This window comes from Ochotona princeps, chromosome 1 (genome assembly GCF_030435755.1).
Source record: "Ochotona princeps isolate mOchPri1 chromosome 1, mOchPri1.hap1, whole genome shotgun sequence".
Classification (NCBI taxonomy): Eukaryota; Metazoa; Chordata; class Mammalia; order Lagomorpha; family Ochotonidae; genus Ochotona; species Ochotona princeps.
In genome coordinates, this window is record NC_080832.1 from 15787168 (window position 1) to 15859256 (window position 72089).

Here is a 72089-nt window from a genome sequence, read left to right on the forward strand (position 1 = left end):
TAACTTCCTTCCATTTATCTTTCTCTTTTTTCTTTCTAGAAACTTTCTTTCTTTCTAGAAACTTTCTTTCTAGAAGCCTGCCTGCCTTCCTTTCTTCCTTCCTTCCTTCCTTCCTTCCTTCCTTCCTTCCTTCTTTCTTTCCTTTACAGATAGAGAGTAAGTGGTTTCCTCTTGACTCACTCTGGAGCCTGCCTTTCCCAGCGTCTTGGACTCAACTCCTCTACAAGGGCAGCCGTGGTGGCTTCCAGTCTTGGAATCTCCCAGCAACCTCTGGGAGAGGAAGCAAAACTAGGATGAAGCTCAGAGGAAGTCTAGAGAAAGTATCAGGAAACATGTGCCCTGTCCCTGAGTAAAACCAAAAACCAAACAGAAACCCCAGCCCCATTTAACACACATAGGAGTGCGTCTTCAAAAGTCCAGAGAAAAACTTTGCATGGGTCTCAAAAACTCAGGCCCTTAAAGAAACTTCTCACTTGAGTCCATTTTCCCTGAACTTTTGGAAGGCAGCTATGCTCACCACTGTATCATCAAAGCACCCTCCCTGAACTTTAGAAATACTCCATGTTCAAGATTCAGTGAAGAAAGTGCTAGGGGATAACAGTGAGAGCTTCATCCTGCGCCAGGCACTGAGGTGGCAATACCAGGTGGAAGCATGCATCTGTTTCAGGTTTGATGACACATAGGATGGAGAGAGATGGAGTAGCCAGCTTCAGTGCGCTGTGTGAACAGAATGTGGACGCAAGCCCATCTGACCTGCAAGCTTAACTGGTGCTCTCTGAAGAGAGCCACGTCTTGGACTTAGAAAGACAACGTGGGCGTGGGAGGCAGATTGTTAAAAACCATGAAAGTGAAAAGGAGAGACGAACAACCATCACCATTTCTACCACTTAGCATCCTGTTTCAAGATTTCCTAAAAAAGAAAACTCACATGCTTACAAGGAACTCAATTCAGGAGCATGCAAATAAAGTAAAAGAGGATCACCTGGAGTTCCTGCCAACTTCAATAAATGTCTCTGTGGACATTTTGTGGTGGGAGCAGGTACCCTACTCAGGACTCCTCAAGCATCCCCAAATCCCTGCTATTTTCTGCTTTGTTTTTAAACATTTATTTATTTTTACTGGAAAGGCATATTTACAGAGAGAATGAGAGACACAGAAAGATCTTCCATTTGCTAGTTCACTCCCCAAATGGTCTCAATGGCTGGAGAGGAATTGATCCCAAATCAGGAACCAGGAGTTTCGTTTGGGTTTCCCACGCGGATACAGGGTTCCAAGGAGTCAGTCTCCATGCTGTCCAAGGCCACAAGCAGGGAGCTGGATTGAAAGTGGAACAGCTGGAGCATGAATTGGCGCCCATATGGGATGCTTGTACTTGCAGGCAGGTTAGCTAGTTGAATCAAATAATGCTGGTCCCCCAAACCCTTTTTCTAAGACAGAGATCAGTATGCTCTGGGAGAGAATTTTTGCTACTTCTTTCTCCATTCGTCTACTAAAATCCATGCTGAGTTCATTTAGAGCAAAGACATTTTCCACACTTCCATATACTATCCATTCACCCATCTTTCCACACACTCATTCCTCTACGACTTACACATCCAGTCAGTTCTTACCAGGCACAAAGCATTGTACTATGTACTGAGGGAAAAGTCTTTCTGCCTCAAAGGAAAAACTGATGCTTGAGCACACCTATAGAATCTAATAACATTTTAATATATTGCAATGTACTCTGCAAACACAGAAGTAATACAACAACGAAAATTGAAACCTATTCATAAGTTACTGTGTCCTGCCTTATTCTAAGTTCATTGTACATATTAACTCATTTGTACCTATGCGGGTCATGGAAGGCTTCCTAGAGACAGTGACATTTGAGTTGAATCACGCAAGAGGAGAAGCTAGTCAACAGAGAATCAGGTGGAGAAAATGTATTCCCAACAGAAGGAACGACTTATCCCAGACCAGAATGAGCATGTCCTGAGAACTCTAAAAGCTTTGTTAGGACTGGAACATTTTTTTTGTTGTTGGGGTGGGAGTGGTAATGGATGAAGCCAATGGCCAGGTCATGAAGGGACCGGTGACAACTTTCAAGGAACTACATGATACAATTAGACATGTATGTTGAAAGATGTCTCTGGAGGGCAGACTGCAGGAGAGCAGGGATGGAGGCAGGGGAACCACTAAGAAAGACTCATGAGTGCCCATCAAGCTAACAACGGCAATGGGCCTGAATGCAAGCTGTGTCTCTGGGGACAGAAAGGAAGGATGTGATCTGAAAATCCCTGGGGGTTTAGAACTGTTGCAGACTCATTGTGATCATCACAGGAAACACATACCATGTAGCAGGTGCTCAACATCCCCCAACACAGCCCTGTACTGTAGCTGCCAGCTTTAGCCCTACTTTGTGGAGGAGAAACCAGAACTGTTCAGTAACTTTGCCAAAGCCCTGTAGTTGGCAAGTGGATGTGAACTCCAGTTCTCCGATTCCAAAGCCCATGCATTTGACCTGTTGTTAACTCCTGCCATTCTCACTGATGACATTTGTAGAGAGAGTTCACAGAGACCTCAAGAGCAACTGGATATGGAAATCAGAGGATAGCATCTATGGTGACAATCAGAACCCTGTGTGGGTAGCATCCTACCTGTCATTAGACTCAGCCTAAAATAATGTCAGTAACTTGTCCAGACATTCATGGAAAACTACTACTTGGCAGATCATATCTACTTTCTTCCATCAACACATTGCCAGAGAAGGGAATGCAAATAACTTCCAGTATCCATTTCCCCCAACTTCCATTTTTTTTTCCTGTAGTGCATAGAAACCACGATTTTCAGTGAACTTGAGGGTATCCAGAAGAAAGGTCATTTTCCACAGCTGTCTGAGGGCTGTGAGAGTTGATTTAAGAACAGTCAATATGAGCAATGTCTGAGAAGCACCTTTTCTCTTCTTCCTGGATAGAATGCTACCCTAACAATTGGAGCTGGAGCCATTGACCTTGAGCCATGATATGGAGCTAATGATGGTAGAACAACAATGGACAGGAAACTTGAGCTCTTCATGGAGAGCTGCCTGCAGTACTTACTGGCTTGGTGATCTCTGAAGCAGAGGCCTGCTTGTTGAAGCTATCAACATTTTGATTTTACTGTTTTTTTTTTTTTCAAAGATTTAATCATTTTTGTTGGAAAGGCCGATTTACAGAGAGAAAGAGAGATCAGAGACAAGTCTTCCATCTGCTGGGTAGAGGATCCACTCTCCAAACAGCCGTAATGGCTGGAGTTGAGGCAATTTGAAGCAAGGAACCAGCAGCTTATTTTGGGTCTCCCATGCAGGTGTAGGGGCCTGAGGATTTGAGTTATCATCTGTTGCTTTTCCAGGCTACCAGCAGGGAAGCTGGATCAGAAGTGAAGCAGATGGGACTAGAAACAGCTTCCATATGGGATACCAGCACTGCAAGATGGAGAATTAGTTTGTTAAGCTACTGTGCTGGCCCCTTTACTAGTGTTAAAAGCCAAAGTTAATCACTGATTGTGATGTATTCTGTATTTTGTTATTGCTTTTGATTTTCACCCTTTGCTTTCTGTGTTACTACTATTACATGCATTTATTGAGTTCTTGAAGTTTGCTCAAGACTATATGACGTTGGTGATGTGACAGTGAAAAACAAAAACAAAAGTCCTTACCTTCTTGGAGAGCACTTTCAAGGACAGGAAGAGGCAACACACACTTACCTAGAAAGGACGGCTGTGGGCTCATGCCTCTTTGGCTGCGTTGCAGTGCTGGGACAAGGACTGTGCAAATTGCTTTTGACCTTTGCCCCTGGATCATTGATGGATTGTGCCTATGGGGGAGCTGGAAATCCTGGCCAATAGAAAGAAGAGGAAGGGATGTGTGTGTTCTTCCTGGTGACCTTTGCAGAGTTCGCCTCATTGCATTTCTTTAGTTGCACACGTCTCCTTCTGGGCTGTCTGCATTCCACATTGTCGGAATCTTTTCCTCCTACTTTTACATTTTTATAATTTTCCAGCTCTTTATTTTCACTCCCTCAGCCCCATTTGTGGGAGCTACTTCTTGCAGCTGTCACAGCCACGAGGCCTTTGTGTCCCTTTTTTTACACTTCCGGTTCTTTGCTGCCCAGTGACCAATGCTTGATACTCATTTCTCCCTGTCCAGATAACCTGTGGGGGTTCTCACTTCTGCCCAGATTGTGACTGCTGCCAAGTGAGACTGTGTGTCATGGTTACAGAGCCTGGTGGAGGCTGTCCCCAGGCATTCAGGATGGCCTCCCACACAGGACTTCCGGAAGGCATGATTGCTGAGAGTTGCCACAGCTGTGCTCTGGTTCTTAGCTTGTTAGGGTCACAAACTTGGTTTGGTCAGAGTGCCAGGAGCTGGCCACACTCTCAGCAGTGGGTCTGAGCAATACAGACTCACAAGGAAGAGCTGAAGGTGTGGTGTCGGAACCCAGGGACCGCTTGGTTATAAGGTTTGGGGTTGAGATATTTGTGCTCGGTTAGCTTTTCTGTCTCATTAGACAAGTCTGCAGAGCCTGTCACTGAAAGATTCTTGGTGAGCATGGGGTCTGAGCAAAGGGGAATAGAGGGGGTGATCTCGGCAGTGAGGTGACCAGAGATGACTTTGTCACCTACCCATCCCTACTAAGGGACAAAGTGCCATCACATCAGAACCGCTGTGTGCACCTGTGAGGACGCCCCCTCGCTTGGGGAATGGCACAGACACATGCACAATTGGAGGCTCCCTGGACTCCCAGCAGCTCCCTTTAAACAGATTTCAGTCAAGTTCATCTTTTTAGGTCCACAAGTCCCATCTGTACTTGCATTTTTAAAAAATGATTTATTTATTTTTATTGGAAAGGCAGATTTACAGAGAAGGGAATATATAGAGAAAAATCTTCCATCTTCTGGTTCCCTCCTCTAGTGACTGAAACGGCCAGAGCTGAGCTGATCTGAAGCCAGGAGCCAGGAGCTTCTTCTGAGTCTCCCATGCGGGTGCAGGGTCCCAAGGCTTTGGGCTATCCTCGACTGCTCTCCCAGGCCGCAAACAGGGAGCTAGAAGGGAATCGAAGAGCCAGGACATGAGTTTGTGTTCATATGGGATCCTGGTGTGTGCAAGGCAAGGATTTAGCCAGAGGCATCGGACCGGGCCCATGCACCTGCATTTGATCACTGCTGTTTAGCAAGCCTGGATACTGGAAGACATGGCCTTCTCCTATTGCTCATTTGACTTGTTCCTGAGAACTGATTCATGTTGTGTCAACTGCCTTTAATGCACAGCATAACCTCATTTCCGAGTCTGAGTGTGGAACTCAGGAGAAGGTCCTGTCAGTCAGGCCTCTGAGGGGAATGACGTGGGCCAGCACTGGCGTCCAGCAGAAAGCTGGGGGAAGCTGAGCAGGGATGAGCGTGCCGAGCTTGGCGGCAGCCTCCCACTTGGCTGGAGAAAGAGAATTTATGTGGGACCTGTGGTGAGTGACTGATGCGGGTCAGTGTCAGGTTGTGGAAATTGCCGAATTCCAGGCTATGGAGTCTGTACCTTATATAGACATCAGGAGCTGTTGCAGTCAGCATGGAGTCCTGGCTTTGAGGCTTGAAGCTCAGTGCTCTGCAGGCGACAGGCCTCTAGGCATCAGCCCCTGTTACATTCTTCCTTCTCTTCATGCAACTCTACTTCAGTCAAGATGCTGGGTGGGGTAGGGCTTAAAGAGTAAGTAAGGGACTGAGGAAGCTTAAGGAAACCGGAGCAAAAACACAAACAGGAGCCACAGAAGAGGAAAGTGAGCTATTGGTTATTATTTCCATTCCTGTGGATATGAAATGCTATCCCAATTGTGGGAAGCTGAGACAGGCCACAGCAAAATAAAAGAGAAGCAGTCGCGTTCCCAGTGATGTTCAGATGTTGGAAAACAGCTAAGGTGTAGACTTACGTTATGGAAACATCCTTAACCTCAAGCAAATTCCAAGAACATTCTAAAAGGGAACACTGGCAAAGCTTGGTTTGCTTTGTAGGGGCTTCGCCATTAGAGACCCACAAAATTGTAAACCCTGGAAACTGCTGTGCTTGAAAAAAAAAAGGGCTTCTGAACCCTTGTCATTTAAAATGCATTTTTCCAGCATCATTTCAAATGAGTCAAAACTCCCTCTCTTTCCCCTTTTTTTCCAGGCTCCAACTCACCAATTTTGTCTAAATCAAATTTAGGAAGGTTACAATCCTAAAGATAAGTATCCTAAATTCCCAAGCCACTCCAGCTTATGGGGCACAAAATGCTTGAGCAAAAATAAGCCTTAACCAAATGGTTTTCTAATATTTCCTCTACCTTGGTGACCCACTGTTAATGTGGCCGCAATGTATCTTTCCTGTAGCAGCTCACACATACCTTGTGGTTACTGCCATTCTTCATCGAAGCCAAGGGCACCCACACCTGCTGGCTTCTGTTATGGCTCCCCTCCCTGTATTAAGGGTGTAAAAATGGCTGCTGTGCAAACATGGCCCTGTCACTATCCTGACTGACCCATCATTGCTCTTGTTCTTCAACTTCCCACTTCACCTCCAGGTACCCTTCTCTGTAACCCTTGTTACTGCCATGGAATGGAATAAGGTCCTCTTCTCAACCAGTGCTTCAGCTATTTCCAGACCCTGATGAAGGAGGCCTTGCCCTTCTTAGTAGTCACAAGTATTTATCATTCATGTTTACCCATTAATGGCAGCTTCTCACAGGAGCCATCTGGTAGGTATTCCCATGGCTCCTGTGTAGGGGATCCTGGCACAGGTTCCTCAGGGAGTAGGAAGATGCCATCCATTTATTGCAAGCCCCTGAAGCAGGCAGTGGCACTGAAGTTTGCTATGCCAGCCTGAAGAAGGTCAAGGTCTGGCTTTTGGTTTTCTTCTTGGTTCAAGAATCTCAGCCAGGCTGAGTGGTTGGGCCAACAGCACCCACAGCGTGCAGCCTGCCTCAGCCCTCCTGAGCCAGCAATGGACGTGTAGAGTCAGCTTGGCCTTCAGCATCCACAGAGAAACAGTCACTTGAGCTTCCCCTCATGCTGGCAGGAGGCAGACTGGGCCTACGCCCTGGCAGGAATACAGTGACCCTGCCAGACGGTCGGGCTTCCAGAGAGAGGAGGAGGTTTGGTGGCCGCAGGAGGGTTCCTTGTGGGAGGTTAGCTCCATCATGGAGTGCTTGGGAGAACCCCTGGGTGCCAATGCCACTGACCTGGCCCAGCACATCCTTCAGCAATTCCTTTTAGGGAAATTGTCAGCCTGGGTTGCCGAAGGGAAGAAACCTATTAAGTTACTCTGTATTTTCAGGGCAGAGGAGGAACTGTTTTTCTTCACATGGGGGAAACTTTGTCCATGTCATTCATCTGGAATATTCTATCAGTTGCCAGACACTGACATCCAACCAATGCTTTATTTGCTGCTGACCACGGCATTTCTTCCTCGAAGCTTTGGTTGTCTCCCCCCCAACTCACCTGTTAGGCACATCTTTCATGTTGTGAATTCCTGCAGGATGGTGTCTGGTCAATGCTGGCTCCTGCATAGCACCAACAGAATGCTTGCAGCATTGTGCACTGCCAGATTCAACTGGGGCTTCTGAGTCTGGAGAGTAATAGGAATTTGTTAAATTTAGGTTAAAACTTGTTTTGATATGGATAACTACTAATTTATTTCCACTGAAAGGTATCTGCTTTTCTATAAGAACTATAAAATGACTTATTTTTCCTAATAAGTGGCATCATTAAAACTTCTAAGACGTATACTTTGACTCCTAGAGCAGAAACACATTATTCAACTGTGATTATTTGGGGCTGGTTGTCATGGAATGGGGGGTTGAACAGTCACCTGTGACGTCAGTATTCCTTGTGAGTAGCAGCTCAAGTCTTGGCTGCCTTACTTCCTATCCAGCTCCCTGCTAAAGTGCCTGAGAAAGCAACAGAAGATGGCCCGGGTGTTTGGGCCTCAGCCACTGAAATGGGAGGGTTGGATGGAGTTCCAGGCTCCTGGCTTCAGCCTAACTCAATTCTAACCATTTTGGCCATTTGGGGAGTGTGCCAGTGGTTGCAGGCTATCTCTTTTTTTGTAATTCACCTTTCAAAGAAATAAGATGAATCTTTAACATGAATAGAATGTCATCAGTTGAATATTCTGACAAAATATCTAACCCCTGTAAAAAGGAAAATAATACTCTTACATTTTGAGTTTTTTTTTCTTTTACTTTAATTTGTACATAAGGTACAAGTTCGTGATGGGAGCTATCAGTTGACATTGAAGGTGCTGGGCAGTGATGTGGATTTGCTGCCTCTTGGTGTCCTTCCTCCTGTGAGGATTTTTATTCATCCAAGGAACATAGTCCTTTCAAGTTTAGCTCCAGAATTGACTGGCCAGGTGACAACTCAAGCACTTGCAATGTTTTTGTAGAAAAGCAGATCTTGCCATGGCTGACTTTGATGCTTTCCACGTGTCTGAAGCCCAGTAATTGTCTTTGCTTCTGTATATATGACGCTTCTCTGTTAAAAGTTCAGACACCCTAGAACAACCGCACATAACTAACAGGCTTACTTCTCTGAGCTCACAACTTCCTGGTAAACGTAACACCGCTTCAAGAACAGAGATTTTGCTGATTTCAACCAATACTGCATTTTAATTGCTTCTGACAAGTAAAATTCCACCTGCTTAGAGACAAGAGAGCCCTGACCTGGACTGGGGTATTTGGGATCCAGAGTCACCACTGGGTGCTGAATTTATTCCCATGCGCAGGCGAAGCAGCAGGGTTGTGCATATCAGGGAGAGCTGGGCTTGATCCATGTAGTTGATTAGAAGTTATTTTACCCTCGAAGCTACTGTGTCTCAGCTGGATCAGTTTAACTTAGCTGTTCTCTGGAGGAGACATGATCCCTCGCTGGTCTTTTTTTCCTTCTTTCGTCAACAGTCAGACATCCACGGCCCTCGTACCCCCAGACGTTAGTTAGCTATCATTAAATATAATTTGGAGCTTTAACAATTCTGTCAATATGCTGCGGTATTTTGTCATCACTTTCCTATTGGTTAAAATCGTTTTCACTTAGGGAGACTTCCCCCTCACCGACTTTCATCTTTGTGGTTGCCAGACTTGTAATTTGTTTTTCTGTTTAATAGAAACCTTAGAATCATTGGTATAAAGTAAAATATGCTATGAAAAACACATGCTTTTAAAAATAGCTCTTTTTGTCTTAAAAATGAAAATACTGTGCTTTCATCTGTTCTAGTACCAGTACATGAATATTTTATAGCATCTCCTCTACACTCTTCAACAAGATCAGTAACATGTTTTTGTGCAGCATAATCAATTCTCTGGGACACCTCTGTGTGTCCTTTCATGCTTCACCGCATGATAAGGACGCGCAGACAAAACTTACATGGCTTGGAGGGCACTGAAAAATGGTAGATGTTAATTTTCTGTCAATAACGATGTGGCGGATCCAAAAACTTTGAAAGTGTGTAATTCTTGCCTACCTTGGCTCACACTAAAAAGCCTCCTAATTGAGCTTTTTAATCAGAAAAAAATTTAATTTTAGACTTGTGTATTAATTTGAAAGTCACAATTACACATAGAGAGGGAGAGAGACAAAAAGAGAAATCTTCCACTAGCTGGTTCACTCCCCAAATGGCTACAGTGGCCACACGCTGAAGCCAGAGCCAGGAGCTTCTTCTGAGTTTCCCTGAGAGCCCCAGGGGCATGAGTCATCCTCTGCTGTTTCCTAGGGGTGTTAGCAGCAAGGAGTTGGATCTCAGGTGCAGCAGCGGGACATGAACCAGCACCCCTGTGAGATGCTGGCATCGTAAGCAGCGGCTCTTGTTATGTTACAATGCTGAGGTTCAAAATTTCCAATTCAATTATAGAACTATTTGGAAACTGCATTTTCATCATTCCATTGGGGAAATAAAGTTTGTGTGTGTGTGTGTGTTTCCTTTCGCCTTAAACAAGGAATACAGTATAACTCTTAGCTAAAGGCATTCGATAGCGTCCATATGTAAACACTGCTGGAATGACTAGCCTGAAGAGGACAGAGCACATTTTCAGCACCTCACAAAGTTTCCTTGTGCCCCTTCTGTGTCTGTTCCAAACTACTGCCAGCAGTCTGAGGTAACCTCTGCCCTGGTGCATGGCAGCATAGATCAGCTTTGCCTGTACTTGGCCTTCATGTACAATGGACACATACTGCTCTTCTGGCTTCTTCCAGGCAACAATGGGTATAGAATGAGTTGTTCATTGTTGTGTGTTGCCATCATTTATTCTTTTTTTTCTTTTTATTCTCTCTATTGTCTCCCACGTAGGAGACTGGGACTTAGGTTCCCAGGTCTCAGTTTCAGCTTGGGTCAGTCTTGTTCACTGCGGGCATTTTGGGGAGTGAATTAGCAGATAGGAGAGTTCTGTCTTCCAAGAAGAAAATGAAGAAGGAAGAGGGGGAGGAGGAGATTTCCAGAGAGGAAGGCATGTTTTGCCCCTAGAACTTTATCAGGTGGAAATGTGACAGATTCACACAGCTGCTAAGACAGTGAGTCCTGGTGAGCCCAAAGGCTCTGGTTACCTGAAACTCTCCCCGGGGCTGCTCTCGGGACACCAGCTCTCAGGAGAGCGCAGGCACAGATCCCCGACCGCAAAGGCTGCTGGGAGGAGGAGTTCATCTACTCCACCCTACCACCCACTCGTCTCTCCTCAGTTAACCACTCTGACGGTGGCAATTTTCTTAGCAGGAAGAATTTTAGATGGTGTGTGGTTTCCAACCTTGCTCCTTTTCATTTTACACGTGAACTGCTTGACATCAGATTGGTTTTTTTAAAAACTATGACCCAAATTAATGTACACCACTTGATTAAAAAGAGAGAAATTGCTACCTTTAAGAGATTTTGACCTCAAGTCCTCTGATATTTGAGATGGTGTTTTTTTTATCCCTGGGGATGTAATTCTTTAGTAGCATGGAGGCAAGTCTCAAGTAAAGGAGGGAGTAATGAAAAATCTAATAGAAAAGCTATAATTTTCTAAAGAAATCTGGTCTTTATTAAGCGCAAGTGCATGTCAGTCATCTTATATTTTTGGAACATCCACTAACACAGGAGCTGCACGGGGTGCTTTTCCACATGTGGAACGTTTTATTCAATGTAATCAACTTGTGGCTCAATAAACACATTTAAATATCTATCTATGTATCTCTATCTATCTATCTATCTCTCTATCTATCTATCTATCTATCTATCTATCTGAAGAGAGGAGTGACAGAGGTAAAGAAGCAGGGAGTGAGCACGTGCTCACACACACACAGACTGTGGAGAGGGGAGACACACACACACACACACTTACACAAACTTGTGGAGAGAGGAGAGAGACACGCACAGACAGAGAGCTCTTCTGTCTACTAGTTCACTCCCTAAATGGCCCAAGGGCTGGAGCTAGTCCAGACTGAAGCCAGGACTCTGGAGCTCCTGGAACAACAGACGACCAAGCACTTGAGGGATCCAGGCCATTGGGAGAGGGATGGGAAGAGGAGTAGCTGTGATTTGTGATTTGCAATGGCACTCTGATGTGAGATGACGCCATTGCGACAGGCAGCAGAGCTCACTGTGCTACAATGTCTCCTCCCCCAGTAAACATATGCTTATCTATCTATCTCATCAGCATAATTCATACTCTGGGTTACTTAATAGGAAGGTCACCTAAATAGCAGTTCTGCTTTTATGGGCCTATCCTTTTCATATAAATAATGAGATGATGGGGAAGGCATTTGCTATAGTAGTTAAGATGCTGTTTGGGACATTCACATTAGGTATCAGTGAACCAGGGTTAGGATCCCAGCTCTGCTTCTAACTCTAGCGTCCTGCTAATGTGCATTATGGGAGGCAACAGGTGATGGTGCCAGTACTTGCATCTTGCCATCCCCCCTCGGCCCCCCAGAGACCTGGATTGAGTTCCAGGCTCCCAGCTTTAACTGTTTCAGGCATCTGGAGAGCGAATCAGCACATGGGTGTTCTGTCTGCCTATCTTGTCTGCTTCTCTCTGCCTTTCACAGCAATAGACTTATTTTAAAAGGTGGGAGAAGAATAACTTATGTGAAAGTATCTTGTCAAGAAAAAAAGAAAAAATCTTAAAACAAAAATGAGTTTTTGGGCCTGGCAAAGTAGCCTAGTGGCTAAAGTCCTCTCCTTGCATGTGCTGGAATACCATTGTAGATATCAATTCATGTCCCTGCAGCTCTGCTTCCCTTCCATCTTCTTGCTTGGGGCCTGGGAAAGCAGTTGAAGACTGCCCAAAGTCTTGCAACCCTGCACCCGTGTGGGAGACCCGGAAGAAACTGCTGGCTCCTGGCTTCAGATCAGCTCAGCTCTGGCTGTTGCAGCTGCTTGGAGAGTGAACCAGTATATGAAAGATATTTCTGTCTCTCCTCCTCTCTGGAAAGCTGATTTTCCAATAAAAACAAATCTTTTAAAAATGAGTTTTATTCATCTATTGGGGCTGGATGGCTGAGTTGGTGGGTTAGAACTAAGCTTTAAAACCCAGGGACAAATACAAGAGCTAAACGGGATGTGGGACAGACTGGACTAGTCTGCTATGCACACAGGTAAACCAGGATAGGGGATGGGCCTAGTGGGGATCATTGTAGGTCGCCCCGACTAGGCTGCAGCCCCTACTGGCTGATGCAAGTGCCGAGTGCGTGCTGGGCAGAACCAACCTGGTCTGCAACACCCACTGGTTCCAGTGCAACTCAAGTCCGAAAACAGAACCAGCCCAGGAACTGCAACTACAAGCTGATTGAGGCGATGAACAGCTGGACTCAGAACCCTAGCCAAGAAAAGACAGAGGACAGAGCGGGTCAATCAACCATCTCAGATATATGTTGGCAGCAAAAAATGGGCGAATGAAGACTCTATGATGGACAGTGTCAACCAGTGAACTCTGCAACGACCTCATCGAGCTGGGAGTGGCGAGACTGGAGTCGGGGGTCCACCGTGGGGGAGAGGCATGGGGAGGAGTGGGGGGGAATCCCAGAGCCTATGAAACTGTCACATAATGCAAAATAATTAATTAAAAAAAAGAAGAAGAAAAAAAAGAAAAACCAATTTAAAGCATTCAGAGAAAACCTAAAAAAAAAAAAAAAAAGAGTTTTATTAAAGCGTAAGTACAAAACTGATATTGTTTATAAGAACAATATAGATTTTGGATATAAGTTTTGGATATAGTTTGTAAATGTTATTTTATATACAAGTCAAGCATTTCAATCTTACTATTTCGATTTATTTCCTTTATCCCAAATTCTCTCTAGTAGTACAGTGGAATTTGCATTATCATTTTAAGATAAAGTTATTATATTGAGATGAATATTCCTATTATCATACTGAAATGAAAACCATAACAGTATCTCATCTTTCTTTCCTTTGCTTTTTTTCTTTTGATCACTTTATTTCTTTTCTGTAGTAACCAGTGTGTGTCTGGGAGTGGGGTATATAATACAGCATTGCATGGTCTGGTTGGTCAGAAAAAAACAGGTGCACTTGGCTGCTTCTCACAGGATGGGATGGAAACAGTTTCCCTTCTCTTTAGCCTCCAGAGAGCTGGGTCTGGAGTCGCGTCTTTCCTTCTGTGTCCTGCCCCTCTTGGCAGTAAACATGTCCCAGTTTTGGAGGTGGGCTCAGCAAGAAACATGGTCTGTATTACTGGTTTGGTTCTTCCTCCCCTACCCACCTTCCTAACCTGATAGGCTGTTTTAAGTGTTAATAGGACTTTCTGGTGACTGAAAGAATTGGGTTCCTTTGTTTTCTTTGTTTCTAGTTCATACTCACAGAAACTGTGTCAATACATATGAAACATCAAAGCCAATTGAAAGAAAGAAATCATGGAAATACATTTTCTACCAAATGTAAAATTTAGTACTTCAAATTTGATTTGATTTATCAAACATGCTCCTACAATATTCTTCTGTGGGAATCCCTCCTGTTGAGAGAAGTATAAGAAGTAAATCATAGAAAATGTGATAAATATGGAAAAGCACAAGGCCAACTGCAGAATGCTCTGTTCAGAGATAACCTTTAGTTCTGGTCTTATTTTTGGGGCAGTGTGTGTGTATTATGAACACTATAATAGCAATCTTTCCTCTTAAGTGACAAAGATTTGCTTCTCACAGTTGGAGAGGCTAGGAAATCCAAAATCAATGTGCAGGTGGATGGAAGGCTTAGTGGGGACCACTTTCCTGGCTGGCAGCGGTGTGCTCCCACGTGTCACAAAGGGTTGGAGTGTCACTTTCTCTCCTCTGAAGGCATTAATCCTACAGGGGCGGGGAGTCCCAGCATCACAAGCCCGTCTAACTCTAACCGCCTCCCAAAGCTGCCACCTGCAAACATCCTCATGCAGGAGGCTGGGACTCTGACACACTGATTAGAGAGACACAACATTGAATCCATGATATCCTACTGAACTGCTAAAATTCATGCAAGGTGTTGGAAGGTTACATTTCTAATGGAGACCCTTTTCCTGGCTTGAAGAAAATGGTGTTTTGTAACTTGATTCTTACAAGTCAGTTATTAAGTAGATGACTGAATTAATAAACATTATTTTAACAGCTGTATAATGTGCTATCATGAAAGCATAATGAATTTCATCAGTTCCCTTTTCTGTTCATATAAAAAACTGTATATCTTATTTATTAGAGAGAAAAAGAGAAAGAGAGAAACTGAGAGAGAGAGAGAGAGAGAGATCTTCCGTCTCAGGTTCACTTCTCAAATACAACAGACCCTGAAGTTGGGTGGCAGAGACTCAGTCACTTGAGTCATTGCCTGATGTCCCCCGGGTGTGCAGCAGCATGAAGCTGGAATCAGGAGGGGACCTGGGGCTTGAACCCTGGTACATGGGCACCTCAGTTGGCATAGGAACCACTGTGCCAAACACCTGCCTCACTCACGTGTTCATTTTCAAGTAGAAATAGTGTGGTGGAACATGAGGAGGTTCTGTGTGCACTTGTGGCCGCACTGAGGCAGGAAAGGAACGGAAGCAGGAAGCCACATGACGCTCCCCGCGGAGAGGGCCAGAGGAAGGAACATGGACGTTTCGGTAATGACCATCAGCTTGGTGTTTTAGCTCTTATCTCAGAGAGTCGCCTACTAAGCCTGCAGCACTGTGTTGAGAGTGGGTCCTAAAGTCAGTTTAGAAACAGTCACATTGTTTGAATCAGCCAGTGAAAATGCTTTCGGCAACAAGAAACTGAAGCCTGACTCAAGCTGGCTTTAACATGTAGATGTGTGTTGAAGCCTGTGAGTGGCAATCCAGAGGTTGTCCAGATGCAAGTGTGGATCCGTTATCTCTTCTGTCTCATTTTGCTGTGATTGTCACAGTCGTGCTGTAAGCCATGAACTGGCTTTGTTCTCAGGCTAGCTCCCCTGGAGGTCCTTCAGTGACTGGGATGGGTTGTCAGAGCATCATGCTTTCCTGCTCACAGAGAAGTAAGGGGAACAAGAGAGAGGACTTGGTTAATCTCATAAAGCAAGAAATAATCTTCCCTGAAGACACCGGCAAATCTCTCCTATGTTTTATTGTCCCCAGCAGGCCTAGCTGCCTCCTTTCCTTAGCCAGGTACTGACAGAGTGAATGAGAGTGGGATTACCATGATTAACTCACACCAGCCAGGCTGAAATTATTGCTGGGGTGTATGAAACCTTCCTCTGTAACAACCAATCCCAAATCCCAACAATAGCATTTATTTAGCTCACATGTGTGCGTTTTGGCTGGAGATCGGCTGATCTGGGTTGGAACACGACCTGGCTGGGGTGCCCCTGCTGTAGCTACTTCTCTACTCCTGGGGCCTAAAGCTGACAGTCACGGTGACAGTGCAGGTGGAGACACGTAACGCTAAGGATTGGCTTCAGAGTGACATACCATCCCTTTGGTCTAATATCATTGGCCAGACCAAGTTACATGGCTAACCTTAAAGTCAAGAGCAGAGGCATGCTGTCTGGTTAGTGGAGAAATTTCAAACTCCTATGGCAAAGGGTGTGGGCTAAGACTACGGTGGGGAAATTGAATGGTGGAAAGTTTAAGGGGATGTCAATATTTATTCAAGGGGAAATCACTTTTTTATGAAATATTTTTAAAATCAAAGGGATGGCTGATGTCGGGATGTAGCAGATTAAACCAGCACTTGAGAAAGAGATGCCAGCACCATGCCCGACGGGCAGTTGAAGATCTGGTTGCTTCATGTTGGATCCGGCTCCCTGCTAACGGGTCTGGGAAGGTATTGTATAATGGCCCATATACTTGGGTCTCTGTCATCCATGTGGGAGGCCCAGATGGAGTTCCTGGCTTCTGCTTCAGCATGGTCCAGCTGAATGAACCAAAGTGTGGGGAAATGAGCCAAAAAATGGAAGATTCCCCCCACCCTCTGCCTTTCAAATACATGAATGGGTATATATTTAAAAAAATGAAAGTTGGGCCTGGCGGCATGGCCTAGTGGCTAAAGTCCTCACGTTGAATGCGCCGGATCCCATATGGGCGCCGCTTCTAATCCCAGCAGCTCCATTTCCCACCTAGCTCCCTGCTTGTGGCCTGGGAAAGCAGTTGAGGACTGCACAATGCTTTGGGACCCTGCACCCTTGTGGGAGACCCGGAAGAGGTTCCTGGTTCCTGGCTTCAGATCGGCGCAGCACCGGCTGTTGCGTTCACTTGGGGAGTGAATCATTGGATGGGAGATCTTCCTCTCTGTCTCTCCTCCTCTCTATATATCTGACTTTGTAAAAAAAAAAAAAATTTTTTTTGAATTTTAAAAAAAAAGTTAGTATGAAATTCCCCACATAAAGAGTAAAATCTCCAGATTTTAAATAAAGACAAGATTAGGGACTGTTGCAGTAGCTGAAGTCCTCACCTTACACGCCCAGGATTCCATACGGGTGCCGGTTTGCATCCTAGGGAGTGAATCTTTGGATGTAGGTTCTTTCTCTCTCTCTCTCTCTCTCTCTCTCTTTTACTCTGTAAATCTGATTTTCCAATTAAAAATGAACAAATCTTTAAAAAGAAAAGACAAGATTACTAGAAGGAGGGGTAAAGAGAAGTGAGTGCAATGATACAGCAGATTAAGCCATTACTGGATCCCAGTATACCATATTGTAGTGCTTCTCCCCAACTTCCTGCTAACGGGTACTTGCTGGTAGGAACCAGTGGATTTCTTAGCTGTTGGCTTTGGTCTGGGGCAGAATCAGCTATTGCAGGCATTCAGGGAGTGAATCAGCAGATAGATGATATATGTCACTCTCCCTGAAATCCAAATAAATAAAAGCACAATAGCTAGTTTTTATAGAAGGCAGAACTGAAGAATCAGGACTGGATAGCTCAATCTACCGTTGTTGCAATGTCCTTTGTCTGGGGCTCTCATGCTCAGCCTTAGGGGTCTCACAAGAACTCCGCCCCCGCCCCCAACTCCCAAGATCTGTTGGAAGTCCTTAAGAAATTTGATAGGGGAGCCTGGCGTGGTAGCCTAGTGACTAAAGTCCTGCCGGGGTCCCATATGGGCGCCAGTTCTAATCCCGGCAGCCCCATTTCCCATCCAGCTTCCTGCTTGTGGTCTGGGACAGTGGTGGAGGACAGCCCAGGGTTTTGGGACCCTGCACCCACGTGAGAGACCTGGAAGACACTCCTGGTTCCTGGTTTTGAATCTGCTGAACTCCGATCAGGCAGTTGCAGCCGCTTGAGGAGTGAATCATCGGATGGCAGATCTTCCTCTCTCTCCTCCTCCTCTCTGTATATCTGACTGTGCAATAAAAAAAAAGAAATGTGCTAGGGGCCAGCATTGTTGCTTAGCAGATAAAGCCTGGATCAATGGCATACGGGAGCCTATGGGAGTCCCCGTTGCCACATTGCTGATCCAGACCCCTGCTACCCGCTGGGGAAGCAGCAGATGACCCAGGTCTTCAGGCCTCTGCCACCCACATGGGAGATCCAGACAAAGCCCTTAGCTTGTGGTTTCTGCCCGGCCCAGCCGCAACTGTTACAGCCATTTGGAGACAGAAGATACCTCTTTCTCTATCTTTCCCTCTCTCTGTTTTACTGCTTCTAAGAAATCAAATAAAGCGTGAACAAAAAAAAGTTTAATGGTAATACTATCAAGAAAATATCTGCAAAAATAAAATATTTCTTGATACTTTTGGTTAAAAAATAGGAAGAGAAAATTTAGTTCCAGTTAATGGTTGCTGTATATTAATTCAGCTTTTGTTTGCTAATTTAAGAACTGCTGCAATTTTCGTAAGAATCAGAATCGGCAAAGCAATAGACGAATTCTCTGGGGACAGTATCTCCCAGTGTTTTTGGTTTATAAATACAGTGCGTACTTTGACAAAGTACAGTTGCAATCTTTTTTCGGATTGATCACAAGTTAGGCCTTGGATGCTTAACTTTTTATAAATGAGATTGGCTTAGGAATGCAACAGCATGTGGGGAGCGTGTTTTCCTTTCTTATTTGGTGATTGATGTGCTTAATCCCAGCCCTGAGGAGGTTGGAAGGAAAACAAAAATGCCTTCAGGTTCATGAGACTCACGTGTAGGGACTGCCTTGGCTCCGCGGGCTGCTGCAGGATTACATGTTTGAAAGAGAAACGGGAGGAAAACATGACTGGATACAAAAACCTATCGTTTTATTTAAAACCCATCGTTTATTTAAAAGTCTTCTTTGGCTTGAAATTCTAGGGTGTACAACTGATTTCTTCTTCAGTTTGTCCAATTAGGAATTATAGTTTGATCATGCAAGGTGCCAATCACCATTCACCTCATCTGATACCTTTCACCCCAAGTCCCACTGTACCCAGGGACTTAAGAAATTGAAGGGAGGTTTGAACCAAGACCAAATGGGAAGCTTCTTTAGTGGTGGGAACTGACAAGTGCTCAGGAACTGTTTTTTTTTTTTTTTTTTTAAGATTTATTTTTTAAAATTTTTATTAGAAAGGTAAGAGTTACAAAGAGAGAAGGAGACACAGAGAGAGAGGTATCTACTGCTTCGCTCCCTGGATGTCCTCAATGGCTGTGACTGACCTGATCAGAAGCCAGGAGCCAGGAACTTCTCCAGGTCTCCTATGTGGGTGCAGGGGTCCAAGGACTTGAGCCATCCCCTGCTACTTTCGCAGGCCACAAGCAGAGAGTTGGATGGGAAGTGAAGCAACCAAGACATGAACTGGCACCTATCTGGATGCTGCTGGCTTGCTATGCAACCGCCACCATGCCGGCTCCTTGAGGAACTGTTAATGTATCTCCCATGATGGCTGGTGTGAAGCCATTTTCATAGTTGAGTGAGGTGCTGCGCCCCCAGAGCCAGCAGCAAGAGAACTCAGGGAGCGTCCAACTCCCAGGACAGCACTCTGCATACGGGGGATGCGAAATGGCGACTGAAAAACGGATGGTGTCGGTCCTTGAGCAGCTAGTGTGAAAGTTACAGAGATACACAGGGTGGACCACGGGTCCCCCCATGGAAATGAATGTGGGAATGAGTGGGGCTTTTGGAGGAGAGTGTTGGAGGAGTAGAACCAAGACCAGTGGTTTGGGAGGCCAATTCGTGTCTGCTCTAGGGGAATTTCATGGTGAACGGAGTAAATAGGATTTTCCAAGGATAACCAAAATTTGGAACAAATACAACAGAAAAGAGAAGCTAACCAAAGTCAACATGTCTATCAAAACAGCCACTGTCATGGTGCACTTCCTTCTAAATTTTCCCAATGAAATTGATTTTACGGACAAATTAAAAAAAAGTTACCTTTTCCCCTGAAATCCAGATCTAATTATCTCATTTCCCTGATTTAAAAAAGTCTGATGAAGCCTCACTCCCAACAAACACGTGTCTCCACCCTGCTGGGTGGTGTCAAATGCTTTTGGGAATCTGTGGAGAGCTAAGGTGGATGCAACCGAGGGCCCAGCTGGTGCCCTGCCAGCCCCTGCCTTCCTGTCACGCCCTTTCCCATTGCGCTTTTTTGTGGAGTCTCTTGTGCTTAGAAGGCTCATTGCTGTTCTTTGCTGAGGAGGATCTTCTCAGCCCTTAAGACCAAACTTGACCGAGTCCACTCTTCGCTGTGGCCTTCTCTCACATGCCAAATGGAAGCCATTGCTTCCCTTCTCTGAGTTCAAGTATCCCAGAACTTACACTCCAAGTACAGGTCTGAGAATTTTGCTATTGTTTCTATTTTATTTATTAATCTGGCTTTTGGTCTGGCTTTGAAGGCCCATGATGCAGGGAAGGCTTGTGGCAGAGAAGGCCTGGGAGTTAATACAGGAAGGAGTGAGGGGAGCAGGTGTGCGCAGGTGAACATGTCCCTCAGAGTGAGGCACCTGGTGATCATGGCAGGGGAGGCAGAGGGAGCACAGGAGGAGAGGCACCTGTTCCCCAGGGCACGTTCTGGGTGCAGGTCCTGGTGGGACGTTGTGGATGGTGCAATGTTGAATTCAGGCACACAGAGAGCACACCAGGAAGTATTGCAGGAATGTTAGGAGCTGAGTTCTGCCTGCCTGGTCCTACATCCAGGCCCTATACATTGGGGAAAATTGCTTCCAGTAAGTTTCTGTGTGTGTGTTCATGTGTGTATGTGTGTTTTTGTGGGTGCGTGTGTGTGTGTGTGTGTGTGTGTATGTGGGCAGAGAGTGGAGGACATACTGTAGTACAGCAGAGTTTGATACTATGTGAACGAGACACTTCAAACCATGTTATGACCACTAAGAATCTGTTGACATCACATTGTAAACCTCCAATAGGCACAATAACATTTATGAGAAAATAAAGAGAATATAGGGATAGATCTTGCAAATACAGCCATGTCCAGGCAGCATCCCTCTGCTATGGGCTTTGGCCTCCGTCTGTGCCCAGTGGGGGTGTTGGGAGAAGAGTAGAGAGGGTGATCCTGTGACATTGAGAAGGTAGCATTGTGGCTGGACAGGAATAGCTGTGGTTTGACTGGGGTGAGGCCATGCATACTCCTGTTATAAGCTAGAGAACACAGCAGGTGTTCCTTAGACACAGATCATAATATAAGTCCAGGGGCAAGGCAGAGCTGTGATGCGGGAGCCAGAGTGCTGAGCCTCACCTGAGTGTCCTGCTCTTTTCACGGCAGACCTCCGAAAAGTTCCTGACTCCACTTGTTAGGAATGTCATTTCCCAGCGAGTGCAGGAGGAACTAGGGGAATTATGCTGACAGAGTCTAACGCAAAGTTTGGAGGTGGTGCACACCCTGGGAGAGGCTGTGAGAACCAGTGGGGCCATTCAGACAAATACAAGTGTTATGAACTCTAAATCACTGAGTGCTAATTCCCTAAAGGTCAGGACAAGAAAAAGATAATTCCCTGGCTCGGGATTTGGAAGAAGAGGGAACCTCCAAGGAGCCTGCTGCACTCTGAACTTGGTCTTGATTTTGTGATCACACTTCAAATATGAAGGGTGAAATATGAGGGGCCCCACCACCTTATCCCAAAACAGCAGCTATACTGGTAACTCCTAATGAGTTCTAAATCGAATGGGGGCTTTTAGAAGCTGGGAAGAAAATCTGAGAAGCAAAATACAGCCAAACGAGGAACAGGGTTCATGTGAAGGAGCCATCCGGTAGAACTCAGAGCTGCAGGAGGGAGGGGTGGGTGAATCACAGAGCCACACTGAGTGAAAAGATCTGTGGACAGCCTGGTAGTGGAGTGAGTAGGCTCTTACCACAGGGTTCCTGCACCTGCAAAAGAACCATTAATGGAACCCATAGAATTGTTCTGAGAATTGGACAAGATAACATGTGTGAACAGCTGGAACGAGGTCTGCCATCTGCGTCCTTACATGCCCCGGAAGCAGACACTGGCCAGGTAGAGAAGGCTTGCACCTTGTGGAGCCCGCCTTGGTGGGGTGGGTAGGGTGAAGGAAAACTCCCAGAGGGAGTGGCCTTGTGGTAGAGGTCCAGGGGAGAGGATGGGAGGCTTGCCCGAGCCTGACATCCCCCAGTTGAGACCAGAAGGGGATGATGGAGAGGGAGGCAGGGGAGGGAGGTGGGAAGGTTGAGCACCTGACCGCTGAGCAGGAGGAACTATGACAGATGTTACAGACTCAACAGGGCTTTTGTGCTTTCTGCTTTGCTTCAGTCTTTGCCAATAAGGTCCCATCTGAGAGTGAGAAGGCCAAAGTGTTGGAGAGCGGAGTTAGCTGAGAGCTGAGTGCTCAGTTGCCGCCTGAGCTGCTGGCTGCTGTCCTCCTGACTTTTCTTGGTCCCATGTCAACTGTCACTACTTAATGGCCCTTACAGAAGCACCTTCTAAGTACCTGGAATTTTTGACATCTCACACTTGAAGAGTTGCTGTCAAGTAGAAAAAAATTCCAGAACTTCTGATTAGTGCGTTGAAAGAAATGTTCTTGCTTCAAGGTATGAATTAAGCAGATTAGGGGAATCCTCCAGGAAGATTAAAGTTTATATTTATTGGAAATGATTCCATACAATCTCCTTGGTAGACAGTGTCCTGTGAGAAGGACACTATTGGTTGGGGATCTGGTACAGATGTCACCTGGGGTGCCTACATCCATAGTTGCAGTGACTGCTTGAATTGTGACTCCACTTGCAATTCCAGTTTCCTGTCAGTACGTACTCTGAAGGGCAGCATGGGGTGATGACTCAGGAACTTGGGTCCCTGTCACCCAGGTGGAGATATGGATTGAGTTCCTAGCTTTTGGTTGTGGCATGAGCCAACCCTGGCAGTTGCCAGCACTTGGGGAGTGATGAAGAAGATGGTAGATCTCTCTCTGTCCCCCTGCTTCTATGTCTAAAAAAATAATTTAAAAGAAGATTCATGCATGTATTTATTTGAAAGACAGAACAACAGAGAGACAGGAGAAGAGACACAGAAATACATCTTCCATTTGCTGGTTTAGCGTGTAAATGGTTGCAACAGCTATGTATGGGCCAGGCTGAAGTCAGCAGCCAGGAGCTCCATCCAGATGTCCCAGGGGTGTAAATACTTGAACCATCTTCTGCTACCTTCCCCGACACATTAGCAGAAACTTAGGTGGAAAGTGGAGCAGCCAAGACTCCAACTGGCACACCCAAATGGGATGCTGATATCACCAACTGGTGGCTTTACCTGCAATACCATCCTTAATAAAAAGGTAAATAAATTATTTATTTTATTGAATACAATTGTGATTTCATTTGCTTCTGGAAACAGACTCTAGGGAGCCCAAAGAAAGAGGGGTCTTCCATAAAAAGCAGAGTAACCAGAGTGTTTGAGTGAGGAACCCCCAGCTGAACGGATGGAAGCCCCCCACTTGGCTATGCAGTGAATGAGCAAGTTACTCTGTCTCCTTGTACATTCTGGAATGAGGACAGCATTGGGATCTAGTCAGAGGGTTTTGTGAGCATCATATAGGTCAATGTACGCACAATGACTTCTCCATCATACGATGCTTGTCATATGTTGTTATCTTGCATGCTCTTACACACATCTTCTGCAGCCCATTTTGGCACCATGTCTGTCTAGACAATATTTTCTGCACTCCCAGGAGTACTTGACTATTCCTCTCTCTGTGTTCCCATGAAGTCTTGTGAATCCACTTCACCGCATGATCCCATGGACTGGTTATTTCAGCAATACACTCTTTAAAAATTGCTTTATTTGTTTACTTCTTTATTTGACAAACAGAAGCACAGGCAGATGTACAGCTCCCATTCATTAGTTAACCCTCTAAATGTCCACAGTGGCAGGGGGACCAAAGCCAGGAACTAGGGATTCAATCCGTGCCTCCCACATGGGTGGCCAACTTCATGATTTGAATCAACGCTGCCTCCCAGGATTCGCATCTGCAGGAGAGTGGAACTGGGACAAGAATGCAGGCCTCTGATTACATGGGATGTGGATCTCAACCCTAGGCCAAATGCCTGCCCTTGAGTCTCTAGTTGTCCCTGCTCACCTCTCTACCCACAGTGTGAGAACCAAGTCTTTTGTACTGTTGAGTTGTCAGCATTCAGCGATGTCCAACTCATAGAAGAGACTAAATTGATGTTGAGGGAATAGAAATATGAATCCCTTATGATTTAGGCTGTTTCCCAATATACTGATTTGTGTTTGTATGACTCTGGGGTCCCTGTTAGTTCTTCTTGGTTACTGGTTTGCATTGGCTCACTTGTCTTCCTTTATATCAGTTGTGCTCCAGATAGATATTACACACTTCTTTATTTCATGGCTTCCACTTCCTTGGGTGTCTACTTTTTGTTTCTACTTGTTTTGGTGTCTTTTTCAGTTGTCCCCTGGAAGAGTCCAAGCCTTGCAAGCAGAAATTTCTCCCCATTTTGTCAAATCGGGTGGGATCATCCAGGAAGGATGAGGTATGGCGGTACCTGCCCTGGGGATAGCCTGAAGATGGCTACCGGAATTTCAAGAGTTTTCAGATTCCACAGGATAAGAGAAAAATCAATCAAGCCCTTAAATGGGAAACCTTTAGTTACCTCTGTCCAGGTCTATGTTTCAATATCTTTTCTCTTCATCGCCTCCTCCCGTGGGAGATGGTGTTGCAGAGAAACTGTTAGGCAAGGTGCGATGGCTGTATTGGCTAATCCTCTACCTTCAAGCACCAGGATCCCATTAAAGGAGTGAGCTAAGAGTTGAGTTCATTTCAAAGAGTTGCCTTTGGAGTTAAGCAGAATGAAGGGAAGTCAATACAGTGAGAAGGCAGCCCACCTACATCCTGCTGGAGGCTTAGACACTGCAATATAAAATCAAAGGGTTCAGATGCAGCGTGTCCTGGTGTTTGGGTTACAGGGGTTCGGAAGCATCTGTGCAAGCCTGCTTCCCTTTCCGAGCTCAAGTATGCTAGATACTGTATCAGACTGTTAGGGGTAAACATGATGTCTCCCTGGGCATTCATCATGACTTCGGAATATCCGTGTAATCTGAGAAAAATGAGATTACTTGAATTCCTGTCCTAGCTTTTAAGGCAGAGCAAGATATATTGATTATATAAATATTGTCCTGTCACCATCTATCTGAATACAATAACATTCACGTCTGGAGAGTGTGTCTGGTAAGCGTGCTGCAGACCACATCTGTTTAGTTATACCACGAATGGCAAAGGTCAGGCTGGCTGCCCTGCATTGTCTCCTGCTTCCCGGAGTTGAACCCAGAGAGTGATAATCTGGGGTGCGCATAAGCAGACTTCTGAGGGAGAGGGACTTAGCTGCTGCATCTACATTACAAATCTGCAGGCAGTGGTTTCAGATGGTGAGACTGAAGCACGTGGTGGTAGCGTCTCCTCTCTGTAGATTTCACATCTGTGTGGAGAGCCTAATTTTGGATCCAGTTTCTAATTTCTGGGAATGTCAGTCTAAAGCAAAGAGTTGAAAGGGCTTGTTTTCCAGGGTCTCTGCCACTTTCTGGTCACGCTGTTGGCAATTCTCCAATGAGGATGACACTTGCTGGATCCTAGGAAAAGCTGATGGTCTTCTTATGGGACAGTAATGGGCCCATGGAGAGGAGATGCGCCCTCCTTTGCTCCACTCCACACGTCTAGAACCTCCCTTGGAGTTCATAAATATTGGCGTTGCCAAGATAGGAGTACATGTGTACCTCCCCCAAAGCATTGTTTGTCCCATAGCAGAGTTCCTTTATATCAGATGATGTTTGGGGATACCCAACTTCTTGGCAGCTCAAGTCCTGGGGAAACACCTCTTTCTGAGCATCACAGACTGCTTTTTAAATCTCCAATTCCCTCTCTTTTGGATGAGTTTATCTCTTGTTCCACTGAAGGACAACTTTATTATACTTTGCAGTAACCCATACTAACTATAAAAAGAATAGGCTTATTTAGATGTCAAAATGCTAATAGGTTAAAGTAATATTTTATAAATTGCTTTATCTCAACATTAGTATTAAGCTGACCTAAGGTAGTTATTTGGCCTTACTACGTTTTTCAATATATGTATTTGGCTTAGTTAGTCAAAATGTAATAAGCAGGCTCGGTGTCATGGCTATATTGGCTAATCCTCTACCTTCAAGCACCAAGATCCCATACAGGCACTAGTTCATTTCCTGGTTGCTTTACTGCCCATTCAGCTCCCTGATTGTGGCTTGGGAAAACAGTAGAGGAAGGCCCAAAAGCCTTGGGACCCTGTGGCTAGGTGGGAGATCTGGAAGAAGCTCCTGGTTCCTAGCTTTCGATCAACATTGTGGTCATCTGGGGAGTAAACCAGTGGATGAAAGATCTTTCTCTCTCTCTCTCCCTACTTCCCTTCATAAATCTACCTTTCCAATAAAAATAAACAAATCTTTAAAAAAATAATGAACTAAACTCAACAAATATTCTATTTAAAATCTGCTCATTATAATATAGTTAAGTTATCCCATAACAAAAATAATGTAAAAGATAACAGAACATAAAAAACAAAGCTAGGAGTCTTGACTATCTCTAGCAAGTCATTATCCTTTGATGATGATGATGATGGTGATGTGGCCTTTTGTCCACGGAACTTGACACTTTATGACACATTTTGGTCCATCTAGCTTTACTTGCATTAAAATTCCAGTAGCTTCTCGAAGGCCTGTCTATGGAATGCTGATGAGTCTCCAACCTGGGCTAACAACCTAGGAGTCTCTGGGAATGCAGACAAGTCCTAGCAGGAAGTGGTGAACTTGAACACATCTGCATAAAGGACAGGGACACTGAATTCTGAGGTCCCCCTTATTTCTGAGCTAAGCAGGAAGATTGCTGTAAGGTACACAAGAAAGGTCATGGCCATACTCAAGAGTACATGATTAAGGTTCAAGACCTGGTCCTTAAGGAGCCTTAGAAAAGATGCAATTATTAAAATGAATAATAATAATAAAAATGAAACAGGCAGAGTAAGACATAACCATGAGTAGGGTGAGCCTGGCCATTGCAGACTTGAAGCTCCAGTCACTTCTTGCCACTTTCAGCCCTATGGGTTTCTAGAGATGAACTTTCAGCTCTAGATGTGTGGTGGCTTTTATACTTGGGTTTCCTTGTAGCCCTACAGCTGAAGAGTGGAGTAAAATGGCCTTGTCAGAGCTAGCACGGTAGGCAGTCCTAGTGGCTTAGCAAATGAATCTTCTACCTATAGCTCCGGCATCCCATACACGTGCCAGTTTGTGTCCCAGATGCTCCACTTCTGTCCAGCTGGGAAAGCAGTGGAGAATGGCCCAAGTCCTTGGGAATCTGCACCCACAAGGGAGACACAGAAGTACTTCCAGGCTGCTGACTTCAGTTCAGTTCAGTTCAGCCAGGCTGTTGTGCCATTTGGGAAGTGAACTAGTGGATATCTTTTATTCTCTCTGTAAATCTTCCTTCTAAGTAAAAATAAATCTTTCAAAATGGTCTTGTCCCTGTACAGCAAAGCCTGATCCACAGGCAGGGTTTACCTGTTGGACACACTGGCTACTGGGCTGTTAGCCTGCAAGCAGGGGAAACCCCCTGCTGTGTTGCACATTGTATTCCTAGAAGAGTTCAGGTACACAGTAAGTGTTCAATATACCTTCACACTCCACAGTTGCGATGCTCAGGGAAATAGTCACCGAGGTGGTTGAGACAGCACAGCCTTTGTAAATGTCATTGGGGGGGAAAGAAGTAGCAAAACAGATTAAGAAGTCTGTAGATGTAGCTTGAGTAGGACTTTGCACGATAACCTAGTGGCTAAATCCTTGCCTTGCATCTATCGGGATCCCATTTGGATGCCAGTTCGTGTCTCACTGCTCTACTTCCCATTCAACTCCCGGCTCGTGGCCTGGGAAAGTGGTGGAGGGTGGCTCAAGGCTTTGGAACCCTGCACCTGGATCAGCTCAGCTCCAGCCATTGCAGCCACTCATGGAATGAACCAGAAGATGGAAGATCTTTCTCTCTGCCTCTCATGGTCTCTGTAAATTTGCCATTCCAATAAAAATAAATAAATCTAACAACAACAAAAGAAGTTTGAACTAAATGCAGCTGAATGTTTCTTGCTAGACCTTCGCTCACTTAATTGAAGTGAAATTGAACCACATCACAACATCTACAGGCTCTTTTTGAATCAAAATCCTGTGATTGTGGCAGAGACTAAGCATGCTCAGAGCACCTTTTGAACCTCCCCCCACCCGCCCTGTCTCCCAATTGGAGGCTTTTCCGTGACATTGTTTTCATGGTGATGTTGTAGCTTGAGCCGTGGCTTGCCCATCACATGGCTTATCCTCTGCTTCCAGGATCAATTCCTGACTCAAGTGACCTCACCACATAATCCCAGGCAACTTTGGCTGTGGCAATTGTGGCTGAGGTTTGAAGTCATGGTGACCAAGAGGTGAAGCCAGCAAAGCCAGGGCTTGCCTATCAAACAAGCATATGACAGTGGTGTTGAGAGCAGCCAGCTATGCCAGCCTCCCTTGACACCCCAACGCTCTGTGTGTGTGCTATCTGCTGTGAGCCCTTTCCAAGAGTCATTTGAGTTAGAGGCAGAGAGGCAGGCTCCAAGCTGGGGATCAGTGGCCAGGATCCAACATGCCTCGGTCAGTTGAAGAATCCTTTGAAGAGGTCCCTGTGATATTTCTGCTGCTGCCATCTTCTAAGCTGGTCATCTGCATGGGATAAGTGTGTATTTTCCTGCTAAGATCAGATATTCCTTCAGCCCCAACTCTGTCAAATGGGCTACTCTTGAACATGAACCTTGGAGACAGAAAAGGCAGGCAGCTTCTGTTCCACTTCTGATGGGATTGTCTCTGAGGAGCCAAGTTCCTTTGAACAGGAAACCAGCCTGCACTCCAAGGGCCCTCACAAGGCTACAAGGCAGCACTGTCATTTTTTGAAAATGATTGATATTTAAAAATTTAGTTGGAAGGCAGAGAAAGAGAGAGAGAGAGAGAGAGAGAGAGAGAGATGCAGGAGCCCAAGCACTTGTGCCATTTCTCTTTTGGCTTCTCAAAACATTAGCAGGCATTGGGTCAGAAGTGGAGCAGCTGGAAATTGAATTGGTGTCAGCATTACAGGTAAGTGGTTTAACCCACTATTGATGCCTATCCCTCCCCACCACCCTGGCAGCTCGGTATTTTAACATGAAAGGAACTTGTGGCTCTGGTTGCCTCAGACAGTTATAGGGATTGTCAGTTTTGTCTTAGGAGTCCTTAGAGCACAGAAGTTGGGGTTGGAACAATTGGCATGAGGGTGCATGGCTTCAATCACTCCGGAGGGTCAGGAGCCGTGACAGTACCCAGAGTGATGGGCATCTTCCCTAGCAGTGTCCTTGCTCAGACTTGGCCTCCGGGCTGAGCCATGTGTGGTGAGTCTGGACTTGGTCACACTGCTATGCCTTGCACATATCCACTAGGGTTGGGAGTCCTGGAGGAGCATAGGCCGGACACCAAGACCATCTGTGACTCCCCTTGTGGGTGGAAGAGAGAAAGAAAGGAAGTGAGAGCAGAAGCCAGACATCACTGACGTCGGAGAAAAGAAAACGCAAACTTGAGAGACACAGGGGAGCCTTGAAAATTTCAAGGTTCCAGTGCGGAGGTTCAAGGAGACTCTGTTTTGTTTGTGTTACATATCTGAACACATGACCAGTGCCAGGCACTCTGTCAGGGTCAGGCAATGCCAAGCAATGGGGAGAAAAGCTCTGGCCCCAGGGAGCTGCAGATGAGCAAGTGGAAGCCAGGTCTAGGAGGAGGAGGCTGGGCTATCCTCAATTAGGCATGCAGCCTAATTGGGGAGGAAAGCTTTGAGTGGATGGAAGTGGATATGCATCAGGCAGACAGTTTCCAAGGGGTGGGGTTCAAGGCAGAACGACCAGCACAGGACCCCACTGAATGGGTGTGGTTGCCCATTCTGAAGTTTCCAGGCAGCTTGTACATGGCTGGACTTCTGCAGTGTGAGGTTTGGATCTCCAACCCCATGGTGGGAGGGCTGATACAGGAGAGAACGACTGCCGCGGCTTGGGCCTTGGGAAGCCAACAAAGGCTTCTCCCAGTCCTGGCATGGCATGTGGCCAGACTGGCATGTTGGCAGCTGCACTGCATTTTTGAGAAGCTCCATTGCATCTTCAGGAGCAGAGTGGATGCGGTGCCTCTCCGCAGAGCAGAAGAGGAAAACGGTGACAGGGGGCCCTGGGGTACCTGCCGGCTTCCAGAAATGCTGTCACAAGCCAACTTAGCAGGCAGAGGGCTTGTCACAATAACAGGTGGGATGAGAACCACAGAGTAAGAAAAGGAAGTGATCTATGTAGAAATTTGCAAAAGGAACACAAGGAAGATTATGTAGTTGTATGTGTGCTTTTGTGTGGGACTCTGTATGCTTAGCATTATTTCAAGGGCATCTTCATATGCCCTTATCCAAGGAGTCTTCAAGTGTGTATTAAGAAAGAACTGCAAGATTTTCAAAAGTTGTTTGCACCAGGGTAAATTTATCTTTTACTTGTATTTCCCACGCACTTTTTGAAGTTCCCTCATCCATATTATTATTGCTTGCTAAATTACAAGGAATTCCTGATGCTCAGAAATTGTACCTCATAGTGCTTAACATGATCCACAGATGGGCTCTCCATGCAAATAAATTAAAACATCTAACTTAGGTCAACATAAAAAAAATTGAGAGAATCAGGAAGAGAAATTATTTGGCTCTGCTGTGGCATGTTGGATCAAGTGTAACAGCAAAATATAAGTTCCACACACACACAAAAAAAAAATCAGAAAAGATTATACTCAGAATTGCTCCTAGCTGCCTGGCCTCCTGGTTATTAATTCAAATGTCCTTCCTCTTGGTGTTGCTAATGGCTTCCAACAGCTCTTGTCTCCTTCTATGCAAGAGGAAAGTTGGACTCTTTCCAAACAAAACAGCAGTAGCAGAAGGAAGCCAACATTTGCAGCATTGTTAGATAACTCCAGCTATTAATTTTCTTCCACCAAGTCACTTTTCATTTTTTACAGATATGCCTTATGCTGCCTACATCTACAAGTTTGGCATTTGTAATACTTAAAAGGATTTTTCAATTAAAAAAATAGAGCACTCCCATTGGATTAGTGTCATGTGTCTCTTTCTAAGCTATTTCTCCAGTGTCAGGCACTGCAAGAGCCACGGAGACCTTAGATGTGGTGGTGGTGACCTTGGTTCTTAGTGGGAGAACTCAGGGAATGAGAGATGCAAGAGGATGTTGCAACCTTTGGGACCAGGGAAGTCATCCTGTGATTCTCCTAAATGATTCTGTTCTATCCCCTGGATGAAGATCACTAGAGCCCCCAACTGCAGCCAATGCTTTTTCCTTTGTTGAAAGCTCTATTAGATCCTGTAACCTACACCTGATGTTTTTATTTTTTTTTTTTAATACTTATTTATTTTACTTGGAAGTCAGAATTACAGAGAGACAGAGGGGAGAGAGATCTTGCATTTGCTAATTCACACCCCAAACGGCCAGAATAGCTGGAGCTGAGCTCATCTAAAGTCTCATCTTGTGAGCTCCATCAGGTCCCTCACATGGGAGTAGGTGCCCAGGACTTGAGTCAGCCCTCTCCTGTTTTCCCAGGCTACAGTAGAGAGCTGGATCACAAGTGGAGCAGTTCAGACATGAATTGGTGTTCATATGGGATGCTGAAACCAGAGGTGGAGGATTAACTTGCTAGACCACCGTGCCCTTCCCTGCTTGAGTATCTTGAATCAGGATGACCTCTGGGGCCATCATTCCTGACACACTGAAATATTTAGGAAGTTATCTCTTCCTTTTGAACCCTGTGCAGTGGTCCTTTTTGTTCCTAAGAGGGTTCAGATTTCTTTTTGGGGAATGACTTACTTTTCACTGGCGTGACCTGGACAAGACAAATAAATCCTGGGTGGTGCCACCCTCTCTGACAGCTGAAGGGTTTCTGGAAGTTTTCTTCTATCAAACTGTTCCTCCTGGTTCCCTGGCACAGTCCATTGTCATGTGACCCAGCAAGTCTGATAGAATTCAGGCTCCTGGAACTTGACTCTGGAGCAGAGTGCTGCGGAGACCAAGGTCATGGCTGGAGTTGGCTTGTTCTAGACACCCTACCAGGAAGGGCGGCAAAAAAAAAAAAAAAAAAAAAAAAAAGAAGTTGTTTTAATTGAGACCTCCTGGGCTCACTTGTTTCTTGTAGACCCTCAGCCTTTTAGGAACTGTGAATTCTGTCACACACACACATTCTTTAAATTCACCTTTTTGCATAAGCAGATCAGATGGGTTTTGGTGGTTACAGCCAAAAAGCCATAACAGATGACATCTGCCACCTCCACCAGCTCCCTGTGGGTCGATTTCTTGCTGCTGTGACACCAAGTTCAGCCCATCCCCCTTCAGTATGACCCCCTGCCCCCAGTTTCAAAACCATCTATCATGTTCCTCCTAAGATTTCCCTTCCTCGACTGAATAGCTGCACTTCCTTTAACACTTTCTCACTGCTGTGGTTTATGGAGCCTTCACCATGCTGTTTTCCTTGGCGGGGAGCCCAGCTTGTCAAGGCCCCTCTTACATTGTGTCATCTGAGATTGAAACCATGATCTCTACTTCGTTCTTTGAGCGGTTCATCTTATGGCCAAATATCTCCTTGTCTTGACCTGAATGAGCTGTCCATAGAATTTTTCCCAGGTTTGACTAACTTTACACTCCAGCCTTGACTCAGATGGGGTGATAAGCAATGGGAGTTTCATTTTTGAAAAAAATGATTATTTAGTGGAGGGATAAAGAGAGAGAGAGAGAGAACAAGAAAGATTTTTTTTTTTTCATCCACTGGTTCACTCCACAAATGCCCCCTAATAGCAGGGGCTGGGCTGAAGCTGAGAGCGGGAACTCAAGCCAGGTCTTCCTCATGAGTGGCAGGACTCCAGCTACTGGAGTCAGGAGGAGGGGCTGACTGTTGAGCCCAGACACTCAGATATGGGGTTGGGGCATCTTAAGTGCTAGATCAATGACCTTTCTGAACAGTGGACCTTTCTGAACACTAGAGTTGCATTAATAATAATACACTTCTAGGATTTTCTTCTGAAGACAGTAGATCTCTTCTGCATTTTTGCCCTCATTTTTGAATATCTAAGAGTGATGCTTTATTTTTAGTTCTGTTAAATATCAGACTGTCTATTTTTTGGTTTATTTTTATGACCATGGCATTAAACATTTTAGGGACACTTTCTAGTCCCAGTAGTTGATAATCTGCTCATTTACTGAACATGATTTTGCTGTTTCCTTCAAGTCATTGGAGATAGTCTTTAAGAGATCGATTACAGCACCAAAGAGAACTCCTTTGAGGCTAAAGTAAATCACTTATTATCTCAGCACAGGGTAATGGTTTCTAAAAATCCAACTGAATTACTGATGATCCCTGAGTTATCATGGTTCTGGCTTATGATTTTCAACTTTTTGAGGGTGCAGGAGCAATGTACATTCAGCAGGAATTCAAATTTTGAGCTTTTCTTGGGGTAACCTATACCATGGAGTCCTTTCTCCTCACTGCCTACTGAAGGCTACTACGCACGTTTCCTGAGCTTGATGAAGGTAGACAAGGATAAACTAGCATGTTGGTTCTGTTAGGTTGTATTAAATGTGTCATCCACTTGAGGTGTTTTTGAATCATGATGGGTTTGTCAGGCCACAGCCACATCATCAGTAGGGGACTATGTTTGTCCATTTTGTATGTGAGAAAATGGCAAGTGGCTCTGTGGGACATCTGGCTGACAGGTTCATCATATACATGGCACATGTGGCAGGTGGGATGAGCATCAGTTAAATGAGGATGTTGGATTTTTCCATCATTTTCATACCACAAACTCTTAATCTCTCTCCCAAATGTATAAAACTCCAATGTATTCATAAAAGAGCTGTGATGGGGGGCCTGGCCTGGTGGCCCAGTGGCTTAAATCCTCACTTTCACAAACACCGGGATCCCATAGGGCCCCAGTTTGTGCCCTGGCTGCTTCACTTCCCATCCAGATCCCTGCTTGTGGCCTGCGAAAGCTGTAGAGGATGCTCCAAATCCTTGGGACCCTGTACCTGCGTGGGAGACCCAGAAATTTCCTGGTTTCTGGCTTTGGATTGGCTCAGCTCTGGCCATTGCGGCCGAAGTGAACTAGCAGATGGAAGATCTTAGGCTGTATCTCCTTCTTTCTGTAGATCTGCCTTTTCAATAAGAATAAATACACCTTAAAAAAAAAAAAAGAAAGAAGAAAAGATAGCTGTGGGGTTAAGATGTCATATGGATGGACCTGGGCTGGGTAGGAGGCTGTTTGACTCCCTGCTGTCCCCTGCAATGGACTCCTAAGTATCCCCTTTCTATTAATTAAAGGGTGAGCTCCAGGGGCTTACAGTTTCAATATTCTGGTTTCAAAAATTTAAAACAGCAAGGTTCCCCTTTTTTCTTTTCTTTTCTTTTCTTTTTCTTTTCTTTTCTTTTCTTCTTTCTTTCTTTCTTTCTTTCTTTCTTTCTTTCTTTCTTTCTTTCTTTCTTTCTTTCTTTCTTTCTTTCTTTCTTAGATTTACTTATTCTTACTGGAAAGAAAGGTTTACAAAGAGAAGGAGGGACAAAGAAAAAGATCTTCTGTCTGCTGCTTCACTCCCCAACTGGCCTTGGATTGGAGCTCAGTTCCAGCTGTTGAGCTTCTCCCTGATCTCTCATGCAGGTGCAGGGTCGCAAGGCGTGGGGTCATCTTCGATTGCCTTCCCAGGCCACAAGCAGGGAGTTGGATGGAAAGTGGGGCAGCTGAGACATGAACTGGTGCTCCTGTGGGATCCTGGTGCAGGTGAGGCGAGAATTTTAGTCAATAAGCTGGGCCTCCCTTTATTATTCCTTATGTTTTAAGTCTCTAAATATCAGCAGGGCCAGCTAAGACTTAAGCAGATACTCTGCTTTATTAGGTTTGTTTCAAATCTTAAAAATGGTATCGAAAACCTCCTATATGAAAATCTTTGGGGCAGTTGTCATGGCTCAACTGGCTAATCCTCTACATTCAAGCACGGGACCCCATATGGGCCCTGGTTCATTCCTGGCTGCTCCACTTCCCATCCAGCTTCCTGTTTATGGCCTGAGAAGGCAGCAGAGGATGGCTCAAAGCCCTGAGATGCTGCACCCATGTAGGAGACTTGGAAAAAGCTCCTGGCTCCTGGCTTTTGATTAGCTTAGCTCAGGCTATTGTTGTCATTTGGGGAATGAAGCAGCAGATGGAAGATCTTTTTCTCTGTCTTTCCTTCTTTTTGTATAACTCTGGCTTTCTGATAAAAATTATTAATTTTTAAGACAATGAATCGAATGCAACGAGCAGAATGCCTGATACAGATGGATGTTTGACTAGTTTGTCCCTCCCCCTCAAATGGCCGCGTCTTCTCCTGCTCCAGGCAGTGAGCCCTGCAGACAGTGCACTGTCCTCCATGGGAACCCATTGCTCTGGGTGGCAGGTGGAGGGAGTGGTGGTGACAGCCTTGGTGCAGAGAGTCAAGCCCTGCTTCTTAATACAACATAAAAACCAGCTGCTCACGTCCGGCCCATCTCTTCTTTTCCGAAGTTGTCAAATTGCAACTAGAGGAAAAGAAGTAAATTCCTCCCTACCCCCCAACTCTTCAGATAGAGACACCTGAACCTTCCAGATGTCTTCCCAACCGTTCACTTTCCAGAAGACAACTTTTCATTCCTTTTACAAATGCTTCATTTTAGTTGTTTTAGTGGAGGAGCCACAACTTTTCTTATTTAAAACACTTCCAAGAAAAATTAGACTTGTTTATGCATTTTATACTATAGAGTGATTGTCTTATATATTTTTTCTAGATTGTCAGAATTATATAGAAAAGATCAGGAAAGTATATTAAACTTGCTTTGAATATTGTCCCAAATCAAATTTAATTTGTAGGAAAAATAAATGAAAACACCACAAGAAGATGCTAAACAAAAAACTACTACACTCATACATGTCATTAACAGGGTGCAATGGAGTGTCTAACTGTGTAGGTATATAACCATGGATGCAGGCCATTTTCTCATTGCTTTTTCCAGCATATTCTGTGGAACGGAGAAGAAAAGCTTTTAGCATTCAAGTTCATAAGGCCTGTGGTAGTTAATCATGGGCTTCGTTGCCCTTTTCATATGTAATAAAAAGGAATCATTGTCTACATTTAAGCGTCCCTTCTGAATGTTCCACAACTACTGATGTAAAAGTTCAGAAGTACAAGAACTGAACTGTAATGAACGTTAAGGCTCCAAGTTGAATTGGGGAAGCAACCTAGCATTAGACTAGAACTGTCCTGAAGGTAGTCAGGTCTGCCTCCCATCTCTTCTCTCCTGTGAGCACCTAGGGGAAGTGGGCCGACTCACCCAGTGGGTGAGCTGGCCTGATTTCTACCCCAGAAAACATCTCTTGCAGCAAAACCAAGTGCTGCAAATGCATGAAAGGTCCAGAGAGCTAAATGGCCCATTTTCAGTTGTCCTAACATGCCAGAGTTCCGACCTGGCCCCAGCGTGTCTCTTCCAGTAATATCTGAACCTTTGTGATGGAAGCCAGTGTGTCAAAAGTGGACTTTAATGGCTAGGACCAAAATAGCCCTTCCGATTTCCTGCAGCTCAACCTTGTGGCTTTGGAGGGCCAAGAGGTTTCTGCTACTCACTCAGTTTGTAGACTTCCCTGTGCTATCTGCATTACAGATGCCTGGAATAGTGGATTAGTTTATCATCAAGGAAATGGAGTCCACTATCGCACGGATCATGGAGCTTCGTTCTTATCCCTGGCTGGGGAACTTGATCCATCTATTTTTAAACTCTGCATTCCTTGCCTTAAGCACTTGAACCAGAAACTATCTATTATTGATCTACATTGGACCAGAGGGCATTTACTGGACCTTATATGTAGAATAACTCAAACCTCAATTGGGGGAGTAGGTGACTAAGAAGCATGGTCCCACTGGGGGAAACAAAATCCCAGCTTCAAGACGCCAAGCTTTAGGATTCCCAAAGCCAATACTCCTAAACTGAGGGCAGAGGGAAACCTGTCACTTGTGATGAAGGGATGGTCATTGTGTATGTTGAAACTAGCTCAAGATCTTAAACACATACACAAGTGAATTAACGAATGATTGTGGTCATTCACATGGATGGAATTGAAAGCATACCTACCGGTGCTTATGATATTGCAATAAACACATCAGACCACAGTCTCTCAGTTTATTTAATTTCATCAGTTTCATCCAGTTTGCATAAAGCCTGAAACAGCAGACAACAGAGCTGGAATTTCACTATGCAAAGTCCATTCAACCAAACTTGGGCCTTTTGACATTCAGTTCCGAATTCTGAGCCAAGCCTTTTAGTTACTCTAACTTCTTACCCATTTCTGGGAGAGGTGATCAAATGTATTTCCAGAACTTGAAATTAGCCAATGTCCTGAACAACTGCAATTAGAATTGGGGATATTCAAAAACTGGATCCAAGTAATAGCATGACCATTGAAAAGAACAAATAAAGCCACCCGACAGCACTCGGCTGGATGCACTGTAAACTTAACCTAGAAGGGCACAATTGGAGTCAAGCATGGCATTTTTGGCCTCCACTGTGGCCCAAACAAGAAACTTAAGAACTCTCCAGGGCTGAGAACAGAGCTTGAGTGAGTAGGAGAGGCGACAGGGGGAGCAAGTCCTATTGTCCTCAGCGCCCACCAAGTGCCAGAAGAACCCTTGCTCCTCTTGACAGCTCCACCGCTTGCCAGGCCTCCAGGCCGTGGGCTGCTGATGCCAGTTTCCCTCATGAAACCAAGCCTGGTGCAGCACTGATGTGGTTCTCGGAGCCCTTGGCAACCGAACAAAACCCGTGAGAGGGGATGGCCTGCCTTCCTCCACACAGGCTCTGCAGGTTTCAGGGGGAGACATTTTGCCGTGATCCGTTGGAGCAAAAGCTGCCTGGTGTTGTCAGCAACTCCTCCCTCACCCACCCTTGAAAACACATGTAAATAGACACTCCCATCTTCCTTTTAAAGCATGCTCTTCTGAGGCCTGAGGCAGCACAAGTTTTCTTTGTTAGCCTGAGCTCAAGGCCAAGTGCAGGGTTCAGACTGTCCATGGCGCACGGGAAAGCCCTGCCCTTGGCCTTGGTTGTAGCGTCTCCGGGTTTGCCTGGTCGTGTCTGTCTCTTGCTGCTCCCTGCCTGTTCTCACTCACAGCCTCCCTGAGCCTTCCTACAGCTGGCCGGTTCTGGTGGATTCTGTTCAGAATACTTCTCCTGCATGTGCGAGTCTTTCTGTCTTTTCGACCATCTTTCTAATTATTCTTTTTCAGACTCTCAGACAGGGAAGAGCATACTTTCTGTGCATTCCTTCCTTCCAAAGAGCTCATTTAGCATCTCTGGCTACACACACATGCACACATGTGTGCATGCATACACGCACACACACACACACACACACACTCTTGCTCCACTAATTGGCCATAGCTATCCCCGGGGTTTCTATGGCTCTTAAAGGCCAGTGTGATTGAATTGGCACTTGGGGACTGTAAAAGTGAGTACATTTAAAAGGTTGATTTAGTGGGAGCTTTGACAAAGGCTCTTTTAGTGACTTTTCCCCCTCTGCTCTGCCAGTGCACACTGCATTGCTGTAGCTGGTCAGAGGCTGGTCCCCAAGCCGTCAGGGGCCAAGCCATTCGATGTTCCTGCTTACTCTGCAAATAAAACAGGCTTATCACGTACAACTCTGTCTCCAGCTGGTTTAAGACGTAGGTGGTGCCAGTGGGCAACAGCTGTTACAGGCTGGGGAGCCAGGAGACAGTGGGGACATTTTATGAGGCAAGGAGATCAGGGTTGAGGGCTCTGTACAGTACCTGGCACTCCTTGGTTGCCAAGGATGCTTGTGGGGGCAGCCTACCTCGCCAGGGTCCTCAGATGGCACCCGCACCTTGCCAGCCAGGGCCCCGGGGAACTCGGCACTAGTTTTCAGCACATGGGGCCAAAACACTTAGTCACATTGTGAATAGTGAATAATTCATACATTTGTAATTCAAATAGTCGTGATGATGCATAATTCAAGGGAAAAGTTGTTATTGTAAATGAGGGGGAAATGGATTCGTTTCAGAGCATTTTTTTTAAAAAAATTCAAATGATTATTTTGCTCAGATTTCAGAGTTAGGGCAGCTTCTATTTTTGCAGCTGTTTTATCTGAATTGGCGCTGGGCTTAATGGCTTTGCGGTGGGGCAGATCAGATAGGGCAGAGCCACGGTGGGGGCGTTTCACTCAGTAACAGATTTCTCCGACCTGAGAAATGAGCTTAGCATGGACGTTCTGTTTGTTCTCCCTCTGTGGCTCTGCTGGCTTCCTGCCCCGGCCGTGTGAGCAGACTTTCAGAAAACACTTTATCATGAAATGTTTTCAAACATCCACACACAAAATAGTGTACCCAGTTCCTGTGACATTCTTACCCACTTCACCATTGGCCCTTAAAGCAAACCCTTGTATTTTAAAACAAACAAAAACAAAAAAGCCAATTTCATTTTGTAAATACCTTAGCAAGCTTGCAGCTCTCCTTGACTTTAAAGGAAGGATGGCTTGCATCTCACCCAAGGCCCAACCAGGGCTTCTCCTTGGCCAGGTGTGTGGGAGCCCTGGTAGCTTCATGGAAACTGGGGTGTGTGGGGCGCCTTCCAAGCTGACCTCCTCCTACAGTGACATCACATGGGAAACCAGTCTTCTGAAGGAATGCCCTGAAGTGCCTCCTCTCCCCTGCAGCTCATAACCAGTGGCCTGGCATCATGGGAATTTGCCTCGTCTGCTTGTTGATGGTAACATGACGCTCTTTCTCTTGGAGCCCATATCAAGTGTTTTGGTCTCTGAGATGAGCCTACAGCTGGGACATCCAGGAGCCAGGCTTCTCATAGGCGAGCTTCACTCGGTAGTCATGTTTCCAGAGCAGAGTAAACCCTGAAAGTTGTAGTTAGCGTGGTCAGACTGAATTGAAAAAGGCTGCAATTTTTTTTCAATGACCCTATATATAATCATCACCTATGGGCAAAGGTTGAAGGATTTATTTCCTGTTTCTGCTTTTTGTAATTCAGATAGCATGGCAAGAAAAAAATTGTCTCATTCAAGTATTAGAGATTGTTGATTACCGTGAGCTTTGTCTTCTATTATATATATAATACATACATACCTATTATAGGGACATATTTCACATACATATTATAGGTACTTTAGAAGTAGGTATAATAGTACGTACTTTCCTGGTTGAGAAGCAGGATAAGTAAGTTCTTCCACAGGGATTTTTTTTTTTAATCGGTCTAAGAAGCAAACAACTTTTTAAACAGTGAGTGCATGTCATTTTCTCTCATGTATTCAATTGTTCGTGAACTCTATACACTTTGTTGATTTGTGCATTTTATAAACTGGTAATCCAAAGCATCCAGCATTGTGCTGCTGGCATTTTGCTGTTCTCAGTGGTGGCCTTGTGCCACTCAATAACTGAATCCAATTGCACTGGGCCAAAGTACAGTGATGGTGGGGAAACACAGTTGTCCTCCGTTTGTTTTTGCGCTTAGAGCTTTAGGAGAAAACAATGGCAAGTGAACAGGGACTGCTCTGCAGCAGGATTGGAAGCGGCCAAAGTTCAGCCTGTTGTCCTTGCTCTTCATTTTCTGACTTGTTCCAGAGAAGGCTCAGGTAAGATAAGTCATTTTCATCCGGGAAAAGCAGCAAAGAAACTATTGCAGATTCCGAAAAGCAAATCATCGGAAGAGAGTGTGAGGCTGTGAAAGCATCACACCGCAGGGATGGAGGGGTTGAGTGCAGATCAGGGATGCAGTAGAGCTGCCCCCGATGTCCACTGCATGTTCATGCAAGGACACATACCCAATGACTAGCAGATACCCCATTCTTTGGAGTCGCCGAGGAACGGAAGTGGAGGGGGTCTCATGCTTTCCCTGCCCTCTAAACCTTATTCATGCTCAGCTCACCGTCATGCCTTGTCTAGTGACTGGTAAATGGAGAGTCTTCCTCCAAAGCCACATGCCTCTGCCATACCAAACAATAGCCTTAACTCGGAATCCTCTTGTCCATCTTGCTGTATCTAAGCCTGATTTAATGAGAAGCCCTGCACTCTCCTGCTGGTTGCTGGTTTTCACTTTTGTCAACTGCTTTTGTCCTTTTTTGGCAGCTGGAGCTCTTGGTTTGCTGTGGGAGCTCTGGAGGAAGGAGGCTTCAATAGAACTTAAGTCCCTTCCACTTCATCAGCCACCCTGAGCCTAGCACCTCCTTGTTCTCTCTGCTTATCCTCCTTGAACTTGCAACGCTTTGATCTTGGATTCTTCACTGTGGATATTCTTCTTCTTGAATTTGGGTTATTTTTGGAATACTTGAAATGCTATGGTATGTTTTCTCCCAGTTCTTAAGTAATGGGACTTGTGCATAACACTGAAATATGCCTTTTCATTCATAGGCTCCCATGGGGATGAATGGCTGGCTTCTTGTTGAGTGCCTGGTGACTTTAACAGTAGATTGAGTTTAATTGGAGTCTGTCCAGTTTCATGTTCATGCCTCCTGTTGTCAGTTCTGGGACAAATAAGATTCCCAGAAGTGATCTAGAGGGTTGATGAATACACAAGAGGGAAGAAGACCAGTGGGAGCCCATCAGCCCATCTTTGCTGTGCCTGAGCCTGTCCATCAACAAGACATTTGCCTAGTTTTGCGTTCTTCCTAGTGTCCCTGGGTCATGTCAGTGGACTCTGGGTCACACCTAGAATCTGGCAAATTCTGAAAAGTTTGCCTTGGACATTGATTTCCACTTCTCTTTTACAGATCATATTCTTTCCCCTCTAGTTTTCTGATAGACCCAGATTTTGTTACAGTAATGCTTTGGAGCACAGATGGATTTTGATGGTCTCCAAACTGGTATTTCTGATTTGTCCAAATACCCGTGTCCCTAAAATTGCCTTTCTTTGGAACAATTACAGATTCTCCATTTTGGTTGTTTGGCATACACACCTCTGAAAGCAGTGACGGGTGTCCTTGTTGTCTTCTTGTTATTCTGTTCGGCTGTCAGGCACATAGCACATTGCTGTTCCAAATATATTGTAGTTGGAAAGACCAACTTCAAAAAAAAGGTTTCAAGATAAACTGCAAGCACTTGATCAAAACACAAACTCGCAAAAGAGACCAGTTAGCTTCAACATTCTTTATATGCATATAACTGAAAAATGACCAAAGAGCAGCATACACTATCAATTACCCCAGACACATTCTTAAAAAAAAGAGTTATGTAGGAGAAAAATGCCTTAATGCTTCTGTCAGTTCTCTTTTTCTTTTTCAAGAGGCAGCTTAACTCCCACACAAAGGTATGTAGGGCAGCACTAAGCTATGTATCAACCTGTCCGTGATTTAAAAGGCAAAGCAAAGACTATTCCTGCCCTGTCATCTTAGGACTGGTTTCTTCCTGTAGCTCTTTTGTTCTTGGAGACATTTGCGCTCTCTCTTACCCCGTAGCCCTGTGAGCTGGCACGCGTCCCTGGACCAGCACCAGACTCCTAGGACGGCTATTTCCTTCGTGTAATCTGAGTGGGAACCACCGTAAGTGGTGCTGCAAGTTACTCTAAACCAAGGATTACCAGGCGCGCAAGGCACACAGAATCCCTCACTTCAGGGTTCAGCCCAAAAGTCACTGATATGCATGTCAGCATTTGGCAGCTCAGATAGGAACATTTATGGGCAAAAATCACGCATTTTGACTGGCTCTAGGATGTGATGGGGTCCCAGAAGGGGTGAAATTGACCTTTTTTTTTTTTTTTTTTTTTTTTTTTTTTTTTTGCTAAAGCACAAGGCATCCCTTCTCAAAACGGAGACTTTGGTTATCTTCCAAAAATGTTTGGGTCACCATATTGGAAGATAATATTTAAATGCAATTAGCTCCTTGTACTATGCAAAGTGTGTGCCAGAAAGACATGATTACATCTTGTTCATTATCACCTTTCCCAATTCATGGGCTGCTATAAACATCATTTTCTTCCAAGGTCAGCTGTAGCGTCTGCATGGAGGACTGGCTAGGTATATTTAACTTTGGGGATGGATCCAACATGTCACTTGAAAAGATAGTCGTATAGTTTTTCCTGCTTTCCATTTTTGAAAAGGCAAGGCTTTGGCCAGTAAGTAGTTCACGTATCTGGCTGCCAATAGATTATGAGGAGCCAAGCAATGGGGTGCCTAATTTCAGCATTCACTTAAGTAAAATTATTTATGACAGTCTCTAAGCTTTTCTTTTCTTTCTCTTCCTTTTCCTAAAGGGGGAGAGATATAGTCTGAACCAGATTCAAGGAATATTTGTATTCAGTCTCAGCTACTGATGCAGTTGAAATATGACCTTGAAGGTTTAAAGTGGATAGGGTATATAAAAATTGAATTAAGTGCCCAGAAAATGACAGGAAGTCATCGAAAACATCACTAAATCAAGGTCTCTGATGCTCAACTGGCTTCGAGGTTTTCCCATCAGCAGCTGAAATAACATCAGAAGTCTCTAAAACGACAGGGGCCCACTCTGACCAGACCTTTAGCTACATACCCGGCAGAGAACCTGCAGAAGCGGGAGCCAGGATAGAGGAATGATCCGTGCTGCCACCTGAGGTTTCTGCCACAAATGCAAGTGTTCTCCAACGGCTTAACACGGACCAGGGGTCTGGGTCATCCTTTAACAAATGATGAGTTCATAATAGCAAGAAACAGGCTGCTGGTGAGAAATGAATGGGGTTTCTGGAGTCATTGTGTGTCAGAGCTGCATGGAACAGAGAGATCAGTTGCTTTACTAGCTGCAGCTACACAGGAGTTGTAGCCTCAAACAGACAAAAGGAAGTGCAGGAACAGGTCGTCTGTGATGTTGTCCTGCCTGATAGGTGAGGAAGTTACGAGAACCAGTGGCCACCATGGGAACATAAAAACGGGCTCTGTTATTTCCAGTCAATTCTCCCTTCCTTACGCCTAGAGTTTTCTTGGGAAGAAATATTCCCAAGAATATAAACCTTTTGGGTTTATATTGCTAGTTGCATGTTTGTTGTCACTCAATGAAAAATATTTTTCATTAGACAGATCTTGGGTCAGAGCTGAATATAGGAAATAATGAATCTAAGGGGTCCTTGGTCACAATCTAGCAGAAAGATGGATTTAGCATCTTGTTCCCTTTGATCATTAATTGTAATTCTTTACAGATGGGATAGAGGCTACTTAAGAAAAAAGGATTGTAAGCAAAATACCTTTCTAATTACATAGAAACCTGAGATGAGCTAGAGATGAGATAGAGAAGGGAGAAAGGAGGAGAGAGGAGAGAGAGAGATGAAGAAGGAGGAGGAGGAGAAGAAGGAAGAGTAGGAGGAGGAAAGAAAGCTTTGTACTGCTTTTTGCCTCAGTAATGAAAGTTTAGCTTACACTTTCTAATCATCCACGAGTGTTCCATTTGTTTTTCCAGGGGACCAATGTACTCAAGATAGCCCTCAGGGTATGGGAGGGCATTTTTCTTAGAACCTGATTTTTCACATTTATTTTTCAACACTGCTTTTTTGTCTGCTAAAACCATGTATCACAACTTTACAAGTGACGTAAAGGATGTCTCAACTGTGAGATCACATGGTTACTATGGGTACTTTGAAACTATTGGCAACTCCAAGATGGACACTCTAGATAAATTGCCACCTAATTTGGTGAGCCATAGCTTATGAACCCATGGGGCATGTCTATTGGATTGCCTTGCATAAGCTCCGCTTCCTTCTCTCATCAAGATGACAGGCATAACAGGACTCTGTTTCTGACCCCAGTTGATTGGCTGGGCCATTAGAAGGCTGCTCTGAAATCTCCTATTTTCAAAGGAAGTTAACCATACCATGCTAAGCTAGGGTTCTCTGGGGACAGAAGCCATATAAAGAGTGATAGAGAGGAGAGACAGACAGAGGGAGCAGGAGGAGAGTATGAGAACATGGAAGGAAATTGGTAGAAAGAGACAAAGAAGTGGAGGAAGGGGAGAGACAGAGAGATCTCCCATCCATTAGTAGGCCAGGATAAATCTAGGAACACAATCTATAGCTGGGCCTTTCATGTTGGGGGTAGAGCCATTCTTCACTGTCTCCCAGGTGTATTAATAGTGATCTGGGTCAGATGGAGGGTGGCTGGGGTGTAGGAGCACCTAGATGCAGGCATCCTAAGCAACAACTTAACTTGTTGTGCCACTCCTGTTTCCCCCAAAGAGGTTTATTATGAGGACTGACTCGTGAGGTTTTGGAGACTGGGAAGTCCACAACCTGTTGTCTTCTCATCCTCTGAGTTGCTGCCCGAGCCCAGAGCCCTGAGAGTCACGGGAGCGATGGGCTACATCCCAGTCCAGGCTTGAAGGCTGAGGGCTAGCAGCGCTGACGTCCAAGGGCAGGTGAAGGCAGATGTCGCAGGCCACCCTTCTTCACCTCTCTGAGGCGGGCTGACACATGCCACCCCCCATCACTGGGCGTGGACTTGCTTACTCAATCTGCTGATTCACACACTGACCCATTTTGGAAAATGTTCAGACACAACCAGGACTAACGTTTGAAAATCTATCTGGGCAGCCCTTAGTCCAGTCACGTATCAGAGTAGGCGGGACTCAAACACTCCGTTATGCCATGTGGGCATTCCAGGTAGCGGGGATTAACTGCTGCATCACAATGCCCGCCCTGAAGAACAATTTTAAATGATCAGAAACTCAGTCGGAGTCTCACTAGGCCACTTTGCAAGCTGAATAGTTAGCTTCTTAATAGTTGCCTTGATTTCCTTACGTGTCACATGGGATCATAGTACATAATTTTTTATATACATATGGTGTGACTTTGTATACTTGGGTGCATGACCCAGTGCCTGGAACATAGTAAATGTCCAATAGATGTGAGCAAATTAATTAAACACATTGTGCGTGTGCACATGCATGAGCTTGGAGCTCATGAGCTGGAGCCATTTGCCTTTTCAGGCATGTTCTGTGTGGCCTCTTTGACTCTCGGATTGTCACCACCACCGCCCAGGACTGCCTAGGGACTACTGTCATTAGTAACTAAGTAAGTGACAATGAAAGGCAGTTTATAAAAGAAAGATGTGCAAACCAGAGAGAAAGTTCACAAGTTTCCTGGACACGGTCTTTCTTTTCTGAATCTGGTTTTTGCTGGCAACATGCTAGCAGTCTCTTTCCTTTGCAGTAGGGTTTTTAATGACATTTTTAAAAGTACTAGGTTTCCCTTCTCTACTCATTAATGTGCCTTTCCCAGGCTCTCTGCTGAAATGTACCAAACAAGCTTAGTCCATGAGATCATAGAAGTCCCCTTCTGTGGCCACAGTGTGATCTCCTACCTTTCATGCATTCCCAGTTGGTATAAATTTGACTATGCCACTGTTACATGCTCCTTAACCAGTAAGGGCATCAGTCTTTCCATCTGGAAGAATATGAGTGCCCTTCCTTCGCTTCCTTGATCCTGCCAGCGAGGTGCAGTCCCTTTTGGGATCAGAGCCAGAGACCCCACTGGAACCAGTGTCAGCACAGGCCTGCATGCTTAACACCACTTTTCTTTGGTTTTACTTTCATCTTCCTTTGAACCCTAATTGCAATGAACTTTGTTTGTTTTCCTGAATAAGCAGTTTAATAAATCTTTTTTTCCCCCCTTGAATGAGTATGGATCCTTTTTCCTGAGCAAATATAAAACACATGCAATGTATTTTTGCTTCTTGCAAGAATAAGTGAGTCTGTGTTGCTAAACACCAATGTATTCAAGCATCAAAGTGACTACCAAGATTTTTTTTTAGGTTATGGCATCAAATAAGAGCTGTATTTGTCTAGTATGTTTATTGGAATAATTTCATCAGAGAGTGCAGAGAAACCCAAGCAAGTGATGTAGACAAGATACAGGCCAGATTGACGCCCAATTCTGCACCTTGGTGACCCAGGCTGCTTGTTTCACAACTCTGATGCCAACCTCTCAAGGTCATGTCCTGAGCCCAGCTCCAGCCTATCTTTTCTCTGTCCACATATTTGGATTTTAGGATTCAGGAAAGAGAAAAGGGAAATGTTATGGTTTGAATATTTGCCATTCTGTACTCAGTAGCTGACTACCGAGAGTTTGGGACAAAGAAGGTGGAAACTTAACCCAGTTATGATATTTAAAGGTAAAGTCTTTGGAAAATGGTTAGATTTTTGTTATGTCATGATTAGATTTGATTGACAACCATGTGGAGTCCCCTTGACTTAATCCTGGTGGTTTATAAGGAAAGGGAAAAAGACCACATAGAAGAATAGAGAGAAAGACAGGTATGTGATGCTCTGTGCTACTTCGAGACTCTGCCAGTGGGAAGACCACCAGCAAATGAGGTCCCTAGAGCTTCTGCTTCCAGAATCAAGAGCCAACATCAACCTCTTCTCTTCATAAAGTCAGCCTACCTCAGGGATTTTGTTATAGTAACAAGAAGTTGACAAATATAGAAATCCTATAAGAATTCTTTGTAAGAGATGAATGAAGCACTTCAAATTGTATCTCACTGCTCAGGAGTCAGTCATATGACCACATTAAGTAATAGGGAAATCTGGGAAACACAATCTTTGTTCTAGTTATTTGCAGTTTGAAAATGGGAGAGGAGTTCACTATTACAGGAATAGAGAAAAACCAAATATTTGGAAGGGCAGCTAGTGACCTTCAGCACAACCATTTCTATTTGATCTTATCACCTGGTGGGGGAAGGGTTGCCAAGTGGTAAACCAAGGGTTGCCAAGTGGTAAACACTCCAGGCGATGTGTCCAGATTGCACTGACTCAACTCCACCATTATCGGGAAAGCATGCTTACCTGACATGCAAATGAATGTGTGGCAGATTTGCCATTTGGTCGTTAGTTACCTACTCCATGGTACACAATGTTGCACAAACTGAAATTACATTTATTTTCCACTTGATATGCATGCACACCCTGTGCTGAGCACCTTACAGGCATTTTCTTAGTTATTTTCTACAGAAACACTGCAAAGTATGTGACATCATCTTTATTACCATTTTCTAGGATGGAAACTCAGATTTGGAAAAGTTCAGTGACTTGCTTGATATCACATAGCATGAAAGCGAAAGATGGTTTTTGCTTGAAGACTTTGGCTCTTTGCAGCCCACTCTTACCCTGTCTGTTCTGCAAGCAAGTCTGGGCAAGGAGGAAACCAGAAACTAGTGACCAGGGATTTGCTCCAAAACGGTGACTTGGGAGGGCACAAAAGACTTGAATCATGGCTGGTGAGAAAACTTTTTGTGAGCTACATCAGGAGCTAGGTTGTGGTCTGAGGGCTCCATTAAGTGCTGTCCTGGACTCCCTCATCAGATAATTGGCCACATGTAGGTAGCTGGATGGAATGAAGGGGTGCTCCTGGAGCAAGAAGGTAGCTACAGGAAAGTGTGAGTGGCTGTGCACCACCATAGACCCATGATGCCCATGTGTGAGTCTGTAGGGCCATGGGGACACGTGTGGCAGTTCCTTAGAAAGTGTTCCAGGAGTGCGTGGAGGCAGGAGATGAAATTTCAGGGACTGGGAAAGGGCTGACTGAATTCATGAGGTCAGGTAGACTAAGTCAGAGGAGGCCAGAATCCAATTGAGTTCTATTTCAGATATATATAGAGGAGCTGGGGGTAGAAAGGAAGGGTGAAGTGTCCTCAGCTCTTGCTGTTGGGAAAATGCTTGACCCCAGCAGCCATTTTCCCTTCTCTGTAGGTAACTGGCCAGTCCATGATTCAGCATACAGCAGCCTTGCACGACATATAAACAGATTTCCCTGGAACAATGCTGTCTCCCGGGAGAGCTGTTTAGCTCAGCAGAGCACGGGCCTTCTTGGCTGACACATCTGTTTTGCCATCACAAGGCCTAGAACTTCTTTCCAGCTCCTTTACAACTCCTGGGAAGCCAGCTGATTTCTCAAATCGTGACTCATTTATTAGTGATGTAACAAACATATCCTGAGCTGTGGCCATAGTGCACAGAGCAGCTCCATGCGCATTATTTCATTTGATCTTCATTGAGATGCTGAAGGGAAGGGGGAAATCAGATGAGCCTGACTTGCTGAGCTTGGATGCTAGATTTGATGGGCTGGATACTTGCCCAGGAGCTGTCTTGAGCAGGCCTGTGTCCATCCGGTGTGGTAGGCTCTCATCACCTGGTATTTTATAGAGAGAAAAGACTCGAAGAGGTTAAAGGACCTGACCACTTACAACTGATAATGTGATGTCACCTGAACTTGAACTCAGCCTCATAAAATCAGTTTCAGTACCACTTTTACTCTTGTTTAGCTGTGGATCCCTGTAGAGGCCATAACAAGGAAGTACACATTGGTGGAATCAGGGACTTAGGAGGAAAAAACAGCTTCTACCCAAATCCCAGAACTACAAGTCCGAGTGACCTTGAAAAGCTGTAGTTCCCCAAAGAGAATAAAGTTGTGGAAGAAACTTAGGGTATTTCATGAACAATGAAACCTGGACATGTGATGGTTGCTCAAGAATCTTCTCTGGTAAGGTCTATTGTTACTATGATGAGCTACCCAAGGCAGCTGGGCTTTACAGAGAAAAGAGGTTTACTTGGGTTCATTATTCTGGAGGTTTAAAATTCAAACAGCAACACACAGATTCTTTGGAGAACTTCCCTGCACTACCTTACATCCTGGTGAGAACTTTTGCATGTCTCCATCTATGTCGTCCCCTTCCTTCTCCTAAAGAAGTCACAGGGATTCACTAATGGGAGTCCTACTCTAACAACCTGATCTAATCTCCTTGTTTTCCAAAGACCCCACCTGTAAATAACACAGAGTAAGATTGAGCTCCCACTGTCTTAATCCCATTAGCTCATGACTTTAAATTCAGTGTGTTTGTGGCCCAAATCATATTCAAACCATGGCACCGGGGAACAGCAGACTTTCTGCTTTAGACGGAATGCCAGAGGTGCTTGCTGGGCATTGCAGTCCAAAAGCTCTTATGTACAAAGCCCATGGTGTTAATGGTGTGCTGCAGGCACAGCATTCGGAGAACCAGGGTAGAAGATGGAAAAATTTTCTCAAGGTTGTTGTGCTGGGGGCACAATGGCATGCCCATGCTCAGGTACACTCTGACATGATGATTAAGTTTTGATCCTAAGGTTTGTGCAGGGGAGCAGTGACTGGGAAAGCTGGCAAGAGTGAGCTCACGAAAGGCCTTGTCAGGAGAAGACGGGGGAACTAGTGAAAGAGCTTAAATGGAGAATAGTGTGACCACATAGGGTTTCTCAAGGTTAATTCTGGAAGTAATATGTGGGAGTGACTGGAGGGGAGTGAGGCTGGACTCAGGGTGAACAATGATTTATGACCAACAGTCTAGGGGAGAGTTGACAGCTGGAACTCGGCCAGCGGCCAGGTGGAAGAAGAGGAGGGAGCAGATTCCATTTCCAAAAGGCACAGTTGACCGTACTTGGTGATCTTTGGCTGGGAGTGTGAGACAGGAGTCTTCACTGACTCAGTTCTTTTCCTGGGTTCCTGTGTAGAACCAAGAGCCAGAGTACAGGTCCCTGAGGGCCAGGGTGGGTCTTATTCTATATAATTTTTCCTGATGCAACTCCAGGGTCTGCTTGCAGTTTGTGGAGCTGATTAGCTTTAGCCTTTCTACTAAGCAGTTCCCCATTTGAGAAAGGTTTGTCCAGTGGGACAGCAGAGAGCTAAGGGTGGTACTTCAGGAAATGGTAATACGTAAGAGGTAGGGATTCAAGAGTGAGTGGTAGGAGAACCAGAAATCTGAGGAGTCAGAAATGATGGTTAGCAGTCATGCTAAACATTATCAGAAAGTGCAGGCAGGTGAAGATCTAAGAGCGTTATCTGGGTGGGTAGGGGTAGTGTCAGCACCAGTCCCAGCCAAAACAGTTACCATGCTTTGGGAAAGGTGGGAGCCAGGACCAATCAGGACAGGAGGCAGAATGCACTTGGCTCAAAAACTAATGGGTGGTGTGGACAGAGCCAAAAGTTTCCCGTTTCTCCATGTTCTCTGAGCATCAGGAGGAGGCACAGTTTGCTGAAATGAAGGGAAACATTGTGGAAGGTTTAAAACCAGCAGTTGACTGAAAAGATCGAGTTTCAAAAAACCCTCAGCTTGGAGCAACAGAAGAATTGATGCTCATTTTTGTCTCATCCGAAACATCAGAACTGTCCTTCAAGGAAAACCTCAACAGCCTTGAGTTGACCTTGAGCTAACTGAGGCACAGAGACTTGAGTTCTTCTACCCAAGGACACAGCATGATGCTCTGTGCAGTCAGAATGGATGCTTTGTGGGTAGCTCTGTGTCTGCTTTGGCTCCTTAGCTCGGCGCCATCTGACTGCAGTTCCATTTAGTAGTCTAGGTCCAGCTAGTGTTGCTTTTAGTTTGTGTTTGTGTGTGTGTTTGTGTCCAAAAGCACTTGGACTGGGACCTCTATCCTTTGCCGACACTCAAGAAAGCTGGGAGGGCTACTGGCGCTCCAAGTGCTGCCCTTCAGAAAGAGATGTTCAACTCTTGTTTCTTCTGATAGATGTTGGGAGCTGTCCAGAGAAAAGCTAACGTTCCCATTGCTTTTTCCAGAAAGAGTAATGGGGAGCTCTTGTGTTCCAGCCAACAATCCCTCTTCTCCATAAAACAAATAGGTTCCCATGTTGGCAGCTTGCAGAGCTGTTGCTGAGAATATAAAGGCTGCTCTGTCTTTTCCCGTGGTAAATATTCAGCCAGTATTTAGCTCATTACTAGATAAATTACACCAAGATGCCTCTGAAGACAACGTGTCTGGTACCAGATGTTAATTTGCTTTTTAATCTTTGATTCATACGTCTGTCCTTAACTAATTCAATCCCTGAGACAACTTCACTCTAGCAATTTCAACAAGGCAACTACATTAGGAAAGAATTGTTCAAAGAAAAGTTATGGCAGAGATTATTAACTCTTACTATAGAGCAGGTGCTCCCCTATGTTTTTCCAGCTTGCATGGGCCAGGTGAGAGGTCTGGGACATCCTATCCAATGGGAAAGTAGGCAGAAATGAGACGAGCCATTTCTAGGCCTGACGCTTAAAACCACCCCCTAGGGATTCTAGTGTTCCTTTTTCCTTCTGTGACAGCCATGGAGGCCATGATTTTCTGCTGACACATGTGTAAAATGGAGCAGGACATCCAAACCACATCAGGCACAATAATGACCAAGAGAAAAACTTCAGCTGTGTCAAGCCATTGAGCTCACTGCATTTTATTGTTATTGTTAAGGTCTGTGCCGACCCAACTGATACACAAATCAATTGATGCCATTTTAAATACAGCAGACATCAGGAAGAAGAGTTTTCTACTTTAGAACTGTCTAAAATAAATGTGTGCTTTGGGCCTTAACATTACTAACAAACATTCCTGCATAAATTTCCAGATATATCACATTTAAGTATTATTGTAGACTATGGGGTATTCCTTTAAGGCTACAATCTCATGGTAGTCAAAGCATCACTAACAGCAAGTGTTTGGCCTAGTGGTGAAGAAACCAGTGAAGATGCCATTTCTCACATTGGAGAACCTGGGGTTGGTACCTGTCGGGGTCCAGTTCCCAGTTCTAGCTTCCTCTTAATGCTAGAGGAGCTCTGGTAATGGCTCAAGTAGTTGGGTCTCACTCACTCACATGAAAGACCTAGATTATTTTCTTTGCTATTAGCATTCACCTGACCCAGTCCTGGTTATCGTGGGCTGTTAAGTGAAGTGAATCAGACGGTGAGAAATTTAATTCTATCTCTCTCCTTCTCATAATAGAAAGGAAAAACTACATTGAAGTTATTCATGTGTTGGAGTTTCCCAAAGCCCCACACTCCTGTTTCTCACTCTTCATGATGACTCTGAAAATCTTTCCTAGTGTTCCGGGAGGTCCCCAGCAAATGCCACCCATGAAATACTGAACAAGTCTGACAGTCGAAAGCTAGCAAATGGCATGCCCTGTTTCTTCCTTTTTTTTGTGCCAGCCCCTCTGCTGGGCAGCACCATCCCTGAAACGTTGTCCAGGACCATGCTGCCAATCAGGGACCACCTGTGGCTGGATGGCTCTTCTGCTTTTTGCAGACACAACCAGGAGGTAATCCTGGTGAGAGTAAGGATGCAGGGCCGGAGTCAGCTCCCTTTCTGTGATGACGGCAAGCAGTTCGTCTCATTTCTCAACTCACAATAAATGCTGCACTGGAGACAACCGCCGGGTCCGCCTCGCCAGTTTTCCTACAAACATGCCAGACACATTGCATTTTGCAGTGTTCACAGGAACCCCGTGACACTGTAATTACCCTTCCCTTCCATGTCTCACTAGTGTTGCTGTTATGAGTTTGCTAAGTGACTCAAGGCATTCTTACTCATTTTTCTTTACTCACCTCCTCATCCCCTCACTCATTCTCTGGAACCTGCAGTCCCCCTGTTTTGCATGCCTCTCGGAGGCATGGGTAATGTGGAAATTAGGAAGCAGTCTAGCAGTGTTGGCTCTCCTGATGGGACCATGGTTTGATAAGTCTTTCCTTGAGATTTACATGACTAATTTATCAGATGAGAGGTTAAAAGATGAGCTTATTGGGCTGGTGTGGTGGTGTAGCATGCTAATCCTCCACTTACAGCACCAGCATTCTCTGTGGGTGCTGGTTTGAGTCACGGCTACTCCATCACCCAATCCAGCTCACTGCCTATGGCCTGGGAAACAATGGAGGATGGCTCAGATCCTTGGGCACTTGCATCCACATAGGAGACCCGGAAGAAGTTCCTGACTCCTGACTTTGGATTGGCTCAACTCTAGCTGTTATGACCATTTGGAAAGTGAATCATTGGATGGAAAATCTGTCTGTCTCTGTCTCTCCTTATCTCTGTTAATTTTCCTTTCAAAAATAAGTAAACCTTTTTTTTTAAGATAAGCTTGTTTTGGTGAGAAAAAACAATGTTGACATCCATGCAAATTTGTCTATAATCTGCATCTTCATGAGCATTTGAAGATCCTCCTATTTCACTGTGGAGGTTTTTGAGAACAGTACAGTAGAGATAAAATCTGTTCCTCGGGCCTGGTGGCGTGGTCTAGCGGCTAAAGTCCTCGCCTTGAAAGCCCCGGGATCCCCTATGGGCGCCGGTTCTAATCCCGGCAGCTCCACTTCCCATCCAGCTCCCTGCTTGTGGCCTGGGAAAGCAGTCGAGGACGGCCCAAAGCTTTGGGACCCTGCACCCGCGTGGGAGACCCGGAAGAGGTTCCTGGTCCCGGCTTCGGATTGGCGCGTACCGGTCCGTTGCGGCTCACTTGGGGAGTGAATCATCGGACGGAAGATCTTCCTCTCTGTCTCTCCTCCTCTCTGTATATCCGGCTTTCCAATAATAATAAAATCTTAAAAAAAAAAAAATCTGTTCCTCCTAACTGCTCATCAAACTTTGTTTTCCCAGAACTTCTGAGAAGTCTCAAAAAAAAAAAAAAAAAAAAAAAACAGCCATACCAACAGCAGCAATGACAACAAAAGTCATTCACGTGGTACAAACCGCTGGAGATGCCAGGACTGGCATGGAGGATGACTATCTGTTGTTTGCCTACAGATGACCCAGGATTCAAGCAATCCCAGAGCCACGCAACCTCTACAGCTTCTGAAAACTGTTATCATGGGCCCTGACTCAGATGTTTAGTAATTGCCCAGGAGTCTCTCATGTGGAAGAGAAAAACAAACTACAAAAAACCCCCAAAATAGCCTTCAGATATAAAATCCCTCAAAATGACTAATCTGAAGCACTTAGAGAATATAAAATCTCCATTTTTGAATGGTGTTTTAACAAAGGTATGTGGTGTTCAAGTTCACAGCTTTTACGATCTGAAAGAAGAGAATTTGATCTGTCTTAAATTATTTTCCCTACCTAAATTATATTCTGTACTATACCAGGACAATGAAATGATGACCAGTGGGAGCAATCTGTGCTGAGATCCTTTGAGCTTTGCTTGTGCGTGGAGGAAGCATGTGGCAGGGACGTGGTTTGAGGATGCTCTCAGAATGACTCTGCTGTGTGGCCTTAGAGGGCTCTCCATGTATTTGCTCCTTTTTCTGGTCCCATACAGAATGGATTGGGGCGGCTAACAGAAGCCTGCCTCTTTCCAAAGTTGAAGCTGGCAAAATGGGTTGAGTGCACTGGAATGCTGTGATCTTTTCAATCCTTGCATGCTTCCCGGTGATGGGAATTACAGTGTAGCTTCTGCATTGTCCATCCCTTAAGGCCGGTAATACTTTATAAATGAGAGCTCTGAGCAAACTTGGCCATGGGAGGTCCCTACGCAGAAAACTGGTCCCAGTACTGCTGAGGTCACTTTGTAGTTCTTGGATGGGCAGAGGTGCAGCTCTAACCAGCCCAGAGTCCCCTTCTGGGTCCCTGCTGGAGCAGGCAGAGCTCCAGGCTTGGCCTGCATCTCTGTGTATGTGTTGGGGACAGTAATCTAAACTGGAGTTTCAGGAGTGCTGGGACTTTGGCCTTGGACCCTCCCTAACAGCCTGTGAGCCAAACTCAGTTTCCCTGATGTAGAGGCACCACCTTCCATGACAATGCGCCCCAGTTGTTTCACCTTTTCCTGTAAAGCTGTCTTCATCCTTGTCATTCATTAATAATTTGGAGAATGCTTTTCCCATGTGGTGACATTTGCTAAGGCACAGTGAGGTTGCCAAGAAATATGCAACGCGGTCCCTGTGTCAGTACTTGCTTGGCTAATTCAATACATTTTTCCACATCTTTCTTCCTTTCTCTGTCTCTACTTTGGATGCTAGAAAAGCCAAATACTTGTTTTCTTAGCCTTTTCCCACAGCTAACAGTGGTCATATGTCCAAGTTTTAATTGAGGCAGAGGTATAGTATTTCTACCTTTCTCTCTAGTTAGAACAATGCTAACTCTATTTTTAATGCCTGCCTGACATTTGTTAATCTGCATGCACTGTCGCTTATCCAATCCTTCGCCAGATGATGGCCAAGTTATTTCTTATTTTATTGTATTAAAAAACGCAGTGATAAGTAGCCTATTTCAATTGAAAAACACTCCTAATCTTATCTACTGGGGTTGTAATATCTGGTGAAGCCATGCATGTATTTACATTTCAAACGATATTGACACATGTTTCTTCAGAATTATAGTGGTTTCCAGCCTTAGCAACTACTTTTCTCCCTGTATCTTTACGAACACAGGAAGTTATTTTTGTGTTTAATTTTTTTCCAGTCTAATGCATGGAAATGAGCCATTAGCGTTGCTTTAACATTAATTTCCTTAATTTTAAACTCCTTAAATTTTAATGATATTGTTCATCTTTGTATAGATTTGTTTGGCCATTTGAATATCCTCTTCTGTATCATATTTTAAAAATAATTATATTAATATTTTATATTTATATTATTATTTTTAATATCCTCCTGATCATTTTTCTTGTCTGTTTCAGGAGCTTTTTGTATGTTAGAAATATGGCCCTATGATTCTGCTGTGTGTAATAAATATTTCTTTCCTAGACTACTCTTTATGTTTCGAATGGAAAAGGCATAAACAGCACTTAATGATTTCTAAGATCAGATATGTCTCTCCTTTCCCTTCTGATTTCAGGACTTTTTTTCCTCCTGAGAAAAATCTGCTCCGTCCAAGGAATTCATTTTTTGAACGTGACACCGCAATGTAGGACCATACATTTTTGGGAGCTAGCAGCACCTACACATACCTACCTTAAAGAGAGTGAGGGCAACGAAGAAATATTCATTCAAAAGCATGGTTGATGTATAGAGTACACCGTGATTAAGAGCTCAGCAACCAGAGGCTCTTGGGTGTGTAATCCAATTCTTGGATGGGAGTCTGAAGGAGTGGTATGAGGACTCTCTGGGCATGTTTGTGGACTGAACATTCATGTTCCTCTCAATATTGGTGTGCTGATGATCTAACTCCTTGTTGCAGTTAGCTTTTCATTACTTTAACCAGTGGACTTAAGAGTACCTGCTTAGGAGAGGGAGTTTATTCTGGATTACAGTTGGGGAGGCAAACAGTCCAGCATGAGGCAGTCCCAAACAATCTATGAGAGCAAACACACATGAAGAAGAAGCAGGAAGTAGATAGGGAAGCTCAATCAAACTGTGGTTAAACAACCATCCTGTTGGTGGAAATCCTTACTAATTTAAAAACTTCCCACTGGGACAAAATTGGGTCAAATCGCCACTTCTAATGTATTAACATCATTCATATATTAACCATTAACAGAAGACTTTGAGAACCAAGTCCCTGATACACAGGCCTTGGGGAAACATACAAACTTTTGTCTGACCCCTAAAATACCTCCAAATACACTTGGATTTGGAACCAGAGCCTTTAAGGAAGCAATGAAGGTTAAATGAGGTCACCAGGGCCGAGTCCTGAAATGGTAGGATTCAGGTTGTTTTAAGAACAGACCCACTCCTCCCACCCCTTTCTCCCTGCATGCACCAAGAAAAACCTCGTGAGCCCACTGGGAGATGGCATTTAATTCCAAGGCCAGAGAATAAGCCACTGAAGGGAACCTGTTAACACCTGACTTCCAGCATCTGACATTGTGGAACTGTGAGAAAATACACATCGGGTGCTTACACCAGGGGCTTCTGTCATGGCAGCCAATGCAGACTAGCACAACGTGTGCTTGACCTCTGACCCCCAGGGCTGCAAGTTCACTGCACATCTGGAAACTCAAAGATATTTCCATCCAAGTCAAAGTGACTGCAAGGATGAGTTTTCCATTCCTCCATTCCTCACAGACCTCGGTTGGCATTGTCACCATGGAGTCCAGGTACGAGGAAAGGATCAAGGAATATCATTCTTTTTCAATAGGTTGGTAGGTGGGTGCCACCTGTACGCTGCATGGAAAGAGGAGAAAGGCGCATCTACATTGCAACTAAACCAAACACTCGTGAGAATCAAACACAGAGAAATATGCTTCTAAAGGTTAATCCATCTTCATGAAATCCCAATTTTAATGTCTTCAAAGGACAAATCATGATGTGACTCATAAGCCACTATTTCCATCTGCTGGGCCCCTTGTTTGATGGTACTGCTGAATATGCAAATGGGCAAAGGTCAGATCATACATGAAAGTAGAGCCCTGACCCACAGCCTTTCCAGGAGGTCCAATGCTTATTTATATAAACAGCCCAGGAAGCCAGCCTGCTGTAAGTGAAACTTGCAAGAGGGCAGATTGCCATCTCCAGTAACAATCCAGGAAGACAATACCATGTAACAATGGGCTCCCATGGCCAGAACTTGACTAATAGCAACATCTTGCCTGATCTTTGGTCCTGCTTCCATCTTGGGACAAACCAGACAGCTGAAGAAGCATTCCCAGTCAATCCTATAGGATGTCCTGCTTCTTGGTAGCTGCCTCAGCTTCCCCATGTCAATGCCTTGAATTGGAACACACCTGAAGTTTTCCCCTTTTGCCACTGAAAGTTGGCCTGTTCTTCAGCCAACTTTGCGCCAAAATATAAGCTAGGAGAGTTGGCTCACTTGCTATAGCAGGCTTTGAATAAATACTCTTTGTGTTTTCTCTTCTGCTTGGTCTTCATTAATTTCCACACTGTCTTTTCTTCTGTCCCCTTGAAAATCAGATATTTTTTCACCCTTAATTGTACTCTGAAACACTTTCATATACTTGATGGAGAGATAGTTTTCTTCTGTGATTACCCATTGTGAAGGGGTACATCAGACTGAATGGAAAAAAAATTATACTAGGATCTTGTGAAAACAGAAAGTCACTTTTGGCCTGAGGAAGATGCACATCCAAGCTTCAAAAGCAGAAAATCACTGCCCTCCTTTTGGTAAATGCAGCCTTTGCACACAGAGCACAAGATCCAGGCCCAAGGGTGAATTGTTCCAGGTCAGTGATGTGCCAACAGGGCTCCTGCTCACCTGCTCCTGTTCTGTTTCACCCCCTTGTCACTTTCTCAGAAGTATTTATACTGACTTGCGCCTGATGTGTCTGAGTTTCTGGGCAGTAAGTTGCTCTCTTGTCTTCTAGGAGCCATTGTTCACGGAGTCCCCCCAGGGACTGGGCATCCCATCTAGGTACTTGTTTTGCTTCAGCCAAAGAGGCATGAGGAACACTTCAAAGGAAGCTTTGCAACTGCTGATACTGGCAGTTCTGCTGTTTTGAAAGACAACAGAGCAGTGGGAAGGAGGAAGATTTCGTTCCTGGGAGCTTGGCGCTGGAAACAATAGGAACAAAGTGCATTTGGGGAAAGTCATCTGAAGCAGGCCCTTATCTGCGTGGCTTGGAACACAGTTCAAAAAAAAAAAAAAAAAAAAACCCCACATACATCAGCCAAAACCCTCTGCACTTCATTCACATGGATCCAGTGCTCCTGGTGGTCTGGGTGGAGAACGAATGACACGTTCTCTTAAGGTAGCTGTTGTTAGTAAGAGAAATCCACTTCAATGAATTTGGAAACTGTGAGGTTTCCAACTGAGTCCCATCTTGTTTGACACAGCTGCCATTTGGTGTTCTGCTTAGTTCCGTTGGATGTAGGCGGGAAGGTAGACTCCTCAGGGTGAATCTGTGTAGATGAAAGCTCTGTATTTTGATTCATTGGTAGTTTTGCAGAACAACACTGACCATGTTCACACAACTTGCAGTGATGGAGAGCTGGGCCTTCACTGCAGGTATTGGTCAGGTAGCAACCACGGCCCGGAGCCCTTGGACCCATTAGCCAACAGTAGTGGAGACTGGAGGTTGCAGTTCCTTGCTTTAGGGGTGCATATTTCCTCTGACTCAACAACTCTGCTTCAGCTTGTCCAGGCAGCTTTAAACTGCTGGCAGCCTTTAAGGCAGGGGGGTCTGGAAAAAATCCGGAAGTGTAATGAATGGGAAAAAAACAAGCAACACTTCAAAGTGCTATCCCAGTAGGACACTCAGGATGCAGAAGAAAGAGGGCGATGAGTGCCCTATGTGGCCCATGGGGAGCTCATCAGGTACACATAGAGCTAGGAAAAGTATGGAAAGCAGGCCTTTCTTACATACAGTCGCCTATCCTGCTCCACCTATCTCCCCATCCTATCCCATGCTATTCTGTCTTCCCCTGTTTTTCAATGGATTTAATGGGTATTCATGAACTCCCCTCCTGCAGCCAATCACTCTGACCTTACCCTCAAGTCCTCTTCCCTTTCCGAAATCCCTGAGACCTTGGGATCTTTCATTCCTGCCACATGTTCTCTGTGCTTGACCCGAGTCAGACCCTTAGGAGTCCTCTCTCCACATAGGACTTGTCCCCACCTCTGTCCTTAGCCTGCAGAGCCCAGAGAATCCTGCTAAGCCAGATTATCCGGGGTCCCCTCACCCTGCTCTCCATCTCACCCAGCCTGATAGTAACAAACGTCCCCCCTAATAGTTTCTCCATCCACTCCCTAACCTGGCCTGGTGGCTGTAAATCCCAGCTTGTCCTGGGTACTTGGAGTTGGCTTCAAATTCTCTTCCTTGTGCCAGTAGTCTTGAATAAAGCCTGGTGTTTTGTCATTTTTAATCACTATCAGGATAATTCTTCCTGAATGCCCCTAAACCCAGTGTTCAACTTCTTTTACACTGGCTGGTAGGAGGCAGGGGAGGAGGCTCTTCTGTGTCTTAGGCACTCTCTCTTTTTTAAAGGATTTCTTTATTTTTATTGGCAAAGTGGATTTACAGGGAGAAGGAGATACAGAAAGATCTTCTCGTTCACTCCCCAAGTAGCCGCAGTAGCCAGAGCTGAGTCCATCCAAACCCTGGAGCTAGGAGCTTTCTCTAGGACTCCCATGCGGGTGTAGGGTCCCAAGGCTTTGGACCATCCTCTACCACTTTCCCAGGACACAAGCAGGGAGCTGGATGGGAAATGGAGCAACCAGGACACAAAGTGGTGCCCATATGGGATCCGGCATGTCCAAGATGAGAATTTAGTTACTGAGCCATTGTGCTGGGTCCTCTCTGTCTCTTTTAAAGATTTATTCATTTGCAAGCCAAAATCATATAGAAAATGAAAGACAAGAGATCTTCCATCTGCTGGATTACTTTACAGTTGGCTATGATATGCCTAGATTTTGTGATTCCCCAGAAAATCATTAGGAGTCAGAAGTTGATGCAAACACATAAAGGCGGTTTATTGACAAGGCTCCCAGCCACCGGCCCAGCCCTACAGGGTTGGGGTGGCAGCAGCCGAAGCTACAATAGAAGGGGCAAAAGAAGAAGAAAGAAAAAAGAGCCCGAGGTTCGACAGCTCAGGGTTTTTCTACATTCCAGGCCAATTTCAAATAATTTTAGTCATTATTGGTCAGTTTATCTGTTAACTTTTCAAAAGAGCAAGTTGGCAGGCTTCTATCGGTGGGTTTGAAGCAAGCAACTTTCAAAAAGTACAAACTGATGGGCTATAGGGCAGTGAGGGAGTCTTATCTAACACAGGGGCCTCCTTCCTGAGGAGTGCTCTGCCTACGTAACCTGCCAGGTGTCCTGCTGGGTGTCACTTAGGTTGTCAGGTCTGGCGCTCACACAGCCCCCACCCAAGCAAGTAAGGCAGAAATCACAAAAGCAGAAAAACACTTCTGTTCTTCAGCTGCAATGACCAGGAGCTTCTTCAGATTTGTCAAGTGAGAAAGCTTGAACCATCTTCTCTTGTTTTTCCTAAGACATCAGCAGGAGGCTGGATTGGAAGTGGAGCAGCCAGGATTCAAACGGGCACCCATATGGGATGCTGGCCACAACAATGACCCTTCCTTAATCTCCTTATGTGCCTCTTCAGATGAACCTGGCATGCTGCTGTTGGATGCTAGGCTGTTGAATGCTGAGGGGTAGGGGAGTGGAGAGGGGCTGTCTCAGTGATGTGTTCTCAGGGCCTTGTGGGTGGATAGCCAGAGCTTTACCCTGGCTCAGGCTGAAGTTCTGTGTCGTCTCTGTTTTTCATTTTCTTGCCTAAAAGAAGCTCAGGTTCTGAAAAGACACAGAAAAGAAGAAGGAAAAATAAAAGCCCCTCCAACTTCTCATTTGTTATGTTGAAAGAATTCATTTTGTGACGCTGAAAAACCCCATTCTGCCATGAAACAATTACCTGTTGTATGGAATTACAGATAATTAACTGGATTTTAAATTGCTGCAAGACAAACAACCTAAAGGGTCTGCTGAGGTATTGATGTGATGAAAAATGGAGGCTGGGCCCAACGGACCTAGATTTGTTGTCTTGTTCCCTGTTTACCTTGCTGGGACATCAAACATGCAGGTTACCAGGTCCTGGAAAAGTTCTGTGAATGAACATCTGGTGCAAAAAGATTTATTCCAATTTCCTAACCTTCATTCTATTGAACAAAGACTCTATAGGACCCATTCTGGAGACTGGAAAAATATCCATCTTAAAAAAGATTTTTTTTTCAGCTCAAACAGATCTGAGACAAGATACTGACCAATGGACTCCTTGTGAATTTTATGTTGTTTGGTGCCGGATAGTTCTGCTTTCCCATATATGTTTTTGAGCTTTGTTCTGGGATCTGTTCAATTACTTGGAAACAGTTGGACTGTTTTGGGTTTTATCTTCAGGATCATTTGATCGGCCCGGAATGGCATTACTTGAGGAATACTTTAGTGTCAGTCTCTTTGGAGAGCCCTCAAATGCTGAGGACTTTCCGTCTGGCTGGGGCCAGAGAGAGCACCAGGAATCATTCCCGCTGATCCTGAAGGATGGTTCTTTCCCCAGCCTCAGGCAGTTTCTTCCACATATCCACCCATCAGTCTTCTAGTGAAGACTCAGAGGAGATCCTCTTAGACCTTCACTGAACCACTTTACTCTCTTTTCATCTGCCTTATGATTTTTGGCTGCCTTGCCTTTCCCAGACTCCTAGTCGAATCTCAATTTAAGGAGTCTTGCTAAATAACCCATTCCTGCATTACGGTCTGCAAATATAAAACCATACAAAATCATAGCATGGCCATCATGTTCCTCACAACCTTCATTTCTTAGGACTTTATTCTCTGATACTCAAATGTTTTAAAAACCACTGTTTCATATAGTTTGTGTAATTTTTATTTGTTTCTATTAGGAAGAAAATGTTTTCCTAGCTGGGCCACAAGTGGAGGTCTCCCAAGTGTATTGACTCTACCAATCCATGAACACGGACTATATCCTCATTAATTTAAGCTTTCTTTAATTTTTCTTGGCAATTGTGCTTCTGGCTTTCAGTGCAGTTTTCCAACAATTGTTATGGGTTCGTTCTAATGCCAGATATTTGAGTTTTAAAAATGCTTTTCTGTTGTCCGTTATTGTTTCTAAGAGATCTGTGCTTCTGTCTGGAGTCAATTCAGTTGAATCAGAACAACTTTTCTTTCTTTGCTGACCATGAATGAATTCATTTTTTGTTCGTCTGAAAATGTTTAGCTTTTAGAAGCTATGATTTTGTAACCTGTCCTATTTGTTTTCATTGTTGCAGTGATTATACTAAGAAAAAATTAGCCACTTGTTCTAAGATTTAGAACCTGAATACATGAAACAAACAGCATCCTCTGGTTAAAGCATATTTGGGTAGGATGATGGGTGAAGGGCTAGAGTGGGTAGGAGGAATGGTGTTCCACAAGTCTCTTGGACATGCCTAGTTGGAGAAATGCTTGTGTTGTTCTGATATTTTCAAGGCTAATACTTTTTGTTTCTTCACAGGCTGCTTGTTATGTTTGCTCTCCACAGTATAAGTTCCTCTCTTGTAATTTAAGTCACCTATTAATTTCAGTCTCCTAATTTAAATCAAGCTCACCCTTAAGAATCCCCTGCACCTACTGTTTAGACTTTAGACATACCTACTATCACAGTCCTGAGGTGGTGGATGCTACTCTTTCTTCCATTGGAATTTTTCCTACATCTCATTTGGGGCTCGGAGTGAAAGGCAAGCTTTGACTAGTGGCTCTATGACCACTTTTGAAGTGAAAAATCTGTCTTTTGCTTGATGAGTCTGTGTTACCCAAATGATCCTGTGTTCATGTTTAGCATCTTTGTCTTGAAGCCTACATGACATATACACTTGAAATGAGCCCACTTCAGGTCATCACTGTCAGTCCTTCTGAACCAGTTGCCTACCATCGCTTCCCCAGTTCAGCCATGGGATGCTGTCTCCCTATGTCTTTCCAATATTGGAGATGCCTGAAAATGCATCCTACAGATATTCTAGCTGCCTTACTTCCTCCATCACTTTTTCCTTGAGCCAACCAGGTCTGGCCATAGCAAGCCTGTGCTCCATCAACTCTTGCTCCAGTGGGGGGTAGAGTGGCTGTGTTCCAGAACCACACTTCAGTTGGATTAATGTGGCTGTAAGAGGCGCCAACACAGAGTGTGTCCTTCCCCCTGATAGGCACTAAGCTGTCAGCGACACAACCAGCCTGGTACAAGGTGGCACCTAGAATATCTAGGCAGTCTCTCAGTGTGCAATTGCAAGGATTTAGAATTGGTATGTCACTCTTGGTTTAGCCTTTTCCCAGATGCGGCTATTTCTAGGCACTTCAGATCCAACAGGTTTCTGGGAGATGTGGAGTTTTCCTCTGTTCCCAGGGAAATTGGTGAAGTTTTGTCTTTTCCTGCTGTGGCGGTGACTCAGCCATCTCTTTTCTTCATTTTCTTTTTGAATCTTGACAGAGTTGCTATGAAGATTTTTCAAAAAGCATCAGCATTCTCTTAAAGTTCTTTATATTTGATAGGCAAAGTTCAAAGCCTTTGATACACATTGTATATGTTCTTCATGCATGTTCTATTTCAAGCCTTTTTGTGAGGTCACAAGGCAAGGCAAAGCAACCAAGGAAATAGAGAAAAATCTCTGAATAGTCTGTTTTCTTTGGGGACACAGACTCCATGTTTAGGCACACAGGCTGCTTTTACATTCTAGTCTTTACCTCAGGCCTGGCAAGTCAGGAGTGAAGAAAGACTGAAGATGCAGAGGTGTGAGAAGTCAGTGTGAAAGACCACACAGTGTATGCCTCTAACTTGGGAGGAGTTTTGTTACATTTTTAGGAGCTCTCAACTACAATTTTCTTAAATGAGATTTTATTTTGTTTTATTTATGTACCTTCCTTAAAGAAAAAAAAAAACTCTGTTGAATCTGTAAGTAGCCTTCGACCCCAAGCATTCACGTTGTTTGCATTAAATCATCTTCCCAATGGACATTCTGCATCTTTGAGATATATACTGGATTAAAGCTGACTTATAAAATCTGCCAGGGTGTACTGAGGCTGTGGTCAACCACTTCGAAGATAACAGTAGGCCAGTGCAGTTCTTTCCTTGCTTTGCAAATTCAGTTGTTCAGTCCCCGTGGGATGCAGATTGTACCACTGGGCACTTTATCCTCTTAGTTTTGAAATGAACTCTCTTGCAATGCGGAAGAACTGAAGGCTTGGCTAACAGTAATGGTGGAGCCAGCTGGCCCTCTGCCCTGCTCGATGGGTGAGGGGATTTGCTGCTTGCGCAGATAAGATTCCACACAGTTAGCCATTGTCAACATGTCCTGGTGTGAAAGCAGTGCCCTTCCCTGACTTTCCCTGGGGAGAGGCCATTCTCATGGCACTGATCTCCATTTCTGAGCTATAGCATCCAAAGCATCTTTATCATGAAGGACATGGAGACGTGGGTTTCTAAAGGAATCTATTGCTAGGCACTTTTGGGGACTTTGGCTGATGTGCAGTTGAATTATGTATGTGTGGAATATTTACAAGTGCAGGCCTTACTTCACAGATTTACACAGAGAGCAAATGGGGTGTATGTGCAGGGTATCAGTAGTTATTACTTGATGGTATCAGTGTCAGCTTAGATCACGACAGTGGCTCCTGGAACTCTCAGGGGGAAGGAGCAACCTTGGCTCTCACTTGACCTTGTGCTTGATTTTATGGGCCTTTTAGTTGGTTATTTATTCATCTGACACTTCATTCATTCATCAATTGGTGCAGGCTCTGTGCTGGATGCTGAACATATACCTTGGAAGGCAACGGCTGTCCCCTTAGGAGATCACAGCAGAGTAAGAGAGTCGAAATGAATGAATAAATGCTATTCAGCCGGAAAGGGAGGAGGTGGAGAAGCACATCAAAGGGTCTCGGTTTCAGGGCAGGTGGCCCGGGAAGAGGACAGTGTTTTGAAAGAAATGATACAGCTCAAGATTGCAATTATTCAATGTAATAATTTATAATTTAGGAAGAATCACCAGCTTTATTAGGGTTGCATTAAAAAAAATCCACCTTTGTAGAGCTGGAACTGTCTATGGCTTCATCTCTTTCCTGAGCTCTGGGGGCTAGGGACTTGCGCTGGGGCCTGAGATTCATGCACATGTTTCAGTCCCAAGGGCAGGTGGGGAGAAGGGAAGGAAAGGCTCCAGACTAGCGTGCTGTGTCTTTGGCCTGGGGTTTCAAGCACCCAGTTGTGTCCCAGGGGAGTGGAAAGGTAAGATCCTAGACTTGCATGCATGCCAGAGGACAGGAACCTGTCTTTGATCTTGGGTCTCTGGTGGGTGAGCAGAGCTCCAGACCAGCATGCCACCCCATCAGAAGACTGGGCTTGGGAAGACTAGACTGGGGAACCCATGTGCTCCTGGGCACAGGGACTATGGATTGCTCCGGGAAGAAGACACGGAACAGGAATTTGATGGAGGACTGCTGAGGGAATATGCAGCAGGTGAGGAATGACTTCTGGGGGGATTTCCATAGTCAAGGTTGTTGTATTGCAGGTAAGTGAGGGGGATGAGACAAAGTGGTTTCTGAGGCACCTGCCAAAGTGAGAGACATGAGTTGGACTAGTGATCATGGATCACCACTGACAACCACCCAACAGTGCATACAAAAGGTAGAGCTGGGGGCCTGTCAGGGCTAGATCACAGTACCCACCAGTGAGTGTCAGATCAGGGGACAGGTCATGTTAGGCTGGGCTATGACACACAAGAGAACCAGGTCTGGGGGAAGATTCTGTGGGAGTTATGTTGGCTCAACTTTGTGCAACTGCAATTTCCACTGGTTTGCTTAACAGCTGGAGCTAATGATGGGCTGAGCTAAGCATGACCATGGAACCCTCTAACACTAAGGGGTACTGGGATTGGGAACAGGCTGGACTGGTCCAGGGTGCAGCACCTGCAGGTGCACCCAAGAAAAAGAAGGTGTGGGGTGGGTCAGGTGGCAACATCCATCAGCTCACACAAAGGCCAGATGAAGAGGGATGACTATGCCAGGTAAGGGTCTAGCACCCACCTGAACATGTGAAATCTGGGTCTGGGAGTGGGTCTTGTTGGAGAACTTGGGGAAACTCCCCTGGTGAGCCATAGCTTCCATTGGTGAGCATGTGATTCAGGCCTGGGTGTTTGGTCAGGCTGGGCAAGATAGCTCCACCCGTTGACAAGCATGTGGGTTGGTTCTGGAGTGGGGCAGACCAGACAGGGCCAGGGCCACCTTATCCCATTGGCATATGCAGGAGCCAGAGTGGAGTGAGGGTCATGGTGGGCTAGGGTATCACACCTATCAGTTTCCATGAGCCAATGATGGGAGCAGACTGGGCAGGGCTAGGCTGTAGCACCCACCAAAGAGAGTTGGAACTGGGGGCAGGCTGGGCCAGGCCAGGCTGCAGCATCTGATGGCAAATGTCCAGATACACATGGAGGATATGGCAGTTCACTGGGGCCTACAGAGGACATCTGGTACTATAACAGAGGAAGGAAGGCAGAACAAATTTGTCAACTACTCCAGCCAAGTGTTGACAGCAAATATCTGGGTGAATGGACCTTGGAAAGATTTTTTCATCCTTGGATCATCAAGATCAACAACATTTCTGAGCTGTCAAACTCACTTGAGTGGAACTCTTAGAGCATGTTCACATTGGGGATTCTAGGATCAATTTGGGTGACTGTTCCCCATGCCTAGGTACTGAGGCGGTTGGGAGACTTGGTGTGGCTTCTCCCTTTATCTTCCCTCTTCTCCCAGACACAGAAAGAAGAAAAAGAAAATTTGGAAACAATGGTCTCACCCACTTTCCCCTAATCCTTGACCCTTCCCAACCTAATCAACTATGTAAACATTGTCAAAAATAAAAATTAAAAAATTAAATTAAATTTTAAATTAAAATTTTAAAAAGTCAGAAGAACAAAATCTCTTTCTCTCTGCTTCTGTATCTTTTAAGATGGCCTTAGTAGTTTCATTGTTGTGTGTCCTACCCTTGTCCTGTTTAGGTCATTCCTGGGTATTTCCCTGTATATATTTTGCTATTGGAACTGAGATTAAAAAATTTCTTTTCCTCAATAGTTTTCTGATTATTTGTTGTCAATAAGACTAGTGACTTAGTCCTGTCTTACCTGGGCACAGAGAGACCCCCCCCACTGGGGACAGGTGACTGCCCCCATTGACCTGTTGCCTTTTGGCGGAGGAAGACATTAAATTGGAGAGTATTTACAGCAGAGACTTCAGCTGCTCCCCTAGAAAACCCGAGCTGAGATGGTCCTTCAGGGCTGCTCTGAATTAGGACACAGACTAAGTCTTTTTATCCGCACAATGGTTGTAAGCTGCATTGAAAAGAGGGTATAACTGTGGACTAGGCAGTTCCCTTTCACAAAGGGCCGTTCCAGTTACACTTAGAGGCCAACACTCTCAGTTTCTGGGGCGTCTGATACCATCTCTGAGGGGGAGAGCTGGGACCTGCCCTACAGCATCCACCACTCTCATACTGTAGTTGTTTGGGTGTCTAGGCGACTACCTTTGGGTCATTGATGACACTCATAAGATCAGCTGTTCACAAACATCTCAACAGTCACTATTCTCTTGCTGTTTGAATTTCTATTTTGGAAACTTGCAAAATACGGTTGGTGCTGTGGCTTATCAAGCTAAGTCTCTATCTGCATTGTTAGCATCCCATTGAGTGCCAGTTTGAGTCCTGGTTGCCTTGTTTTCTTTTTTCCCTTTTAAACTTTTTTAAATTATTATTTTTCATGATGTAGTTTTGTAGGTATAGGGGCCTCCCTCTTCTTCTCCCCTTCATCCCTCCTATTTCCCCTTCTCACCGTTCCCCCCATGTAATTACAGTACTGTAGTCTCTTAGTAACAGTTATGAGTTTAACATTCTTTAACCCCTATAGCATATAGGAGACATGGAAGAAGTTCCTGGCTCTTGGATTCAGACAGACCCGGCTCTGGCTGCTGTGAATTGAGGGGAATGAACCAGTTGATGGAATCTATCTTCTTTCACTCTCTGTCTCTCTGTCTCTGTTTCCCCTTCTCTCTCCACAATTCTGCCTTTCCAATAAATAAATTTTTAAAAATCTAAAACAAACAAATAAAAAATACCTATAAAGGCATTTCACCTTTGAGGATTATATTTTTACAAACAGATGACTATTTTGCTGTTCCTTGGAGTATTAAGTACTATTTGGTAGTCCTTAGAGTACTGAATAACCTTTATGCTTGCTGACACAGAAATGTACCAAAACAGGACGGCAGCCTTCCAGTCCAAGCACTATTGGACAGAATTTAATGACCGTTGACAAGTTCAGACCTGCTGAAAAAAAGAATCGCAGCACACACTGAGACTTTACTACAGCCCCATATTTGCTTTCAGTGTGCAGTTCAACAGGCTTGCCAGATGTAACACTTGTGTAATCAGTACTGCCAAGAAAGGGGAAAGAGCATGTCCCCCACTGCCCTTTTGGAATAGCCCTTCTCTGTACCAAAACCCAGCCACCACCAATTTGCTTTCATTACTATAGATTCAGTAAGAGTTTCATGTGTATAGATTCTTACAGGGCCTACCTTTTCCTTAATATATATTAAAAGCAGTTTTACTGAGCTATAACCTGCTCACTGTATAATTCGCTCTTCAGAGGTACACAGCTTCATGACTCGACAAATAAGCAAAATCTTGTAATCACTCCTACGAGTAAGGAAAAGAGGAGGGTATTTCCATGCCCCACCCCCAGATTCTCTCCTTCTCTGGTTATAGTTCTTTTTTATCTATAATATCTCAAGTGTTGTGGATCCCACCAGATTGTGTCTTTTCATAACAGATCTTGTTTTCTCATCTCCATAATTTCTTGATCTTTGGATCTTTTTCCTATCTTCTACTTCTTCCATCATAATGCTCATTTTTCATTTAAATCTTGTAAGGTGTTTGCCTAGCAACGTCATTATGTGTGTGTTGTTCTGGGTGTGTTCCCATTGGGTTGTTATTCCTCTCTGCCATCTGTCCTTGTTTCCCCATATTGCTAATTTGATTGAATGCTGGACCTGCAAATGTGATGATATTGAGTGCTCATTTTATTGCATTCCTTTAATGAATGCTTTTCCCATTTTGAGTAGCTAAGTTATTTGTTATCAGTGATCTTTTTGAGGCCTTTTTCTGTGTTTGTTGAGGTAGACCCCAGCAACCTTTCTTTTTTTTTTTTTATTCATTGATTACATTGTATTATGTGATACAGTTTCGGTACAACTGGGAATCACCCCACCCCTCTCCCCACCCTCCCCCCATGTGGAATATTCCACCTTGTTGCATATCCACTGATCAAGTACAGTTGAGATTCCCTCTTTGCAAGCATAAACTAAACATAGAGTCCAACATCTTATAGTCCAATCTAGTTCCTCAGTTTCCTGGGGAGACCCTGTCCAGTCCGAGGGCAGAACCATCAGATTATCAACCCGATCAATTAAAGGCTCCAACATACCCTCAGCAACAATTAACTTCGTTGTGTAACTAATAGTTATAGTATTGAGTAACCAGTATGTTAAAAACAATTGCAATTTCTTAACCATCTTCTGTGATCACCTCATTATCAATTCAGTTTTAGTTTATACACAACATATAACGTAATATACATAAAATAACATGTTTTACATAACATCATATCCTCTTAAATTAACGCAAACATGTGGTAGCTGACCTTTTGGGATTGGCTCATTTCCCTTAGCATTATGGTTTCCAGTTTGGCCCATTTGGCCACAAAGAACTGCATTTTGTGTTTTTTAATAGCTGAGTAGTATTCCATGGAGTAGATGAACCATAGCTTTCTTATCCAGTCTTCTGCTGATGGGCATTTCGGTTGCTTCCATGTTTTTGCAATTATTGATTGTGCTGCTATGAGCATAGGGGTGCATGTTGGCTTCTCATAAAACAGGTGTTTTGGGTATATTCCTAGGAGTGCTATTGCTGGATCATAAGTATGTTGATTTTGAGTTGTTTGAATATTCTCCATACTGATTCCCCAGCAACCTTTCTTCAGAGTAGATGGAACCCACAATTCTGGCAGCATGATTCATCACAACACAGTGTCATTAACTTTTCAGAAGTTTAAAAATTTAAAAGCCATAAAAATTATTTAGTTATTTTTAATAGCACATTCACTCTTATGCTTCATTTTGCGATTTAGATTCAATTTTTTTTCCAGTATCAATTATTTGTGGAATTTTTATTTAAGCCTTTTCCATAACTCCATCAATATCTTTAATGCAATACATTCTATATCTTGATAGGGATAATAATAATTTTGACATGAATGTTGGAAAAAGCATTTTGTCTATACTATAATAATAAATCCAAAGCTCACAGGACAGATAATGGGGCAGGTTTTAGTCATAATTAGGAGCAAGCTACACTAATTAAGGACGTTGCTAGAGTTGGCATGATGAGGCTAATTCTTAGCCTATGGCTCCATTATCCCATTCAAGCACCAGTTCGAGTCTTGGCTGCTCCACTTCTGACCCAGCTCCCTGCTAAAGCCCTGAAAGGTAGCAGAGGATGGCCCAATTTCTTGGGCCCCGGAACCCATCTTAAAGACCCAGAATAAGCTCCTAACTCCCAGCTTTAGATCAGCTCAGCTCTGGCTATTGTGATCATTTGGGAAGTGAATGAAAAGATGGAAAATTTCTTTCTGTGGTTCCTTCTTTCTCTCTGTAAGTCTGACATTCAAGTAAAATAAATAAATCTCTAAAAAAAAAAAAAAATCAAGTGTAGGTCACAGGATCTGGCAGAGTTTAAATACCCTGTCTTTCATTAGGTCATTAGGCAGTTGGTTTGAAAAAACAATAATCTTTTCCCCCCAAAAGACTCTTGTGCAATTTATGTTTTTGCAAAGTAAGGCATAATTGCCATTTTGTCTAGATTTCATTAAGTATATATGTACTTTAAAAATAGACATATGTAATTTTTACAAATTTAAGTTTTGA